Consider the following 72,089-nt stretch of genomic DNA (forward strand, 5'->3'; position numbering starts at 1 on the left):
CCTTTCCCCTTTCTTCTTCTAAATTCATATTTTTAAAACCTAGACAATTCCTTCTAGGTTTTTTTCCTTTCCCTTTTCATTTCTTATACTTCCAACAGAACACATTACTGAAATCATCTTGCTCAGCCTCATAATTTGAAGGGGAAAAATGGATGCTACTGGAACTAGACAGTCATATGAACAGTTAGTTGAAATTATAAAAATGATCAGACTTGAACACCAAACCCAAAATCAATGACAACAGAATCGATACCCAATCTACAACAAGCTGTACAAGTGGGGACCAGTTACACTAGCATCCTGGGGGAAAAGGAAGGAGAAGTGGGATGCATGTTGGGAAAAGGGATGGAGAGAGGACAGCACTGGTACAGGGAATTCCCCTTATTCATCATCACTATATACCTTAACTATTACTGTGAAATTTTGTAACTCACTATGACCACAATAAAAATTAAAAAGGGGGGATTCTAAAAAAAAAAAAGAAAACAGGAAAACTTGGGTAAAATTCACTCTAGGGAATAATATAAGACTTAAATGATAGAAACCATGTCTCAGAATATGATACCCGGTATTACAACAATTAGTTTAATGACCATTTCCCCATTCTGGGGAGATAACCCACACACACCTAATTTGGAAATATACAAGCAGACTCCATTCCACAGAAGTCCGTGATCTCTTAAAAATTTATCTAAATCTTTCTGTTGACTTCTCTCCTTATACTTTTCTCTGATAAAAGTATTTTATTTTGTATTCAGAGTATAACCCTGAATACAAAGCCAGGAGTAATTCCTGAGCATCACTAATTGTGAACACAAAGCAACATTGGGAGTTGTCCCTGAGTGTACTGTATAGGGAATGTTTTCTGAACACTACTAAGTGTAGCCCAAATCTCATGAAGTAATTTAAAATTACGTTGCTTTATGGAAGATAATAAAATCTAATGGTTAATGTGTATAAATGAGGAAAGAACAGGGAATGTATCATAGAGAAATGAAGGAAAGGAGAAAATATGAAATAGAATACCCAGAGAATTAAAGGGAATATTAATTTATCATATAAGAGGAATTAATGTTGGAGAATAGCAAATAAAAATATCCATTTTTAAGAGGACTTAAAGGAGAAAGTTGAAAGAATATAAGGGAGATTGCTAAACAAAATGCATTTTTAAATGACAGATTATACATTTATTTTGCTATTCTGTGAATTTTGGGGGATAGCACACCTGAAACTCACAAGCTACTCCTGATTCTGCAATAGCAATCACTTCAGACAGTGCTTGGTATTATATGCCACATACCAATCCTGGAACTTCTATGTGCAACCCAAACATCCTACCCACTGCACTATCTTACCCAGCTATTCAGTGAGTTTTTGTGGAGTGGGTGTTTGGCTGTATACATTTGGTAGGTTCAGGAGAAAATAAGGGGTGCCAGGAATCCAGTTGGGGTAGACTCCTTGCAAGTCAAATGTTCTACCTACTCTGTGCTTTTTTGACAAATCCATTTTATGAACTTTTAATTTCAATATATCTTTCATGAAAAGCCATGAAATTAACATGTATTTCTATGGCATACCTGATTTGTAAACATTTTGAAGAACGTTTTAAACTAATAATATTCACTGAATAATTTAATATGATAATAAAAGGTCTTTTTTATTAAACCTGAGGATTAAGTACATCATTTCAGTATCTAAATTTTGTTAGATAAATGTAATGATTCTATATATTAAAAAAAGAATTTCTATTTATTTTAAATTAATCCACTATTATAATTATCATAACTTAAAATCTTGCAGTATTCCACTGAAATATAGTTATATATGTGTAACAAAATATATATTGACATTATATATAAATTTTTATGTCAGAAAATACCAATTTTTAAATTTTACAATTACTCCTGAACCAAGTTCTCATTAACTCTACAATTGTCTATTAATGTCACACATGCATTTAAAAATGGTAGATCATGTTTTCTGTTTGTTTGTTTTGTAAGTCTTTTTGTTCTTCTTTTTTTGGCATGATTTAATGTTGGCCCTTTTTCTGCTCCCACTCTAAAAGCTTTACCTACTGTTTGAAATGTTTTTCTATCATATGCCAGATTATTATCTCTAATGCTATAATTAATAGTTAAAGTGCCATTTGCATATTTAATTCCCTAATGTGTTCTAAGAATTCTACTCAGAGTGATACTATTTTTAACTTTTACAAATATAATCCAGGTAAATTATATAATGAAGTACATTTGAATAAATATATCAGTTATCTAAAGCCTTGGAATCATAATAATAATAATGAAATATTAGACTTACAAATAATTAATAATATTTTTACTTTATGACATATATTGGATATATAAGAATTATTCCTTTGAAATTTTGTGATTTTCTTTTTACATCACACATAGAATTGGCAGCATTTCTGACCGAATTTAATCCTGGCTCAATTAGCGTTTTCCTTGAAAATCTCGGATGCTAGTTAAGATGTTACTCCAAGAAAACCAGTTTTTAGACAGAGTATATTAATTTTATTTGTACTTACTCCAACTCATTTAAATTTTCTAGCCCTACTGTTTTCCACCTCCTAGAAGTTTCTTTCACTTGCTTACTTTGAGGTTTTTCTTCCATTTTCTATGTTAATTCAAGTAAATTCTTTCTTCAGACATATCATCAAGGTTTTTATTTTTTAAATGAAAACAACAATTAAACATATTACTGTCTTATTTTAGGAAATTATTCATAAGAAGAAACAACAAAAAAGCAATGTTAGTTGAAAATATGTAGGTTCACAATTGTTTATTACAGTCACTCGTCTCCATGCTCAGGGAAGCTTTGTAGTGCTGGGGATCAAATTAGGCTTCCTGAATACTAAAAATTTACCCCAACGTGTTTTATCCATCAATACTGCATTATTTTGATTTGCATTTTAAAATCATGGTAAGTTTAAAGCAAGGTAAACAACATTCAGAAAAATGACTTTGGGGCCAGAACATTAATATAGTAGGTAGGCTTGAATCTGATTCAGGTTCTATTCTCCACATTCAGAGCCCAACATGAGTGATTTCTGAGCACAGAGCCAGGAGTAACCCCTCAGCACCAACCTTGTGAGACTGCAAAACAAACAAAAAATATAATAAGAGATAGAAAAAAGAAAAATAATTTTAATTTGGAATGCATTGCGGAAGATAGCAGAGATGATCATGCACTTTTAAAATGGCATATACCCACTGAGCTTCAGAAACCAAATTTACTGTAAACACAGCTGAGATGGAACTTGTGGGCCTTGAGCATACAAGACACATTCTTTATTCTTGAGCTATTTTCCTGGCCCTCACTATAACCTTTAAAAAATAATAACAAATAAATACATACATAAATCCAAATGATTATTTTATTTATTCATTTATTTATTTTGGTTTTGGGGGTCAAACCCATCAGAGCTCAGGGATTACTCCTGGCTCTATGCTCAAAAATCGCCCCTGGCAGGCACAGGAGACCATATGGGCTGCTAGGATTCGAACCACCATCCTTCTGCGTGATAGGCAAATGCCTTACCTCCATGCCATCTCTCCAGCCCCAATCCAAATGATTATTATGTAGAAAAATATCAGGCTTGCCTGATAGCTCTGCAGCTGACTAGTTAGTAAGCTAATTAGCTACTCAGATTAACATATTTATTAAATAAAAACCATTTTCAGATTTGGCTTTTCAAAGTAAAGGTATAAACATTATTGAAGGAAAGAAAAACAAAAAAAATGATACATTTTTACTTCCTTCTGAAATTAAGTGATCTACTATATTTTAACTAAATCTGGAATTGTAAATTTTAGATTTTGCAATGAGGTAAATTATCTGCTAGAACATTAGAAAATAAACATGAAGGCCAAGACTACAACATTATTTAAAACTAATTTTATAATTATTCATTTTAGTACTCAAATAGCAATATTAATAAAAATTGTATATATTAAAATTATTTCAAAAATAGACTGTACCAAAGACATTATAAATATATCATCATTGATAATTATTGTTGGAGTATTAATTAATGGAACTTGTGTATTTATAATAATTATGATAGAAAGTATCTTATTAAATACAAACCATACTAAGAAAATGAGAATTGGTTGAAACATATAATCTCCAAATGCAGTAATAATTTTTAATTTGCATTGCACTATTTTTAGTCTTATATTTACTATAAGCAAGTAAATATTATTTTTAAATATAAGCATTAAAACCTTTAACAACAAAAATAGAATAACATTATTCAAAAACATTACATTAGGCATTAAAAAAATTTCTCCTTTGCATTTTAAATATTGGTTGACACTATTAATAAATATATATTAAATAAATATTAGTGTACAGTGTATAAGAAGAGTAGAGATCTCTAAATAGAAGCCAACAAATCTTTTAACTAAAAAAAAAAAAACTCCTCAGCCTAAGAGGGTATCAAGTAGATTTTATTATTTTCAAGCAATAAAAATACAGTCATTAAAAATTTAAAATACAATGAGTTTAACCCATTGGACCTTGTAGTTCTCTAATCAGCATGCTATGCATCTGATCTCTTAAAAATGTTGAAGAATTTGTTCAAATATGGAATTAATGAGCACCGCCTAGAAGTTTTATTTGTGATTTCTCACTGGGAAATTTCAGAAATAATTAGTGGCAATGAAACACTGTATTATAGAATGGGAACTGTAGTTGCCTAATGAATAAGAAATGAGAGCTATTAAGATATTCAAAAAGAGAATAAAACATTAATAAATCCCTAGGACTTTTTTTTTTACTTATTTTTCCATTTAGAAATGTACTTCAGTGCATAGTGTTCTTTTACCTACTTCTCATACAATCTCACATTCCTTTAATTATAGTGCATCTGATGTTTTTCTGCTTTTAAGTTTTTTTATTCCTTGACTATTTTCTCCACAGTTTTAAAACAAAGGATTTTTTTCTCCCTGAAACTATTTGCACCATTTAAGGCAACTGGTTGTTTTTTTTCCTCTGAGAAAACCTTTAACATATAGGGACCTTGTCCTAAAAAACTATAATGTGTGTGGATATATACATAGAACATTTTATATTTCCTGATTTTTCTGTTTTGAATACAACAGCTTATAGAAAATAACTGACTATAATTCAATCAAAATGGTTTCCTAGTTTTTACAAAGTTATCATAAAGTTTTATAAGTTATGAAATTATGCATTAAAACAATGATGCCAGTATAAGTGTCTCAAAATATGAAAACTTGGGGAAGACAGCAAAATGATTTTATTAATATGAAACTATAACTATTCCTAATACAAGTTATCATTAAATCTCAGCAGATAAAAAAACAATCTCAAGTTTAGCAACAATTCCATATAACACAACTAAAAATGAAATCAAATCCCAAAGCCAAAATCTTTCCGCTAAGAATAAGAAATTTAAAATTAAAACAAGGTTTAAATGAACATGAGACAGAACGCGGTATCAATCATTGTTACTCGATTAAGAGATCCAAAGACAAAACTTTGTTTCAGGTATCGGTGAGATAATTCAGTATCAGAAAATTTGCTTCCACAGGCAAAATTACGGCTTAAATTCAGGTAACATGTGTTTCCATTCTCTCATGATATACCTTGGTGAGTGACCTCTGCTCCTGACTACTGCCTTATCATCAGGTTCAATCCAATTGGCTAAATATTATTGCAGTGATCTCCTGGGTCTTTGAGCATTATTTGATAGGGCCCAAATCAATAGATCTCTATCAATTTTATAACCTACAATATATTCAAAGAGAATTCATCTTATTCTGATGGTCAATTCTTTGTATCAATGTTTTGAGTGCTTAGTCAAATATTCATACATCTACAGACCATTAATGTGCATATGAATGAGATTAATATTTTTATTAGTAAGCTAAATAAAATAGGTCTCTATAATATAAGTAGGCCCCATCTTGTCCATTGAAGGCATGAAGAAGAGTCTTTCTCTTCTAGAAATAAGAACTTCCTCTGCCCAAATGCTTCTCATCTAGGATACTGTCATTTTTTTTTCTGCTTCAAACTGAAGTTACATTATTGGCTCTTCTTGGATCAAGAATGTAATTACCTCCCACTTAGAAACACATCATTTTCACCTTTTGTAAGTTTGCTTTCAGATTCAAACTTTTGTAAGACCATCAATATTTATTGGTCTCTTGTTTGAAGACAGCAAATATTGGGCTTCCAAGCTTCCATTAAATGAATAAACCTCTTCCTTATGATAAAACACTTTCTACATTGATTACTTTTTTTCAGATAACTCTGACTAATATAACTATAGAACTGTAGCTATAGAAAGTGGTTGGGTAATTTCTATCATCCTTCCAAACTCTCTAAGTCCATTTTCTTTAATGAAGCAATTTTTTAAGATGAAAACAGTGACTTTTTAAAATCCGATAAAAGTGAGGTTTCTCTATTGCTAGTTTTTCATGCTTAGTCATTGTTTTGCAATTCTAACAATACTGCATTGCATTATAAACATCATTATTTTACTTTATATGTGTCTAAGATGAAGTACTGATATCTGAACAAGCACTTATTAAACTTTTGACAAATCAGCTTTTAGTTTTTTTAGCTCTTATTGAAATAAATAATCCTGCTATTGAAAAATCCTCTGCTGCAGATTAGATATCATAAGTATTTTGTGTTTGTTACTTTCCTTATTTTTATTATGATCATTGTGATTTTATTTCTATTCAAAGAAAGAAAAACATGGTAAATTGCTAAAAACATAGGAAATCAATATCTAATAGCACAATCAGGAACTGTAGAAAGAAAAATATTTTATTACATATATACACAACATACTTCATTTTGATGTTTTTTTTGATGAAAGGAATCTTAGAAATTTTAATCTAATCTAAGTATCATTTTCATTTATTAGTATTTTATACTGATACTCTTTACTATTTATCTAAGTGTGCAAAAAACAGTTGCAAATAGTATTACCAATAAATTACAATTTTAACATGTCAATTAACTGGTTAAGTTTAATTTAGTATGCTTTAAATTTCATTACTCAAAATAAATTATATGTTCACCAAATGCAAGCTAATTTATGAGATAAAACACACTTAAGGAGAAATAAAATTACTCTCAATATTTTATATTTTAATCAGTCAAGCGATTTTTATTCAAGTTATGTATTTATTTGAACTCGGTGCTAACTTAAAAAATACATGATTACCTTTTCCAGTTGTAATAAAACAGAATAGATACACATAAAAATGTGTAATATATGCAAGAGTTTGGAGAAATATACATAAGGATTTGTTTTGTACAAGAAAAGACTTGTTTAGTACATGGTTGACCTGTGTTCAATGCCCAGTAACCCATATGATTTATTTGACCCCTCAAATGAACCTTGAACACAAAGATTACAGATGTAAGCCCAGAGCTCTGTCGGATGTGACCCCAAAATCAAAAATAAAAAATGTGTGACATATAAATAAAATGATATCAGGGATAAAGTCTAAGCACAGTAGGTAGTTTACCTTGCACACAGCAAATCTGGATTTGATCCCTGGCATTTGATATGGGGCCAAGTCTTCCAGGAATGATGCCAGGAGTAACCACAACCCCTGGGCGACATTGGATGTTACCCCCAAACCAAAAGAGTAGTCACATTTAGCTATCTGAGATCTTATATGTGTGAACAGCATGTTTATAAATAAGCATGCAAAATAGTAACATGTATTTGAATCTTATTGTTTCACTATTACAATAGTATTTTTATCATAACTTGAAAATCTTTTGTTTTTGGAATATGTCTTAAAAACCTTAGCATTTAAACTTTATTTTCTAATCTATGGAATTGAATCTAATTAGGCCAAATGATTATTTTTGAATATAAATCAAGTTTTAGCCATAAGTATACTTTAATCAACATTTTTGACATTTTACTTTCAATTGTTTCCCAACTTCAACAAAAACAGTAGAATTCCATGTAGATCTCATAGATCAATATTATTTGACCACATAATATACAGTGTAATTTTATTTATTCACATAATTATTAGACATTACAGTACATATTGCATATAGAATATCAGATAATAATTAAATATAATTGAGAAATTATATAATATACATATAACTACTGACCAAAATAAAATGTAACACACCAAAATATATTATTCTATATTTTATTTTATAATATTCTCCTTTTTACACTTTATTTTATTTTTACTATTTTATTGATTTTATTTCTACTGATCAGTAATGTAACTTTTGTTAAAAAAACATCTTAGGGCCAGAGCATTGGTGCAAGTGGTAAGGTGTCTGCCTTGACCTGCTAGCCTAGGACAGACCACAGTTTGTTCCCCCAGAGTCTCATATGGTTCCCCAATCCAGGAGTGATTTCTTAGTGCATAGCCAGAAGTAACCCCTGTACGTCACCTGGTATACTCTCCCCCCAAAAAAAACAAAATAAAAAAAATCAGTTTTTTTTTATTATACTATCTCCTGAGTCATTTTTAGTTATAAAGAGTTAACTTCATTCACTTATAAAATAAGAATCTGACAGAAAAAAAAAGAACTCTACTATAACTCTTCACTTGAACATCAACTAAAAGAAAGAATTAAAAGAAAAAAATGTCAAAGATCTTGTGTAAAATTTACAATGTAAATGCTTTAGAATATATTTGGGTGTCAATACACTGGCACCCTTCTTTGAAATTTTATCTTATATTAGACTATTGTTAAATGTGAAACATTATAAAACTTACTGTATTGCTAGCTAATTCCTTAAGAATTTTCTCCTATGTATGGCAATTCCCCAAAGAATAATCACATATATAGCATATGTAATTACAGAGCTATTTTGATTCTACAACACAATTTCTGACATACTCCATACTGTAATTAACTAGACAAAACAAAATACATATTCTCATTTAAAAAATGAAATGCCTGTTCCAGAGAGATAGAAATGCAGGCAAAGATATTGCTTTGTAAGTAGACAATTCAGGTCCTATCAGCAGAACCACATATAGTTGCCCAGGACAGCCAGGAGAGATTTCTTGAGCTCAAAGTCAGGATTCTATCCTCAGTGCTACTTCAAATAGCTTATATGAAAAGATATTTTATTTGTTTAGTTTTGCGCCTACACTCAGTCAAATCTTACTTCTGGCTCTGTGATAATATAGGGTTTTTTTTTTAACTTGAATTTTTTCTTTTTTCTTTTAATATCTTTATTTAAACACCTTGAATACAAATATGATTGTAGTTGGGATTCAGTCATGTAAAGAACAGCCCCCCTTTCACCAGTGCAACATACCCATAACCAATGTCCCAAATCTCCCTGCAGCCCACCCCATCCCTGCCTGTACTCTAGACAGGCTTTGTAAACGAATTCATTAAACAAAATACAAGGACAATGTATTTAATATATTTTTAAGAAATAAGTGTAGTTTTTCAAAACTGAAATTCATTTTTGGGTGGTGTTGGATCACACCTGGAGGCACTTAGGGGTTACTCCTGGCTCTGCACTCAGAAATCACTTGTGGCTTGGGACCATATGGGATGCTGAGGATAAAACTCACATTTGTCCTGGGTCAGCTGAGTGCAAGGCAAATGCCCTATCTCTGTGCTACCACTCTGGCCCAAAAATTCATTTATTTTTTAATATTGTTCATTTATTTAAAAAACTATGATTTACAAAGTTATTGACAGTTGCTACATGAACATAAAAATTTTCAATTCCTATCCCACCACCAGTGTCATTTCATATCCCCAGTGTAGCCATACTGTATTATCCCTAACCCAAACAGCCGCTTCGATAAGCACATCACAAACTTTAGTGGTCACAGCTTAGATCTCACGTTTTCAGCGATGGTGAGCCTGTGCTTTGGGATTTATAGCTCTACCACTCTTCCACATCACTAATATAATGGAAGCTCTGACCCCTGTTCCTTCATAACTTCCTTTCTCATATTTCTTCTTGCCTTTATTACTTTCCTTCTCCATCCTGCTCCTCCTTAAGCTATGGGATCAAGGATGATTGAGAAATGCCCCCTTTTCTACATTAGATTTTCTCATCCAGTTATTCTGTATACCACAGGTAAGCAAAATTAACTTATGTTTGTCATTTATCTTCTGCAGAATAACTTCAAGTTGTCTTCTTTTTTCTTTTTATTAATAATTTTTATTTTGACCAAAGTGGATTACAAATCTCTAACTGTAGTATTTTAGGAACATAATGACATTTAATCAGGTGCATTCTAGTTTTAACTAGGTTTCAGAAAATTGTGCGGTTTTATGTCTTACATAGTATACATAGTGCATATATACCACATCTTCATAGTCTATAGTGGAACACCTCAATTGATTTCATATCATATCATTCATATCATAGGTACTATGCTAAATACACCAAAGAAAAAATGCTGTGCATATATGCTTTTGAATGAATGTTTTTAAGTCTTAAGAGGAAATATCCAAAAGTAAAATTGCTCTGGCATATGGCAACTAAATGATAAGTTTAATGAGGATTCTCCATACCTTTTTCAGAGGGTTTGAACCATCAGAAATGGATAGAAGAGTTTCTTCTTCACCATATCCCCTCCATATCCAATCTCCACTAGAGATTGTTTCTTCTTCTAATTTTATGTGTGTCATTCTCACTAGTATGAGATAATATCACATTATTGTTTTGATTTGGAATTTCCTAATGGTAAGTGATGGTTAGCACTTTTCCTTGTCTTCCTCTAAGAAGGGTCTTTTGTTCCCATTCCCCGTTTCTTGATAGTATTTGATGTATCTATCATCTATCTATCTATCTATCATCTATCTATCTATCTATCTATCTATCTATCTATCTATCTATCTATCATCTATTTCTTGCTGACCTTTGAGTACTTTTTTTGGTTTTTGAACCATGCTGGTGATGCTCAAGGTTTACTCCTGTCTATGCTCACAGAAATCGCTCCTGGCTTGGGAGGCTATATGGGATGCCAAGGATTCACTGGCAAGAAAGATACCTTATTGCTCTCCTTCACCACTTCGGCCCCCTTTGAATACTTTTTAACTTATTTGTTTAATGCAGCAAAAATCTCCTCCACCCAGTCTGTTAGCTACCATTTATTTTTAGCCTGTATTTCTTATGCCATGCAGAAAATTCTCAGCTTTATGCAGTCTCATGATTTATTTTTTGATTTTTTTCTTTGTCATTGATAGTTATTAGATCATTGAATATTCCTTTGAGATCATAATTTTGTATGTATTTTCTTCAGTGAACTTTGTAGTTTCCTGGTCTGATATCAAAGTCCTGGATCCACTTTGATTAACTTTTATGTAAGATTTTAGATATGGATTGAGCTCTAGATTTTTTACAAGTAGCTATCCAGTTTTCCAAGCACAATTTGTGGAAGAGGCTATGTCTGCTCTATTTCATGTTTTCAGTCACTTTATCAAAAAAAAAAAAAAACTCCACATATATATTACTTTGTCCTTGGGTATTTAATTTTGAACCATTGATCAGAAAGTCTGTCATTATTCCCATATCATGCAAAAACAAAAATTTACGCACCCAATTTTACTAAGTCACATTTGGGGGGATCACACCTGGCATCGCTCAGAAGTTACTCCTGGCTCCAAGCTCAGAAGTCGCCCCTGGCAGGCTCAGGGAACCATATGGAATTCCAGATTCAAAACGTTGTTGGTCCTGGGTTGGCCGCATGCAAGGCAAACGCCCTACAGCTCTGCTACCTCTCCAGCTCCTATGTCACAAATTGTATACTTATTACAAAAACATAAAGCTTTGTAAATTATTTTTCTTTTTTAAAAAAGAAAAATTATTTGCTAAATTAAACATATAAACTTTTAAAAGAAGTTGATGATTTTAATTAAATTAAAACTGAAAGGCTTTGAACAAAGTATTAAGTAGTTGCTAGTAAGACTATCAAAAATTTTATATATTTATATTCTACTAGGAAAAGTTTAATATAACAATATTTTAATTAAAATAATGTCTTCTCATAATTGCAAGACACATTTCATCATTTTTCAGGCAGTCAAAAATGTATTGGTTTAATTATATATTGTTATCTTATTAGAGGTAAGTACATCATCCATTTATTGTCGAAGAAGATAAAAATGTCATGAATGGATCCATAACAAAATCCAAAATAATCATAACATTTAAATTTATGTATTATATATAATAATTTCAATCTCTTTCAAAACTAATTTAAAGGTAAGGTTGTTAATTACAACACTATTGGTAATCAAACTATTGTTATAATGGTAATGGGTACACAACTAACATAATTACAAATTAATTATTGTTTAAATAATCTAGAATAAAAAATAAATGATAAAGAATAATCACACGAGAAGCCAAAGTGGTGGTGGCACAAGCAGTAGGGCATCTGCCTTGCCCTTGCTAGCTTAGGACTGACCAGAGTTTGATCCTCCGGTATCCTATATAGTCTCCCAAGCCAGGAGTGATTTCTAATCACATAGCCAGGAGTAACCCTTGAGTGTCACCGGGTGAGGCCAACACCCCAATAAATAAATAAATAAATAAATAAATAAGGATACTGACATTAAAAAATAAAAATGGCTGTGCCAGACTATCTTTCCTGAATACCCGAAGCTCTCCTCAGAGGCCTAGGGAGCGCACCCCCCAAAAATTTCAGTCTGAAGCTGTCCAGTGAGTGAGTGAGTATGTCTGTCTGTGGGGGTCACCAGGCAGAAAAAAATACTAGCCCTGAAAAGAGTAATGGAAGAAAGAATACTAGTAGATATATATAGGACACTCCATGCCAAAAACCCTGAATACATATTCTTCTCCAATGTACATGGGCCATTCTCCAGGATAGACTACATGCTGACACATAAAACATACCTTCATAAAATCAAGAGGTTAGAAATTTTGCAGGCTACCTTTGCTGACCAAAACGCTCTAAAATTAGATGTGAACTACAAAGGCACACAGAACAAAAACTTTAACAATTAGAAATTAAACAGCATACTACTGAACAAACAGTTGGTCTGAGACAAAATCAAAGAGAAAATCAAATCTTTCCTGGAAACAAATGGTAATGAAGACAGAAACTGCCAGAATCTATGGGACACAGCAAAAGCGGTCTTGAGAAAAAAATTTATAGCTTTGCAAGCGCATATCAGGAAGAGGGGCATACCTGAATAACTGAATGACACAGCTCAAAAAATTAGAAAATGACCAACAAAAGGAAACAAAATAGGAAGACAGAAGGAAATAACAAAGCTGAAAGCAGATATCAATGAAGGGAAAAACCAAAAACAATCAGAAAGATCAACGAAAGCAGAAGTTGGTTCTTTGAAAAAATAAACAAGATTGATAGACAATTGGCAAAACTCACAAAGAAAGAGAGAGACAGAAACCTGATAACCCGTATTAGAAATGAAAAGGGGGAGATCACGAAAGATTTTGCAGAGATCCAAAGGGTAATCATAGACTACTTTGAGAAACTTTATGCTACTAAACATGAGAACCTAGAAGAAATGAATAAATTCTTGGACACTTATAACCTTCCACAGGTAAGTAAGGAGAATGTAGCATATCTAAACACCCCCATCACTGTTGAGGAAATTGAAACTATAATCAAACATTTGCCCCAAAAAAAAAGCCCAGGCCCAGATGAATTTACTAATGAATTTTTTCAAACCTTTCAAGAGGAGATACTACCAATTCTAGCCAGGCTCTTCTATGACATTGAAAAAATGGGAACACTCCCAAACAGCTTTTATGAAGCCAACATCACCTTGTTACCAAAACCAGACAGAGATGCTACCAAAAAAGAAAATTACAAACCAATATCCCTTCATAATGCACATGCAAAGATCTTCAAAAAATTCTGGCAAAAAGGATCCAATGCATCATCAAGAAGATCATACACTACGACCAAGTAGGTTTCATCCCAGGAATATAAGGATGGTTAAACATCCATAAATCTATCAACATTGTACACAACATCAACAAGAAGAAAAATAAAAATCTCATGATCATATGATTAGATGCAGAGAAAGCATTTGATAAGGTTCAACACCCATTCTTGATCAAAACTCTCAGCAAGATCGAAATGGAAGGAACTTTACTCAGTTTAGTTAAAGCCATCTACCACAAGTCAATGGCAAATATTATCCTCAAAGGAGAAAAACTAAAGCCTTTCCTCTAAATTCTGGTACAAGACAAGGCTGTCGCTCTCACCAATCCTCTTCAGCATAGTACTGGAAGTGCTTGCTGTAACAATCAGGCAAGAAAAAGATATCAAGGTAATCCAGATCAGAAAGGAAGAAGTCAAGTTCTCACTATTTGCAAGTGATATAATATTCTACTTAGAAAACCCTAAAGACTCTACCAAAAGATTCTAGAAAAATAAACTCATATAGCAAGGTGGCAGACTACAAAATTAACACAATGGCCTTTTTATACAACAATAATGATAGGGAAGAGAAGGACGTCAAGAAGGTAATTCCATTCACATTAGTGTCACACAAACTCAAATATCTTGGAGTCAACTTGAACAAAGATGTGAAGACCCTATACAAAGAAAAATATAAAGCCCTGCTGCAAAAAATAAGAGAGGACACATAAAAATGGAAAGACATATCCTGCTCATGTGTTGGCAGGATTAACATCATTAAAATGGCAATACTCCCCAAAACATTATACAGATTTAATGCGATCCCTCTAAAAATACCCATGACATTCTTCAAAGAAGTGGATCAAACACTTATGAAGTTAATCTGGAACAATAAACACCCTCGAATAGCTAAAGCACTCCTAGGGAAAAAGAAAATGGGAGGCATTACTTTCCCCGACTTTAAGCTGTACTACAAAGCAATAGTTATCAAAACAGCACGGTATTGGCATAAAGACAGGCCCTCAGATCAGTGGAATAGGCTTGAGTTCTCAGACAATGTTCCCCAGACATACAATCACCTAATGTTTGACAAAGGAGCAAGAAATTCTAAGTGGAGCAGAGAAAATCTCTTCAACAAGTGGTGCTGGCAGAACAGGTTAGCCAGCAGCAAAAAAGTGAACATAGACGCCCAGTTAACATCATGTACGAAGGTAAAATCCAAATGGATTAAAGACCTTGACATCAGACCTGATGCAATAAGGTATATAGAATAACATGTAGGTAAAACACTTTATGACATTGAGGCTAAAGGCATTTTTAAGGAGGAAATTGCACTTTCCAAACAAGTGGAAGAAAAGATAAACAGATGGGAATATATTATGCTGAGAAGCTTCTGCACCTGAAAAGCAATAGTGCCCAGGATACAAGAGCCACCCACTGAGTGAGAGAAACTATTCACCCAATACCTATCAGATAACAGGCGAATATCCAAAATATAAGGGCTTTGACAGAACTTTAAAAGAAAGAATTATCTAATCTCATCAAAAATGGGAAGAAGAAATGAACAGACACTTTGATAAAAAAAGAAATACAAATGGCCAAAAGGCACATGAAAAAAATGCTCTTCATCACTAATCATCAGGGAGATGGAAATCAAAACGATGAAGACATACCATCTCACACCACAGAGATTGGCACACATCACAAAAAATGAGAACAATCAGTGCTGGCGGGGATATGGAGAGAAAGGAACTCTTATCCACCGCTGGTGGGAATACCGTCTAGTTCAACCTTTACGGAAAGTGATATGGAGATTCCTCCAAAATCTGAAAATTGAGCTCCTATTCGACCCAGGTATTCCATTCCTAGGAATATACTGTAAGAACAAAGGAAAACAATACAAAAACCCCTTCATCACATCTATATTTATTGCAGCACTATTCAGAATATCCAGGCTCTGGAAACAACCAAGATGCCCTTCAACAGATGAATGGCTAAAGAAACTGTGGTACATATACCCAATGGAATATTATGCAGCCATCAGGAGAGATGAAGTCATGAAATTTTCCTATCCATGGATGTACATGTTATTATGCTGAGTGCAGTAAGTCAAAGGCAGAGAGAGAGAGATGCAGAAGGATCTCACTCATCTATGGGTTTTAAGAAAAATAAAAGTAATTTTTGCAACAATCCTCAGAGACAATGAGAGGAGGGCTGGAACTTCCAGCTCACTTCATGAAGCTCATCACAAAGAGTGGTGAGTGCAGTTAGAGAAATAACTACATTGAAAACTGTTATAACAATGTGAATGAATGAGAGAACTGGAAAGTCTGTCTAGAGTACAGATGGGGGTGGGGTGTATGGAGGGAGATTTGGGACATTGGTGGTGGGAATGTAGCACTGGTGAAGGGGGTGTTCTTTACATGACTGAAACTTAATCACAATCTTATTTGTAATCAAGATATTTAAATAAAGAAAAATATTTAAAAAAATGAAAAATACAAATATTTAAAAAGAAAAGAAAAATATGCTACGAACATGTAATTGATAGGAAATATCATTGGCTTTAAGTAAACTGAATTGCATCACCTATTATGCAAACATGTATGTATTTATGGATATGTTTGTTGGCTTATTGCTTTTTTATTTGTACAGATAGAATTTAAAATCTTACCTAAATAAACACACACATTTTTATATATGTTGTATTGAAAATTATGCATTTTATAATATTCAAAAGCCAAAGTAAGTCTAGAGGCACCTAGAAGATAAAGCAATTAATGAGTAAATTTAAATATGTATTCCTCCTAAGTTCCTTTAACCAGAGTAATTTAACTCTACTGTTCTAATAAAAAATATTAATTAGACAAAGTAGTAGTGACAACTATATTCATATATGTATGAGAATGGCTAATTAATCATATTGTAAATGCGGTTGTTGAGTATTAATAAAATTTTTATTGTTCATTTCAACTGAGTGAATTGTGAAGAATAAACACAATGACAATGCTTTGATTAATCATTTTGGTTAACATCAAATGCAAATATTTTTTACTATGTTTGCTTATCTATTGTATAAATGACAAAACAAGATTAAATAGCAATTAATACTTCACTTCCAAAAAACATGTTTAAATACTGCCAAGAACTGTATATAGTATGTTTTAATTTTATATCTTTTTTTTTTTTTTAAATATGGAACGCTTCACGAATTTGCGTGTCATCCTTGCGCAGGGGCCATGCTAATCTTCTCTGTATCGTTCCAATTTTAGTATATGTGCTGCCGAAGCGAGCACTTAATTTTATATCTTTTACAATTTTTAGCCTGTTAAAGTGAAAGATTAAATAATTTGCGGGAGACATGCTTTTAAAAGGTCAAATAAGAGAAGAGATATTTTTAACTACTCTAACAGTATCTATACTTCGAAATATTACTTCTTTTGCTCTGGTACTTTAAGTCCAGTTTCAATAATAAATAAATAATGAATGAATTGAATATATAAACTGATAATTATGTTATTTACCTCTTCACATAGTTACAAAATATCTTAGAAGGAAGCTCATAAATTATAAAAATATAATGTATAATTTATACTTATAATTATTACATTATATTAAAATATAAAAGTCATTTCAATCATTATTGAATTATTTTTTAAAATTTTTATTGTGACCAAAGTGCATTACAAATCTTTCACTGCATCATTTATGGTACATAGTTACAATGAATGAGGGACATTCCCACCACCAGTGCTGTCCTCCTTCCGCCTTTGTTCCCAGTATGCATCCCATATCTCCCTCCTCTACTCCCCAGAATGCTAGTGCAACTGGTCTCCACTTTACAGCTTGTTGTAGAGTGAGCATCTATTCCACCGTCATTGGAGATAAAAAGAATAAGAAACAGGGGAGAAAAAAATTGGTGATAACTACCAAAAAAAAAAAAAAGAAGAAGAAGAGAGAGGAAAAAAAGAAAAGAAAAATGGAAGAAAAAAGAAAATAAATGGACCTGGCAAATAAAAATAAAAATAAATCTCTAAATAACAACCACAAGAGTGAAAAAAAAAGAGAAAAGTGGAAGAAAAAAGAGAAGGAAAATAAAATAAAAAACTAACAAATCAAAACAAAACAAGAAAAAGTATGGGTGCTGCTAGGGTTTAGCGTTACCCCCACTTTTTTTTCTTTTTTCTTTTCTTTTCTTTTTTGCATAGGCACAGTAAGCATTGGGGAAGAAAGGGAATTCCCGTGACCTAAGAGATTCAAGGTTTTTCCATCCTTGAAGCATACCATCATGGGATCAACTCCTGCTTCCATGTATACTCATTACCCATCCCAAAGGCTTTTTTGTGATGCCAGGAAAGTTTCCTCTCAGTTGTATGTGAGAAAATCAAATACTTGGTATTTGCGCAGGTTATAGGTCAGGGTCTAGGATAGAGTCTCTAGGTTCTAGAGGTTCCTATCCATTGTTGTTGTTGTGTTCAGTCTTCTGTAACACTTGCTCCCTGTTTTCCTTCAGTCCCTAAACCGAAGCCTAGGATAATATGGATCCAAAGGTTCTGCTCAGTCTCTGTTGTCCAAGTTGGACCTCTGCAATAAGACATCTTGTTCTTGTTGTTTTTTATGTGCCCTGGGCTACAGCCTAGGGTAGGGTTTTTCTTATTAGTCCCAAGGTAGGTTCTGTTCAGTCACGGTTGTCAAAGTCAGATTTCTGTTGTTGGTGCTCTTATTTTTCATAGTTCAAAGGACGATATCTCTTCTGATTTCCATTTAGTGTTAGGTGATGTGAGAGGACAGCCTGGTCTTAGGTCAAGTTTTCCTTTCCTTGTTGTCATATCAAAACTGGCACAAGTTGGTGCCAGAGTAGTGTCCTAAATCTCCCAATGGAGTTTAGTTCCTGGTGATATTGCCGGAGCTGTATCATTTCTACATCGGGGATCTGGGGTTTCGGATTGGACTAACACTGTCCAGTCTCCTGGGGACTGGTTGTATCCACATGGCACATGTTCAGGAATGGGAGGCATCGTTTGCTATAAAAAGTGAATTCTTATCCCTAGAAGATAAAAATCTTGTTTTTGTGTCTATCTACGGTTTTCCCTTTTTATACTGTGCCCATACAAAACGTATGGTGTAATACTGTGTTGCTGATGCTATTCTGGATAAGGATGACAGGCTGCACACACAGTCTCTGTCGTCTGGTTTTGTTCTGAGCTTTTATTCTAGTTAAGGCTTTTTATACCAAGCAGCACCAAAAATGGTAGGGATAGAGAAAAAATGTATATATTAAAATAGAACAAATAAATAAAACTGAGTTAAAAAGAAAAGGTATTCGAATAAAACAAGTGGTGGAGGAGGCTACTTGTATATTTAGAAATACACATCTTAAGATGTATTGTTATACAGGTATTAAGCTTCCATAAGCAATATAAGACTCCCAATTAAGTCTTTTGAAATATTCTTTTTGGGAGTAAAAGCCAAGGTACTTTTCGATTCACGTGCCTTGGGATTGAGTTTGAGAGATGCTTTGCTGCATTACGAGACCGTATAGTGTCTTTGAGCTGGGAATTTTGCTGAGGATGATTCCTGTATCATGCAACAATCCACGATTTGGTGGGGGTGAGAGGGGCCATCAAGCATGAGTCAGCAGGCGTGCTGATTGTAGTTCTTTGCCGAGGCATAAAAACGGGGACCCAGAGGATGTCTTTCACTGAGGAGCTGGAAGGTGGTTTGTTGGGGCAGGAGGTCAATCTTGGTGCCTACCGAGTTAGGAACTGAGGGTAAAGAGGATTAAATTAGGGGAAGATAACAGATCAGGATTGGGAGATGAGGGGATAGAAGAGACACATGGGTAGGGGAGAGGCAATACATGACAGAGGCTATATACTATATCTATCTATCTATCTATCTATCTATCTATCTATCTTGTTTGCGATTTCAGCTTGGAGTCAGTACTGAAAGTCATATCCATAAAAAGATCTCTTTGAGTGTTATTATCCAAATCTTTGGTATTCCGTTTCCTTTCCTAGGAATCGTCTAGAACGAAGAACCTTTTTAGATAATGCTTAAAAAGTATATTTTTTGTGCGGGTTATGAAAATGAGTATTAGTAAGAAAAGACACCACTGCAGGGGGTCCAGTATGAATACGGGAGGAGTTTTTCTCCTCCCCCCTCCCCCCAGAGCCCAGTTGCCAGACCTGGCCCTGAGGACCAGTTTGGCATGGGGGGGTGTCTCGGTCTCCTGGTCTAAGTGGTCAGCCCAGGAGGCCATTGGCCAGCTGTCTGCCCAGATTCCCACCATACCCATAGGAGAGGAGCAGGAATCCTGGCATGTGGGATCGTCTGGGTCCAGCTGCAGCCTCCCTCTCATTATTGAATTATTGATTATTAGGCATCACTTCATACCCTTTTTTCTTTCATTTCATGTGTTCAATATTTATTTGGTCATCCAAATATATCAACAAATTTGTCATCCAAATTTGACAAACTATTGTGGAGTAATTCTAAGGCCAAGGCATTCATTGGGAGTCTATATTTTATGCAATTTCAAAGAAATTGGTTGGTGAAGAGATTGGCTCAAGTACCCTGTTTTCAATGTGTGTCCTAGCATATATCTTTTAAAGTCTTTTAAATTTAAGCAGTAACATCTGATGTAAAACACCAATTACAGTAATAGAACATTACAGGAATAAAAATCAGATTCTGCTTTTATTGTTTTATCTTTAAGTTTTCAATCTTCTGCTTTCTTCTATGGAGCTTTCCTGCAGTGTTTTCTTATTCCTATATGATTTGATACTAGATAGTGAATTTTATTTACTCTTTTCTGCTGTTGGTGAAAAATGATTTTTGTTAGAAAAAACATGAATAAGTTTGAACTTTGTGACATCCATCTTAACATAAAAGAAAATGATCATTTTCTTCTCTCAAGCAGAGGAAAAATGGCTATCCCTGAATTAGGAGTTTACAAATTCAATGCTATATGCATCGTTCAAATTTTACCTAAAGGGCTGGAGCAATAGCAGAGCTGGTAGGGCATTTGTCCTTAATGCCTGACCCAAGTTTGATCCCTGATATCTCTTCTGGTCTTCAGAGCCTGCTAGGAGAGATAATTTCTATGCACAGAGCCCAGGAGTAAGAATTGAGCAGCTTCAGGTGTGGCATCAAAACAAACAAACAAAAAGCAACCTTCCAAAAATAAACAATCCAGCAAAAAATTCTACATAAGCTTGAAAATCATTAGTGTTAGCTGAAGTTATTATTTCAATCTATCATTTACATTGTATTTTACATTTAAAAACTCATTACAATTCTTTTTTTTTTTGGTTTTTGGGCCACACCTGGCGGTGCTCAGGGGTTACTCCTGGTGGTCTGCTCAGAAATAGCTTCTGGCAGGCACGGGGGACCATATGGGACCCCAGGATTCAAACCAATCACCTTGGGTCCTGGATTGGCTGCTTGCAAGGCAAACACCGCTGTGCTATCTCTCCGGGCCCTCATTAAAATTCTTAACAATGGTTTGAGGAATTTTCATATTCATTAGATTATTGTCTCTAATATATATGTTATATAATATATAAATTGAATATAAAACGTATATAAAAACTTACATATAAGACTCGTAAAAAGGAAGGTAAGAAAAATCAATAACCTAATGTAAATAGCCCACTCTGTTGAAAGAGAAATATCTCTCTTCAAATCTTGATCATTTATCATCCGATAATATTAAGATCCTAATGCATAATAAATTTACACTTTGTTTTGGTTTTATTTTGTTTGATAATTTAATGGCCACACAAGTCAATGTTCAGGGTTTTCACCTGACCCTGGATTCAGGCTGTATTCCTTTCAGTGCTCCTGGAACAAATAGGATGCAGGAGATCAACTCTGGTCAGCTGTGTGCAAAGTAAAAGCCATATTTTTTGGTTCTGAATTTGTTATTGGTAAAGCATCCTATTTTAAAGAAATTTTAATAGCATAGCTACATATAATTTTAACTTCCAGATAATTATTTTATAGGAAAGTACTAGAACTAACTTTTATACCTACAAGTAGTCCTAATTGAAAAAAAAAAAACTTGTTCAGGACCCTCTTCTTTTGTTGCAATGCCCTATGCTAGCAAATAAAATTGGAGTAATAACCAAAATTAATTATTAAATTTAAAATTTAAAATGATTAACCCTATTGAACAAATTACATATATTGCAATAAAATTACATGCATACCGTAAATTTTATTCAATAGTACACTGAGCAAATATTTTTGTTTAGATTGTTTTCTCCCTTGTCATTGCATTACCAGAAAGGAAAGAGCAAGATATTCTAGGAAAACAAGAAAGCTTTCCAGTATCAGATAATTTTTCATAACTTCAGATCCAATTTTAAGATTTCTCTGGTAAGTTATTTAGTGTTTCATAAAAATGACTTTAGAAATGCAGTGTTAATCATTTTTGTACATTTCTCATTACTAATCTTTCTAGTTTCCTTTCTACTTCCTTCCTTTCCTACCCCACTGCCTGCTTCTATGGCAGACATTTTAAGAAGATATTTTTAAATATTGATAACAAATGTGCTTAGATAAAAAAGTTTTTTGAGATAAAAAAAGAGATTTGTTCATTTCAGATTCAGGACCAAAAAAAGTACCATTACTTTTGTTTTTTCTACATGGGTAATTAACACCTGGTTAAGTAATCTTTACTAATAAATATCAGACTTTAAAAAAAAAGATAATTGGGCTTATAAGATACCCCCTATTTTTCATATTAAAATATAGGGTTTGGGCTATATTCGCTGTCTAAGACTACCTTTCTTTTAAAGCACACCAAATGGAAATTAAAAAAAATGTAATAGAAAAAGAGTAGAACCCTCAAAGGTTAACCGTAAATGTTTAATAAAGCTAGACTTTGGAGTGCCAACAATCATTTTGTCATTTGTCATTTGTACTGAGTGACTGTGATTTTTTAAAATGTGATCTACATTGAGAGCAGGCAGAGGAGGATCCTCCAAAAGTCTCTGGCAGGGGGGCAGTAATTAATAGGACAGCTTGAGGGATACAGAGCGCCTCTTCTGTGTCCCATAAAAGCTGAACAGAGTAGGGGCCAGAGAGATAGCATGGAGGTAGAGAGTTTGCCTTGTATGCAGGACGGTGGTTTGAATCCCGGCAGCCCATATGGTCCCCCAAGCTACCAAGAGCCATTTCTGATCATAGAGCCAGGGAGTAAACCCTGAGCACTGCCACGTGTGACCCCCCAAAAACAAAACAAACAAACAAAAAAGGCTGAACAGAGGACTGAGCACTGGAAGGATAGATACGAACAATGAAACCCAGCAGCTGAATGGGATGCTGTGCTCTCTAACTGAGCTCCTTTGTGTGCACTGAAAAGTTAATCAGGACAAGCAGAGGATTGAGTGATGACACCTGGCAGCTGGATGAGATGCAGTGGTAAAAGAGGGGTAAAAGAGTATAAGATGACTCACGACTTTTAAAAAGTTTTTCGTGGGTTAAAAAGTTGTGTTATGGGGCCCGGAGAGATAGCACAGCGGCATTTACCTTGCAAGCAGCCGATCCAGGACCAAAGATGGTTTGAATCCCGATGTCCCATATGGTCCCCCGTGCCTGGCAGGAGCTATTTCTGAGCAGACAGCCAGGAGTAAACCCTGAGCATCGCCGGGTGTGGCCCAAAAACCAAAAAAAAAAAAAAATGTCGTCTTATATTCCAGAAAATACAGTAAATGGTGTTCATATTTAAATAAAACAAATTTATTTTAAAATATAAGAAAATGCTTAATTTTCATATGCAATTTATTTATAAACATATTGATAAATATTTATTTAAATATTTTATATCACAAAGGTTGTATTTTTAATATATTTTATTTAAACACCTTGATTACATACATGATTGTTTTGTTTGGGTTTCAATCATGTAAAGAACACCACCCATCACCAGTGCAACATTCCCATCACCAATGTCCCAAAGGTTGTATTTTAACCAAAATAAAAATATACCTTAAGTCCCCTTTTTTAAAAAATAGACTAAGACCTAATAATTAAAGTTAAAAAGACTTGAGGATACAAACTGACAACTGTTCCATAAATAGAAGATACATTTTAATTTCAGTTTTAACAGTATTTGTTTCTTCATACTCAGGTGATAGATCACACAGAATAAGTTTTAGAAATATCGGATCACATTTGTCTATATAAAATTTCATTTTTGGCAATACATTTAATTTTATTTTACATAAGTATGGCAATACATATTTTAGAGGACACCTGTATCCCTGGAATGCTAAAAGTAACACACATTAGATAAAATAAGTTAATATTATAAAATAGGTTGCAGTATTATCCTTAGTGATGAGCATATTATCTGGTAAAATCTTAAACATGATTTTGAAAATCATTGCATTATTTTAAATAACTTCTTCAAATTTGCAAGTCAAATGTGTGTTTAAATAGTTGAAATAAATGTGCCTATGTCTTGAGGATAATATAAATATTTAACATTTAAAATATGGTTTTCTGCATTATGAGAGCTGAGAGTCCTACAGGGAATAAGTTCCACTACCTCATTACCCACTGAGGATAATCCACTGGTCTGATTGGAAAGGAATTGCTGGAAGGCCCAGAAAGCTTTCTGAGCACTGTAAGGGAGACCTTCCTTTCTCCCCAAATGAAATAACATTTTATTAAGTAAATGTTTAGCATGTTGATAAAACAGATATTTTTCTGGACATCTGGCATTTGTTTTGTCCAATTTCTACATCGTATTTCTTTTCTCCTGTGAGTAAACGTGAATTTATAATCCATGCACTATAATTTAGCTTCTTTAATTTTGTGAATTATTAAAGAGATAATATTGAAACCTGTTTCAACTGATAGCTACAGATTAATCAAGAAAAATAAGTTAAAAATTTATCATACTGAGTAAAACTTAGTAAAGTCAATACATTTTAGCAATCCTTAAACCAAAACATTGTTGAATTTCATCAATGTATGTATACTGCTTCCAAAAGTTTTTAAGAATTTATGTATTCATAAAAAGCCATTAATAATGCTTTTATGTATGATGATTCCTTAAACCTGAATTTTACTTCTATTTAGCTTTATGTACTCCACTAAAAAATTCTTACTTTTTTATTTTAAAGCTCTGCCTACACCTTGGCATGTAAATAATTTACATAGATTTTATCTTCATTTTTTATATTAAACATTATTTTATTTTTCACCATTGGTCCACAATAGTATAAAATTTCAGTAATAAAATTTTAAAATTTTAATGAGTGAATTATTTATTGTAACCTGTTGGGGACTGTGACTTGTTTGAGGCCATTTTTGCTGTTCTTTCTGCCATATTCCAGCTTTTCACCTAAAAGCTATTTTGCAGTCTTGCTGTAAGTTTTTGAGCTAAAGAGAAAGGAATGTGCAGCTGTAGGTTATAATTAGCTCTAGCCCGGAGGAGAGCAAAAGCTGCCTGGTACCGTTATCAGAAACTAGGCCTCACTCCTTAAGACCACATTCCGGAGTGAACTAGGCTGTTATCAATAAGTGTATGCTACATTGTCTGTTCAAGATCACTGAGGCAAGCACATCTTGCACCACCTCCTGATAGTCAAGCAATTAGGAATGCAGCTAGAAGGACACTAGAAATTTCCATGGAAACAGCACGTTCATCATAGCTTGAAGGTCATCCAGCCCCCCTAGCCCACTGCCCACTTCCTTATTTAGAGAATGCTTCACTTTCTTTGTTCCTTAAAGCCTGAAATATATCCTTGCCTTGTATGGGCCTTCGCGCCAAAAGTATGACTGACATCACCTTTGTACTGCCCCCTTCTCCTTCACTATATAAGAAGGAGCTGTAGCCCAATAAAGTTGCCTTTGAGCAGTGAGACGCTGCCTTGGGTCTTTATTATTAACCTCTCTCAGATTTTTTACAGGTGTGGTTGTTCTTCTACCCAGCAAAATAGGAGTGCGGTTGTCTGAGAAGTCCTCCCAGCTAATTCCTGCTGGCCGGGCCCCCCTGGGGGGCTTCAGGACCCCGCATTTTGGCGCCCAACGTGGGGCTCGAAGACCACCGCCACACCCCGAACAACTACGGGTCGGCGAGTCCGGAGCTGTTTCATAAATCGCAGGAATACCCCATCCGGGTAAGCGTTGAAACGAGTTAGCCTTGATCAAAAATTTAAACTGCAGTTTTTTCAGTCGTTCTGATCACCGCCCCTGATTGGCTCTTGGGGCTTCGCGCGTTGGCTTCACTACCATGGGTGCTTCTTTGAGTACTGAGCTTAAATTCATTATTGATATTCAGTCTGAGTTGAAAGCCAGACATGTAGAGGTTACCAAAAAAGATATTTGTAATTTTCTTATGTTCATTCATAATGTATGTCCTTGGTTTATTATTACCTGTCCAGAAATTGTTGCGTCCACTTGGGACAAAGTAGGACAAGAAATGAGTGATTACTTTGTAAATCATGCTGAGCCACAGAAGGAAAAAATTATGTTCCAATATTGGAGCCTGTTAAGAGATATCATTGTAACTAAAAATGCCAAAGCCGCCAAAGACATCATCCATGCCGTTGAATCTCATGTACAACAAGTCTCCCGTGAGTGTTCCAGAACTCCTTCTCGTTCTAATTCTGTCTCTCATCTCCCTTCTCCCTCTGAGAATCCTTCCCCTTGTCCTCCCTCCACCACTGATTCTTCTACCTTTGTCTCCAAAGTAACTAATGCTCTTAAAGATCTCTCTAATGCTTCTCATTTATATCCCTCCCTTACTTCTGTCCATGCTTCTGCTCCACCTCAAGAACTTGATTCTCTATGCACCCAGACCCCTGCAGAGGAAGCCGCTGCCTGTCACGGCTCAGCAGTCACACAAACCACACAAACTCTTCCTCCTCCTTATGACTGTCCTGCTCCTCCAAAATGTGCCTTTCCTGATCCCCTTAAGCCTACTGCTTTAGAATCTCACCTTATTACTATTACTTCCATGATCTCCCAACTTACTAATGAATTTCATCAATCTCGTGAACAAAAACCTGCTAGCGCTGCTATTTTTCCTGCTCTCCTTCCTAATGGCGAGGACCTTCCCCCGCCTCCACCTCAGCAGCCTTTACCTCCTCATTCTAACCTACCCCTCCCTCCGCCCGCTGATCCCCGCCCCCATGAGAGGGCGCAGCGTGATTGCGAGGCAACAGCCGCTATGAGCACGGCTTCCATGCCGGCCACTTCACATCAGCATGATTCATTTATGGAAGAAGAAGACGCCCAGCCTTGCGATACCAAACCTCCGGAGGGTGAGACCCCTTTACGTTATGTTACTATTAATGAAAGAGATCTTGCTGAGCTGCTTCAAGCAGCAAAACCTTATGGGACCCTAGCATACCCCGCAATCTTGCATCCTTCCTCGGACGTCCCTGCCCTGTCGGTTGCTCCACAACCTCCTCAGGCCTCCCCTGCTTCCTCTTCTGCCTCCTCTCACCCTATGGTCACCCGCTCGCAGACTGCAGGGGGCACTCAATCCCTCAGACAACGTTCCTCGCGTACCACGGGTGCTGTTCAAAGCACTCCCTCCCGTCGTTTAGCTCCGGCTTTCTCTGCGAGAGAAGCTGAGGCCACAGATAACGAAAACATCCCTGCCCTTGAGGCAGCAGATGATGCACCTTTAGCGCCCCCTGCCTCACCTGCACCCTCTCACCACCGTGGTCCTGGTTCAGTTTTTCGTGAGAATATTGAAATTCGAGATCTCGATCAAGCCTCCCTTAAGGAGCTTCGCAAAGCTGTTTTGGACTATGGCGTCCAAGCCCCCTATACCCTCTCCTGTTTGGATAGTCTCTCCTATGGTGGTAATCTTTTTCCCATTGAATGGCGCATCACTGTTCGCCGTTGCCTTAAGCCTGAACATATTGTTCTTTGGGAAGCTGAATTTATAAACAACTGCAGAGAGCTCACCCATGATAACGAGCTTGAGTTCCTTCAAGTTTCTGGCTCTAAGCCTTATGACACCATTCAACAACAGCGCCCCCTCCCGTATCAATTGCTTAATCTCACCTCCCAGGCAGGTCTCAAAGCTTGGAAAGCTATTCCCTCCTCCTCTGCCCCTACTCTTCCTCTTGCTAAAATTCAACAAGCTGACAATGAACCCTATCATGCCTTTATTTTTCGCCTTCTTGAAGCTATTGACAGAACCACTGGCATTACAGACACCTCCAATCCTTTTGTTAAACAACTTGCTTTTGAAAATGCCAATCCCGCCTGCCGTCAAATTTTAAAATCCCCTAAGCCATCACGATCTCTTGAGGAAATGATCTCTCTTTGCAAAAATGCCCATTCTTTTGCCACCCAAGTAGCTGGTGCCATAGTCGCTTTTCAGGGGCAAAATAAAGGCCGTGTTTGCTTCTCTTGCGGCCAGCCTGGCCATTTTGCCAACAACTGCCCTCAACGCCAAGCCCCTACTATGCAAACAGGCACAACCTCTCCCCGTCCTCCACTTTGCCCGCGCTGTCGTCGTGGCCGCCATTGGATCTCAGAATGCCATGCCACAAAAAACATACATGGCAATACCCTGCCGCCTAACCACCGTTATTCGGCTCAGGGAAACTCCAAACGGGGCCAGCTCCGGGCCCCGAGCCGTCAGTTCCAACGTTTTGTCCCGCCCTCGGAGCCCAGTCAGCCGGCACAGCCCGCTCCAGTCCCCCAGGCTTATTACCAGCAGCAACAGCCGCCTTCTCAGCACCAGGCACATTGCCAACAGCAACCTCTGGTGCCCCCCAATATGCTCCCACCCCAGCAACCTCCCTTGTCAGGGCAACCCCCGGAAGCGTCGGATTGGACTTGTGTGCCTCCACCCCCCACTTATTAACTCCTGAGCATGGCGTTTATCAAATCCCCACAGGCGTTTTTGGCCCTCTTCCACCCGGTTATTTCTTTATGATCATTGGGCGTGCTTCAACTATTATTAAAGGCCTCATTATTCAGCCCTCCATTGTGGATAATGACTATACTGGGGAAATTATACTTCTAGCAGTCGCCCCCTATTATCCAGTACAGGTACTACCTGGGCAGCATATTGCGCAAGCTCTTCCGCTTCCCCTTAATGTTACATTGCCTTCTCTTCCAGAAGCCCGTGGCAATTCAGACCCTGGCTCATCAGACATTTTCTGGGTGCGAGCCATGTGTAAAATTAGACCCCCTCTTGTCATCACCATTGAAGGCAAGCCCTTCACGGGTCTTCTTGATTCTGGTGCAGACACTACCTGCTTTTCTCCCGCCGACTGGCCCCCAGACTGGCCCACTACAGCCTCTTTTGATTCTGTCTCTGGAATCGCGGGCACAGTCAAGCAAGTCCTCATTAGTGCCAATAAGCTGGTCTGGCAGGACGAGGACGGAGACACCGGGCTTGTCCGTCCGTACATAGTTCCCGACTTGCCCATTAATTTGTGGGGCCGAGATATTATGGAACAAATGGGTGTTTATATTATAAAATGCAAAAACCCTGCTGCTCTCGCTCAAATGATGAAGCAGGGGTATACACCCTCTAAAGGCCTCGGGAAAAACTTGCAAGGCATTTCCAAGCCCATTCAACCCTCCCCTAATCCTGGCCGTCAGGGTCTTGGTTTCAGTTCTGTTTATACTGTATCAGTCCAAAACGCCCCTATGCCTCCTATAGAAAAAATTACCTGGCGTTCTGATGCTCCTGTTTGGATAAACCAATGGCCCCTATCCGGTGAAAAACTCCAGGCCGCCTCAGCTCTTGTAAAGGAACAGCTTGAGGCTGGACATATAGAACCTTCCACCTCTCCCTGGAATACACCCATCTTTGTTATTCGCAAAAAATCCGGCAGATGGCGCCTCCTTCATGATCTTAGAGCCATTAATAAAACTATGGTTCCCATGGGAGCAGCCCAGGCCGGCCTGCCCGTGCCGTCTGCCATCCCTTCTAATACTTTCAAGATAATTATTGATCTTAAAGATTGTTTCTTTTCCATTCCCCTTCACCCAGAGGATTGTAAACGTTTTGCCTTCTCTCTTCCAGTTCCCAATTGTGCTGGTCCCTGCCCACGCTATCACTGGAAAAGTTTACCTCAAGGAATGACTAATAGCCCTACTCTATGCCAAAAATTTGTTGCTTCATTTATTGATCCCTTCCGTGACTCTTATCCTTCAGTTTATATTCTTCACTACATGGATGACATTCTTCTTGCCTGTCCTGATGAGTCTCTCCTGCACTCAGTCTCTACTAAATTAATTTCTCTCTTATCCTCAAAAGGTTTTAAAATTTCGCCAGACAAAATACAAACCTCTCCACCTCACTTATTTCTTGGATTTGAATTATTGCCAGCTCAGGTAAAAACTCAAAAGGTGCAAATTCGCACTCAACACCTTAAAACACTTAATGATTTCCAACGCCTTCTTGGTGACATTAATTGGCTCCGCCCTTACCTTAAACTCACCACAGGCGATCTAAAACCCCTTTTTGATATCCTCCAAGGAGATTCCAACCCCTCCAGCCCACGATCTCTTACCCCAGAAGCTCGTGCCGCACTTGATTCTGTCAATCACGCCATCCAAAACCAATTCATTACCTACTATAACCCTTCTGCTGATCTCCAGCTCATTGTTTGCTCCACAGCTTTCACACCCACCGCCGTTCTCTGGCAATCCGCCCCCCTTTATTGGATTCACCTTCCCTCCTCACCTTCCAAAGTTCTTTCAACATACACTTCCTCTGTCCTCCAGCTCTTACATCTAGGCTGTGAGACATCTCTCAAACTCTTCACTAAACACCCTGACACCATCATTCTTCCATACACACACAATCAATTGGCTTGGCTAGCGAATATGGATCAAGCATGGCTCCTCTTTCTCACCCATTTTCAGGGAACTCTATCTACACACATGCCAGCTGATAAACTCTTGCACTTCCTAAACAAACATCCAGTTGTCTTCCCAAAGCTCACCAAACTTCAACCCATTCCCTCTGCCTCTCTTGTTTTCACAGACGGCAGCTCTAATGGCACTGCCTCATTTTCAGTTGATGGTACCACCAATACACTCACTACCACACACACTTCTGCTCAGCTTGTGGAATTGGAAGCCGTTCATCAGGTCTTTCTCTCTGTTCCTCAAGCCTTTAATTTATACACTGATAGTCATTACATTGCTTCCTCTTTACCACTTTTAGAAACAGTACCTTTTATTAAACCCTCTACTCCTGCCTTCACACTCTTCTCCCACATTCAACAACTCATTTTACAACGAACCAATTCCTTTTACGTGTCACATATCCGTGCACACTCAGGTCTGCCTGGCCCCCTTACGCTTGGCAACACCCTCGCAGACAAAGCCACCCGTGCCTCCTCTTCAGATCTTTGTTTTCTCTCTACCACCCCTCCATCCCCTACTCATGACACTCTACAGCAAGCCACTCTTGCTCATAAACTTCATCATCTCAATGCTCAAACCTTACGTCTTAAATACGCTATCACTCGTGAACAAGCTCGTGACATTGTTCGCTCTTGTAAATCCTGTCTTTCTCTTCTTCCTGAACCTCACGTTGGAGTCAATCCTCCCGGCCTTGTGCCCGGCGAACTTTGGCAAATGGATGTCACACACTATCCAGCATTTGGCAAACTTAAATACATTCATGTCACTGTTGACACCTTCAGTGGTTTTATTTGTGCCTCCTTACATACTGGAGAGTCTTCTACTGATGTTATTGCCCACATGCTGCACTGCTTCTCCACACTCGCAGTGCCTAAAGCTCTTAAAACTGACAATGGCCCTGGATATACTGGCCACAAATTTCGAGACTTTTGTGCTAAATTTGGCATCCAGCACAAAACAGGAATTGCCTTTAACCCCCAGGGTCAAGGCATTGTGGAAAGAGCTAATCAAACCTTAAAAAACATGCTCATAAAGCTCTCTGGCGAAAGTGAAACCTTGTATGCTCGCCACGGCAGGCACCGTCTCCTGCTTGCCCATGCACTCTTTGTGCTTAACTTTTTGTCACTCGATCTTCAAAACCGCTCTGCGGCTGATCGCTATTGGCATCCCAACACTGCCTCTGATTTCCAGTCAGTCCTCTGGAAGGATGTTCACACTGGACTCTGGAAAGGGCCACACCCCGTCCTCATTTGGGGCAAAGGCCATGCTTGTGTCCATGACATAGACACAGGCAATACCCGCTGGCTTCCAGACCGGCTGGTCAAACATTATAATGCGCCCAGGGCTCCCAGCCCTGAGAATCCCCTTCCTCCTTCTCTTCCAGAACCTATCGCCGCTAACATCGTTGTTTCATCCACCACCGTCCGAAATGCGTGCCCTCCTGTTGCTGTTGCTGTTCCAGCTCCCGTCTGTCTGCCACTCCCAGAATAACAAACGCTACCAAGTCTTCAACTACACTTGGCAAATCATCAATGAGGCTGGCGACGTCGCTAACCAAACGTCCATCCTCTCCACTTCCATTCCTTGGCCTGTCCTACAAGTCGACCTTTGTGCCCTAGCCATGGGTGCCAGCTCTTACTGGGGCACCCCTAATTTTCGCCTGCCTCAACCCCGTGCTATTGACCACCATGACTACTACGCCCCCCCTACCGCTGGTTGCAATTCTATGGTTCGCCGTAACTTCTTAAGATATCACTTCTCCACCTTTTACGTTTGCCCAGGACATCATCGCCCCCGTTCCATCGACAGTAAATGTGGCGATCATAACCAGTACTTCTGCGCTTCATGGGGTTGTGAGACCTCTGGAACTACCTATTGAAAACCTTCATCTTCTTGGGACTTCATCACCGTCTCTCGCCCCCCACTTACTCATCCTCTTCCCAGTTGCGATGCATCCTCCTCTACCCGTGGTTGGTGTAACCCCATCATCATCGAATTTACTGCTGCTGGACGTCGGCATCACTGGACTCAATCCGTACAATGGGGACTCAGATTTTACGTTAGGCGTACCGACCCTGGACTTCTTTTTTCCCTCCGTTTACTTAAACAATTGCCAAATTCTCACCCCCTCGCCATTGGTCCCAATACCTTTCTTCATCCTCATTCAGGTCCATTACACATGCCTTCTCCCCCTCCTCCTCTTCCATCTGCATCTTCTTCTCTCAGACAGCTCACTATGCCTTCAGGTCCTTCTCCGTCCTCTCAGGTTATTCTCAATCTCATGAATGCTTCTGCTCTTGCACTAACAGATCCTGCCTACGAACGCTGTTGGCTTTGTTTTTCTCCTCGACCTCCCTTCTATGAAGGTGTTGCAGTGTTTGGCAACCTTTCCGCTACCTCCAACCCCTCCGACCTCCGTTGGAACACACAACCTCAACATGGCATTACAGTCGGTCAAGTCGTAGGCTCTGGCCTCTGCATTAAGCCTAACGACTCCCTGCTTCCTAGCCAATTACTTGACGTGTGCAACGAAACTATTGACATCTACAACTCTTCCTCTTCAAAACCCTATCTGTTAGCTCCCAATGGTACTTATTTTGCCTGTGCTTCTGGTCTTACTCCTTTTATCATTCGTTCTTCTTTTCTTCTTTCACACGACTACTGTATTCTCGTTATTCTCATTCCAAAAATCACTATTCACTCAGAACATATCTTTCCCTCTCCTGCCACCTCACCCTATTCCTATTCTTTTCAATCCTTTTCTCGACAACGCCGTGAGCCCTTCACCTCCGTTACACTTGCAGTACTCCTTGCTGTTGGCGCTACAGGCGCTGGAACTGGTATCTACTCTCTTGTATCCTCTCAATCCAATTTCCGTACTCTTACTCAAGCAGTAGAACAAGACATTAATGAAATCAAAACTAGTCTGCAATTTCTCACAGATACTATTAGTTCCCTTGCTGATGTTGTTCTCCAAAATCGTCGTGCTTTAGATTTTGCCCTTATGAAAGAGGGGGGAGTCTGTGTAGCCCTTAAGGAACAATGTTGTATTTTTAAAGACAAAACTGGATTAGTTAGAGACAGCGTTCAACATATTGGTGACGGTATAAAAGATTTTCAAAAACATTTCGATGAAGAACAAGGTTGGTACCAGGATTTGTTTTTCTCTTCCCCTTGGCTCCACACAATCTTGTCCACTATTTTGGGCCCCCTTATTAGCCTCATGCTGCTCTTTTCTCTTGGCCCATGGATTTTCCGCAAAATCACTGCCTTTATTAAGAACCAGGTAGATGAAAAGGCAAAAACCTCTATTCAAGTCAACTACCAGCATCTAACCCCGCGTGACTCCTGTGAAAACTTGGCTTTAGTCACCAAGCCGCCTTTCCAGCCACTAAGTTTCCAGGAGATAGAGCGCATAGCTAACAGACGGAATTCACTCCGTCACTTATGCTCTCAGGCTGTGGAGACACCTACGACGGGATTAGCAAGGTCCCAGTTAGGGCACGGCCCTAAAAGGCTACAGCGCATAATTCGGATCTCTGCGTGCACCCACGGCGTCTGTGGCCACCTTTTAAATGCGGCTTTGGCCGTGTCCGACCTGGTCAAACCTTGTAGCCTAAGACACGGTTCTTCCACCCATTCACGACTTTCCTTCTTTTATTAGAAGAGAAAGGGGGAGATGTTGGGGACTGTGACTTGTTTGAGGCCATTTTTGCTGTTCTTTCTGCCATATTCCAGCTTTTCACCTAAAAGCTATTTTGCAGTCTTGCTGTAAGTTTTTGAGCTAAAGAGAAAGGAATGTGCAGCTGTAGGTTATAATTAGCTCTAGCCCGGAGGAGAGCAAAAGCTGCCTGGTACCGTTATCAGAAACTAGGCCTCACTCCTTAAGACCACATTCCGGAGTGAACTAGGCTGTTATCAATAAGTGTATGCTACATTGTCTGTTCAAGATCACTGAGGCAAGCACATCTTGCACCACCTCCTGATAGTCAAGCAATTAGGAATGCAGCTAGAAGGACACTAGAAATTTCCATGGAAACAGCACGTTCATCATAGCTTGAAGGTCATCCAGCCCCCCTAGCCCACTGCCCACTTCCTTATTTAGAGAATGCTTCACTTTCTTTGTTCCTTAAAGCCTGAAATATATCCTTGCCTTGTATGGGTCTTCGCGCCAAAAGTATGACTGACATCACCTTTGTACTGCCCCCTTCTCCTTCACTATATAAGAAGGAGCTGTAGCCCAATAAAGTTGCCTTTGAGCAGTGAGACGCTGCCTTGGGTCTTTATTATTAACCTCTCTCAGATTTTTTACAGGTGTGGTTGTTCTTCTACCCAGCAAAATAGGAGTGCGGTTGTCTGAGAAGTCCTCCCAGCTAATTCCTGCTGGCCGGGCCCCCCTGGGGGGCTTCAGGACCCCGCAGTAACCACTACCAAGTTCCTAGTTCAATTACTCAATACAAATGACCACACTGCTTGTTTTATTCCCAGCTAACTGCGATTATTCACCATAAAGGGCTATTGAATAATTTAAAAAGCTTTTTCAGTTTATTGTATGTTAATTTGTTTTCAATATTTCTTTTCCTACTGCAATGCATTATATTTATTTGTCTGCTGTGAATTTTGTCATAACATCTATGTTTTGAAATTAACAGAACTTATACCTATTAAAATGTGTTTCCTTTTCAAAAAAATGTGTTTCCTTTTCACAAAGAAATCATAAAAATATCTTTGTGATTAATTTGATGAAGTCATAACCACTCAAAAAATGCCATAATTTTTCAAATAAATCTCAGAATAAAAATGTTTCTATGTACCTCCTAAAATACTGAATTATCTTCTTATAACACACCATGCTGTAATGATTACAAACATCTTAAATAACTTAGTGAACTGAGGAAAATTACATTTTACATGATAGTGATTACATAAATGACAGACAATACTCTCATTCATTATAATATTTATGTTAACTTCATGATCTGAGTATAATCCTGTAACTTCCCTAACCAGTAAAGCATAAATATGCATCTTTTCTAAAGCTAACAAAAATCCTACAAAAAATACAGTTTCTGCCTGCTCTTCTCTGTTTGACTCTCTTCTCTATATTATATTTTTATTTTTCTATTTTCTCAGGATAATAATTTAGCCTCTAAGTACAATCAAATAGAGTCCACTTAAAGAGACCATAGGTTATTATAGTATATTTCACATAGAGATTAAATAAAGTCAAGTATTTAGATCTAAAAAAGCCTGTCTTAGCTGTAATAAAATCTAGTAGATTTGCTGAAATTTGTGATGCAACCATAGTAACAACAATATGTCATTTGCTCTACATTTCCCAAGGTCTGACTTCTTTTCCCTGGAACACTTTCTAATTATCCATGACTTATTAAAATTTGTCTTCATAAGGCTTTATAATATATAACTATCTCTAATTTACTTTCAATATAAGTATTACCTGCTCTAAGTTCAAGCAATAGTGGCTAGGTCACTTTCCTTGTATGTACCCAATCTGGGTTTGATACCTGGCATCTTATATAGTCCCATAAGTGAGCACAGAGTAAGTAGTAATTTTGGAGCACTGCTGGGTCTGACCCAAAATCCAAAAATATATATCACCTACTCATGTGTTTTTTCATCTTTTTGATGATATTGCTCACTCTTGCTTATTCTGATAAATATATATTATTTTCCTCCGTTAAAATCCTCTTCAACTTTCGAGTATATCATCTACCTTCATAGGAATTTTAGTTCAGTAAGAGTGACATGTCTATCTTTTAATCATCATGTAGAGTAAAAAATTTGTAGTAGATGCTGAATTAGGATTTCTTCTATAAGCAAATGGCTAGCAATATAAATATATAGATAACTTAATAATTTAATGAGTTCCACGAATTCAATGTATTTGTAAATCTGACATATGAAAATCCTTGAATTTTTTAAGGAGTCATTACAATGTTTAAGGTGTGATATTAGATCTATCTCCTTGTAGTTCTGAGAGCACTACCAGAAATGAATAAATTTGAAGCACAACCAAACATGAATATGCCCAACAGAACCACCGACAATTGTGTTCTATAAATTTTATAACATTCTTTATTTTATTTTGCCAAATTATGATAATAGATATGGTTGAAAATATAGAAATAGAAAAAAGATTTAGCCTGTTATTATTAAAAAGTGGATGCAAACTTGTCAGATTAGTAGTTTGGGTGAAATAAAATATATATAGAATCATGAGCATCACTTTGAGATGGTTTTAGCAGGTGTTCAGTATCATCTGTAACAATAAAACATACAAGTGGTTCTGTATCATCTTATTACTTCTGTTTTTCTGAGGACTAGTGTTATAGTCAAGAGTGTGGAATTTCTGTTTACATTATGTTTGTTTTGTTTGTAAGAAGAGATGATATATATACATACACACACACACACACACACACACACACACACACACACATATATATATATATATATATATATATATATATATATATATATCACTTTTCAGTGTTTTGGCTAACATCAAGTATAGTATCTGTTCTTACCAGAAGAGTTGATATATAGCAAGAAACTCTTTATTTACAGGAGATCCAAAGAAGATTCAATTCACTCACAGATAACATTGATTTAACCTCTTTAAAATACTTTTGATGTTTTCTCTGTTGTTAGCTCGTTAGGTTTACAAAATTTGTACTAAGTTAAACAAATTCCAGCAATCAAAGTGATAGCATAGCATTGCTTTGAGCTCAATTCATCAAAAATTGATCTCAGGCTCCACATATGGTCTTCAGAACTTCACCAAGAGTGTTTATAGAGCATCACTAGGTGTTGCCAAATCCCTAACTCATGCAAAAAAATGAGTTTAAGCATCATAGAAAATAAAAGTCGACTTATTACCACTTATTCTGCCTAGTAGGTAATAGGACAAATGTTTTGTTTTGTTGCCAATAAATCTATAAGATTAAACTACTAATGTCAGAGTCGAAGAACAAGAAATCATTTTATTAAATGTATGTAGCTTCTTTTAATAGAAAATAATAATTTCATAAATATTCATGAAGAAATTTTCTTATATTTGGATTTTACTAGAGTTTATATATGCCTATCAAAATACATATCTACCCATCTACATATATTTAAATTTCTCTTAAATTTATATTGAGATATTTTCTCTTTATTTTGAGGTTTTAATTTTGGCCAAATCTCTGAATTTTATTTTTGGTGGCTCTCTTTTCTTGTCACATTGTTTAATGAATTTGTCTTTATTTAATCAGAATACATTAATTTGAATCTCTTATAATGGTTGGATTCAATGCATCAGAAAAATATCAGGAGCGTGCACTTGTTTGGGCTGTTGGTCATGAGATGGTGACCAACGAGATGGTGAAAGTTTGAGGGTGAGTGGGAGGTTATGTGGGTGAGTTAGGTTGTTTTTAGGGGACTAGATTTTGGAGATGGAACTCACAGGTTTTGTTTTTTTGTGTTTTTTTTTAATTTATTTTTTAATTTATTTAAACACCTTAATTACATACATGATTGTGTTTGGGTTTCAGTCATGTAAAGAACACCACCCATCACCAGTGCAACATTCCCATCACCAATGTCCCGAGTCTCCCTTCTCCCCACCCGACCCCCGCCTGTACTCTAGACAGGCTCTCCATTTTCCTCATACATTCTCGTTATTAGGACAGTTCAAAATGTAGTTATTTCCCTAACTAAACTCATCACTCTTTGTGGTGAGCTTCCTGAGGTGAGCTGGAACTTCCAGCTCTTTTCTCTTTTGTGTCTGAAAATTATTATTACACGGGTGTCTTTCATTTTTCTTAAAACCCATAGATGAGTGAGACCATTCTGCGTTTTTCTCTCTCTCTGACTTATTTCACTCAGCATAATAGATTCCGTGTACATCCATGTATAGGAAAATTTCATGACTTCATCTCTCCTGACAGCTGCATAATATTCCATTGTGTATATGTACCACAGTTTCTTTAGCCATTTGTCTGTTGAAGGGCATCTTGGTTGTTTCCAGAGTCTTGCTATGGTAAATAGTGCTGCAATGAATATAGGTGTAAGGAAGGGGTTTTTGTATTGTATTTTTGTGGAACTCACAGGTTTTGGAGTGTGGATTGGATGGTCTTCCCCAGTCTGTTGGAAGCCTTTGAAGAGGGGTTGAAGAATTGAGTGCCCGATTGATTGTTTATGGTTCAAGTGGACCCAAGTTGTTGGCTTTGATCTTGTTGAATAGAGCATGGAGAACAAGTCAGTGGAGAGAATAAGGACTGTATTTGTATATGGTACAAGAAAGACTTTCAGGTCTGTTAACAGAGACACAGAAAATATTCAACGAACTATTAAAATTATAGCCAACTATGTCTTCTCAAAAATATCTGAAGAGACTGTTCCTGCAAAAGTCTCTGTTCCTGTCTATGATGATAATTATCCAGAAATAGTTGATGATGATGAGAGTTTAGTTCTCCCTAAAGAGCACCAGATTGCACACTTGCCCTTGAGTGGGATACCTCTCATGTTCTAGGAGGAGGAGGATGGAGGAGGAGAAGGGATAAGGATGAGGGGGAAGGAGGAGGAGGGGGGAGGGGGAAGAGGAGGATTATTTTGAAAAGCTATTCATGCCTTCCTTTTTGTTCAGAAACAGAGGGATTTTCGAAAACTTTCTGTATGAAGATTCACCTACTCCTCCAAAGATGTTTCTTCTTCTGTGGGCATCCAATGTGTAGGGATCTCCAAGCCTGTTGTTGGACTTGGTTGTCGAATTACCCTCATCTGTTTGCTATGATTCATATATTTCAGTTTCTTAGTGCTACATGAGTAGTTGTGTTTTGTGTTAATAAAACTATTCATTTAAAAAAATATACCAGGGAATTATTTGACATGGGATGAAAACTAATTATCTTCCTTGTTTCTTTGAAACATCCAGCAAAGCTCAGGTACTACTACTATTTTGCATTCACAAATTTTTCCTGTATGTGTTCAAGAACCATAGAAGATGCCAGGGTTCCAACCCTGATTGGCTGTGTACAAGGTAAATACCATATCTGCTGTATTATCAGTCCAGTGTCATATAGGTAATTAACTTTCATACCACTGGAATTTCAAATGTTGTATATATATTTAATGCTTGGGTATCTATCCCTAAAATAAAAACTACAGTTCAAACAAGTGAACGTGAACATTTAAATTCAAATTAGAAATTTGAATAATGTTGACAAAGAAAGATATCAACTAGAACAAATGCACATATGTATTTTTCCATATAATCTACCAAAAAATCTCTATGAAAATATCATATTTAATATTTTATAAGATTTTTCTTCACTATAAACTTGTTTTAAATATATTTTTTGATTAGAGGCATCATAGTGCCATGAATTCAAGGTTAAGCCTGTAAAAATATTAAAATTGAGCACGATTGTACTCCTTCCCTCTTTTTAAAGTACAGATTTCATAAGGACTGATGGTTATATATTCTAATATCAATGCAGTTCTGGAATTTCAATGCTACTCACAGAGATCACGCTCAATCTGCTTACCCACATTATTTTTTATTTATACATTGATAAAACAATTTGTATTTATTTATTTTTGCTTTGTTTTGTTCTGAGGCCACACTAGTGGTATTCAGGAATACTCCTGACTTTATTCCCAATGTTGATTCCTTGTACTCCTCAGAGGACAATATCCATGTTGGGGATTTCATTTTGGTCAGCATCATGTCAGGCAAGTTCTTAGTCTTTATTATCTCTCTATTCCCCTAAAATATTCATGTTAGAATTCTTGTAAAAAATAACCTACTGCAAACTACAAGGAATTTTTTGTGCAATTTCAGAGTATTTGAGATAGAAAGCTGATTGTTAGATTCCAGAATAACAAAGACTAAAATTTACAGGAAAGCTGCAGTTAATTCGAAGATCAGTCTGATAAGAATGCCTTTGATAAATTATCTGAAGTAAGATTAATTTTTCTCTCAGATTCAATTAACCTTTTAAAAATATGGTTGATTTATATATTTAGATTATAATTAAATATTAATTAAATTCATAAACCAGATAGTGTTTTTGAACAAAACTAAAAATATGTGAGGGAATAGGAAGAGAAGAAATCTATGCTCAAGTTAGAGCATAGGTTTGAAGAGAAAACACACATGGATAAGAGACAGGCAGACAGTTATATGAGATATGTAAGTGTTCAAGGGAAAACAAAATCCTGAGATAACATGCCTAGTTAAATTTATGAGACAGATGCATTAATACCTCAATATTTATTGTATCAAAAATCTGAGTGCCTTTGCTATAATAATCTGCATAGTTTTTTTGGCATGTCTTACTTGAAAAAGTGAAAATTTTCTCTTCCTTCAAAATTAGAAGTAGATAACAGATTTTATCATAGTATCCTAGACTGTGAAAACTTCACATAAATGAGCTAAGATAAATATCTAAATTTCACTTAAAATCAATGGATTCTATTAAAGTTTATTAATAATTCAAGGTTGACAAATGGATTGATAATAAAAGAATTTCATCAACATTTTTTGGGCCATCCCTACTAACCTTCAGGGATTCTCCTAACTCTGCATTTAGAAATTGCTCCTGGCATGCTTGAGGGACCACATGGAATGTTGGGGATCAAACACAGGTCGTATCATGTCAGCCATGTGCAAGAAAATGCCCTATCTTCTGTATTATTTCTCCGGCCTTTCAACTTTTATTTTATACCCCCATTATATTCTATAAAAAAAGTATGAAGAATATATATATTTCATGCTGGTTTATTAGTACACATTATAGATAAATAATTAGAACTAATTTCAATGCAAATGTTTGATTTATTTTCTCTTTTATTTTTCTATAAAATCATGTAGTTATTTTCCTATTGTTAAAAATGCAAAAATACTGGGGGCGGAGAGGTGGCGCTAGAGGTATGGTGTCTGCCTTGCAAGCGCTACCCAAGGAAGGACCTCAGTTTGATCCCCTGGCATCCCATATGGTCCCCCCAAGCCAGGGGCAATTTCTGAGCGCTTAGCCAGGAGTAACATCTGAGCAACAAACGGGCGTGGCCCAAAAGAACCAAAAAAAGTGTAAAAATGCATTCTAAACTCATAGTATATATAAATATGCATATATATACTTACATACACCATAGGTATCTTTACATATATGTGTTTGGTGGGATGTGAAGTTGGTCCACACTCAACAGTGCTCAAGCCTTCTGACTTACTCAGTTTTTACTCTCGTGGCCCTCAGCAACTATATGGGGTGCCATAATTGAATTAGATTCAATCACCTACAGAAAAACACCTTAACCCCCATAATATCTTTCTGGTCCTATCTGTACATACAGTTGTAGTAGAGACTAACTTCTTAGTAAGGTCTGACCTCTCCAGAGCTCAGGGGAACCAAGACAATTAAATACAAGGCTTAGCCTCAACCTGAGTAGTATTGCATTGCCAGACTGAGCATTGAAACATTTGGCCTGCAAACCTAGGACAATGTTATTGGGGATGAGATCCTTAAATCCTTAAATCATCCTTAAACCTTTCCCTGACACAAACATAATGAATAATTCTAAAACTATTGAAGTGTGATAGTTCCATAATTATAGTGAGCAATTTTAAAGTACTTGTTTAGAAGTGAAATAATAGTGAGTCAAAGCTAAAAATATATTGATATTTTGTATAAAAGTATTACTGAGTATGAGCTAATAGACATATGTAAAATATTTCTCTTAATAACTGAATCATATTACTTATTTTAAAGCATATAACAAGTATTATGTCAGCATAATAATTAGCAGATATCAGCAAATAGTAGCAGTAAAGATTTGAAACTGTGACAAGAATGTTCTTTGAACTTAAAGTAATTAAACTAAGCTTAGAAAATAAATAGATATGACTATTTTATTTGGATGTATAAGAAAATTACTATTAATCAAATTCCATTAAAATTAAATAATATTTATATAGATTAAAACTAAAGCATGTAATCTTTATATTTAAAATAGATAATAAAATTATTAAAAATAGTCTATTATCTTTTGTAAAACAATGAAGATGTAAGTCAATGTATGACATTAAAAATTAATATCAGCCTATTTTCAAGAATTTTTGTTAAAAATCGACCTTGACAACATGATCTGTGAATAAAAACTATCCACAATAAACAAATTATTTTTGTATTATGAAATTGTTATTGCCAAAAATTAGTATAAGAAAAATAATGTTTTTATTATACTTCATACAATATTGGGTCACTAATTATAGAAAACAAAGTGTGTTTTAAGGCAGTGAAGGTCAATATGAAGAATGAGGTAATTGAAATTGTCATTAGCAAGTAGCAAAGGATGAATTAGTTAAGAGTTTTACAAAGATAAACCAGATGATTAGAGCAGAACCTACTGTGATTTCAGATTGCAAAGAGAAAATAAAAATAGTTTTGAACTAGATAACTATTAAATATAATAAATGTTAACTTTAATCTAAATATATAGAGTAAACTACCTATCATGACATATTTTTAGAATATTAATTTTTGATTGGTCAGCTACTTGCAATAGCAAGTAATTTCTCAATAGTTCTCCACTGATAACTTTTCATGCCACAACCTTCTTTGTCAAATTACCAATTTATTTCTAGAGAGATGTTGACAGAAACTCCATTAGTTTCTATTTTCAGAGACTACAATTTCTAGGGTAAATTAATGTAGCAAGCTTAAATATTGATCCAAACACATAAGAAACTAAATTAAGAATTGAAATTTTCTACCGGACAACCTCTAGAAAAGTAATATATAATAAGTAAATATATCTTTAAACATCAAAGTGCTAAGCATACATGAGATTATTTAGATATCAAGAAAGTAGAAAGTAGAAAAATAAATAAGGGCCCGGAGATATAGCACAGCGATGTTTGCCTTGCAAGCAGCCAATCCAGGACCAAAGGTGGTTAGTTCAAATCCCGGTGTCCCATATGGTCCCCCGTGCCTGCCAGGAGCTATTTCTGAGCAGACAGCCAGGAGTATACCCTGAGCATCGTCCAGTGTGGCACAAAAACTAAACAAACAAACAAACAAATAAATAAAACACCATTAAGTGTTGTACTGCAACTGATTCTTTTTTTGGGGGGGCACACCCATTTGACAGGGGTTATTGCTGGTTAAGTGCTCAGAAATTGCCCCTGGCTTGGGGGGACCATATGGGACGCCAAGGGATAGAACCGTGGTCCCTCCTTGGCTAGCGCTTGCAAGGCAGACACCTTACCTCTAGCACCACCTCAACAGCCCCAGCAACTGATTCTTAAGAAGAATCTCAAGGAAAGAATCTGAAAAATAAAAATATATGAAATGTCCCTAGAAGACATTTGGAGATGTCTCAGAAATAGAGAAATAGTTTATCAATTTCTTGTTGCAAATTCAGTGAGACAGTCTGTTAATTGTATTTCCTTAAGTCAGGCTCGAGTTACATACGAAACTGTAGATTTCTCCTTAAACTTATGTTGTACAAAGTACAAAGAATGTTATGGATATAAAGTCAATGTGGGATGATGGGAATATAAATAAATTGAATATTACTCATGCCAGAAAGAGAGACTTTATATTAAGAAAATATACATAAAGGGAAATAAACCATATCACTACAGATATATCTGTAAAATAAAATTACTAAAATTATATCATAGTATAATTATCACCACCTTCATTTTTTCTCAAAAGAATATATCTATAAAAAAGAAAAAGCACTATCACAGTCATAGGTAGTACTCATTATCAAACTTTACTGCTATAGCTAGACGTATCAAAATTAACAATATTGATCCATAGAGGAAAAATAGTTAAAATATTGTTAAGGCTTACTGCAACTCTTTTAATAAATCCAAGTCTTAGGAAGCATTATTAACATTAAGAGAAAAATAAAGACTAAATTAGAATCAGTGAGGGACTCATAGAAGTTAAATTCATTTGCTGATGTGACATGGTTTTTAACTGACAATAAAGACTTATCTGGCTTCTCTTTATAAATAGAGGAAACATTTTAAATATATTTTATAATCTCTGCTTAAGTAAACTACCTTGTGTGAGAAGTTATAATTACAATGTACATAAATGATATTTAATATATGCAAAGTGAAGCCCTTAAATATCACCTAGTTTAAGGCATAATCATACAAACCAATAAAGAAGATAGACTACAATAGTAAATACTTTTCTTTAACTTTTGTATAAAGTCTTGTCAGAATATATTGGAATGTACAAGAAGAATTCGGGACATGTAACTATGGAATGTAATCCAAAATATGGTGAAAAACACCTGCATGTCATCAGTATTTGAAAATAGGCCCATGGACTCAGATGGCTGATCCTTGAAGGAAATGCTGGTTTGCATCTGTTCTTGAAATCAGAAACTGGAAAAACTGGCAATTACTTGTGTTTCATAAAAATTTTGCATAGTTTTTTGCATAGGAATGGTTTAAAAGTTGTAGGAAAGTACCTTGGTATGTAACATATCAGGACTGCTACCCTTAAACAGCTTTTTAACTTTAAAATACTAAAGTTTTATGATATGTTATCTTTGAGTATTTTTTGTATTTTGACATTTATTAAAAATTGTTGATATATTTTATAGATTCAGATATTAACTGAGAATAGTGGAAATTTGTTTTATTCTGTTTTGAGACATTAAATGTATCTTTTTCTCTAGACAGTGTTATTGTTGCTAAATAAATGTTTAGTTCTTAAAAAAAACTAACTAACTTTACAATATGTCATAATAGGGATAATTAATTTATAGCATATATTAATTATATTAAAGATTAATAATATTGGGGCTGGCTAGGTGGCGCTACAGGTAAGGTGTCTGCTTTGCAAGCGCTAGCCAAGAAGGACCGAGGTTCGATCCCCCGGCGTCACATATGGTCCCCCCAAGCCAGGGGCGATTTCTGAGAGCTTAGCCAGGAGTAACCCCTGAGCATCAAATGGGTGTGGCCCCCCAAAAAACAAACAAAAAGTTAATAATATAGCCTTGATATATAATCCTCAATGAGATGAAATACAAAACATTTGCTAGGACTAAAGGAATCTCATCACAGTGTTATTAGAACTGTTTCCAAGTATGATATTAAATGTTTGTATTATTTTTATGTATTTCATTTAAACACTTTGATTACATACATGATTGTATTTGGGTTTCAGTCATGTAAAGAACACCACACATCACTAGTGCAACAATCCCAATACCAATGTCCCAAATCTCCCTCCTCCGCACCCAACCCCGGCCTGTACTCTACACAAGCTTTCTATTTTCCTCATACATTCTCATTATTAGGATAGTTCAAAATGTAGTTATTTCTCTAACTAAACTCATCCCTGTTTGTGGTGAGCTTCATGAGGTGAGGTGTAACTTCCAGCTCTTTTTTGTGTCTGAAAATTATTATTGCAAGAATGTCTTTCATTTTTCTTAAAACCCATAGATGAGTGAGACCATTCTGCGTTTTTCTTTCTCTCTCTCTTTGACTTATTTCACTCAGTATAATAGATTAAATGTACGTCCATGTATAGGAAAATTTCATGATTTCTTCTCTCCTGACAGCTGCATAATATTCCATTCTGTACATGTACCACAGTTTTTTTAGCCATTCATCTGTTAAGGGTATCTTGGTTGTTTCCAAAGACACATGAAAAAATGCTCCAAATCACAAATCATCAGGGAGATGCAAATCAAAACAACTATGAGGTACCACCTCACACCACAGAGATTAGCACACATCACAAAGAATGAGAACAAGCAGTGTTGGCAGGGATGTGGAGAGAAAGGAACTCTTATCCACTGCTGGTTGGAATGCCGCCTAGTTCAACCTTTATGGAAAGTGATATGGAGATTCCTTCAAAAACTGGAAATCGAGCTCCCATACGATCCAGCTATACCACTCCTAGGAATCTACTCTAGGGACACAAAAATACAATACAAAAATCCCTTTCTTACACCTATATTCATTGCAGCACTATTTACCATAGCAAGACTCTGGAAACAACCAAGATACCCTTCAACAAATATTATAAATAGAAAGATCAATATAAATACATTTCAAATGTAATAAATTATGTTTCATTAGATCCCAGCAATTACATAGTAAAAATAATTGAGTTAAATGTATGTAATTTTCATTCTTTCTATGTTACTGAAGTGCTATTCTAATTTTGGAAGTAAATTAAATTTATATAAATTTCATTTATGAAATTTTATTTTTCTAGTAATAAAAGTAGATGAACAATATGTGGTTTATTTATTTATTTATTTATTTATTATTTATTTATTTATATTTGGGTCATACCCGGCAGTCCTCAGGGGTTACTCCTGGCTCTGTGCTCAGAAATCGTCCCTGGCAGGCTCGGGGGATCATATAGGATACTGGGATTTGAACCACTGTCAATCTGCATGTAAGGCAAATGCCTTATCTCCATGATACTCTCTAGCCTCAATATGTTGTTTTTCTTGAGAAGGAAACAACTTAAGATAATGTAACTGCGTGTAAAGTACATTTAAGAATTATATAAATTATTTATTATCTTAACACTGATTTCTAGGAAATTGTAAAATTTATGACAATTAATAGACTTTTTAAAATAAATCTAATAGTAATCTTAATGAATTTTCAGAAATTTTAATTTGCTGTCATATGTTTTACCCAATTTATTAATAGAAGGGTATCTCAAGAATTATTTTATATGAAAAGTAAAGAAGAAATATGAAAATTATATATATAACATGTATCACATGTTTGTATTAGAATTTTCAATAAAAAAAGATGAAAACAGGGTCGGAGCCGTGTTGTAAGAGATAAGGCATCTGCCTTGCCTGCACTAGCTTAGGATGGATAATATAGCCTGGCATCCCCCAAGTCAGGTTCTGAGAGCAAAACCAGGATAACCCCTGAGCGTCACCAGATGTGGCCCCCCAAAAACGAACAAACTAAAAAGATAAAAACAACAGTAATTTTTTTCCCAATTTCAAATTTTTTTACTTAGACACCATTATTTACAATATTGTAAATAATATGGTTTTCTTCATACAATATTCAAATACCTTTGTTGTTTATTTCCAAATGTTGACACAGATGTTCAATGTTAAGGTTTGGGTATGTAGTGCAGTAAAAGAAATTAATTTCCCTTCACTTTTGAGGCCTTTAATTTGATACTAACATTAAAAACAAACACAGTGTTGGGGCTGGCAAGGTGGCGCTAGAGGTAAGGTGTCTGCCTTGCAAGTGCTAGCCAAGGAAGGAACATAGTTTGATCCCCCTGCGTCACATATGGACCCCTCAAGCCAGGGGCAATTTCTGAGCGCTTAGCCAGGAGTAACCCCTGAGCATCAAACGGGTGTGGCCTGAAAAACCAAAAAAACAAACAAACAAACAAACACAGTGGATACTAGGGTGTTCAAAATACAGATGTTTTTATTTTCCCACAGATACAAAGTGATTCATGTTTGAGTTTCAGTCATGCAATGTACAACACCCAATCACCAGTGAACATTTTCCACCAACAATGTCCCCAAATTCCTTAAGTTCCCCCCTCTCTTTCTCTCTCTTATATTCTCTCTCTCTTTGTCTCTCTCATTATCACTCCCTTCCTTCTCCTGTACTTTGCAATTGTTATTGAGGGATATCATGCCTATTCACTATGCCTACTTTCAACACCCAATCCTTGTCCAGGATAACTATTTCCAATATCATTTTCATTGAGGCCCCATCTCTGCCCTAACTGAAATCTCTTACTATTTATGGCAAGCTTTGTACTGTACCATGGACTGGTCTTCATGTCCCTTACCCCTACTGTCTTTGATACTATTACCGTATTATCTTTTCTTACATTCCAAAATTAGTTGAGTGGTAATACCTAAAACATTAGAGGATGAAGCTATTTTGAAATTCTACAGAACTATTATATTTTAATATATGTACTTATCAAAAAAAGAAATACATAATATGAGCTCATAAAATTTAATTTTTCTGTGAAGTAATAAGTATGTTTGTTAATTCTTATTAAATTGCAGAAAAAATATCTACCAAATAATAAAATTTCAATAATTTAATATACTACTAAAATAGTTATTATAACTGCCAATATATTCTCTCATTAAAAATTATCTATAAACTTGGTATTTGTAATAGATTTTTAAAGATTCTATAGAAACATCATTTTGCCTTTTGTGAAAAAGCACTTTTTATGCTATGTGCTTCTTCTGAGTTGTCATTTTGTTTGTTCTTAAACTGTTTTCAAAAAATATTTTTCACTTTTACTGTTTTTTAAAACATTATAAAATGTTATATTCAATTCCTCTCAAAGATGACTGAAATCATTATGATTTATAATTTGTAACTTTCTATTTAACTTTTTTTTTTTTTTGCACCAGACCCGGTGATGATCAGGGGTTACTCTTGGCTCTGCACTCAGAAATTGCTCCTGGCTTGGGGGAACATATGGGACACTGAGGGATTGAACCACAGCCTGTCTTAGGCTAGCGCAGGCAAGGCAGATATCTTACCTCTTGCACCACCTTTCCAGCCCCCTATTTGACTTTTTTAATATGGGTTAATAAAAACAAATGAAGGTATATTATTTTATTTAGGCTATCATTTTCTCAGGTATGCTGTATCATTTTTGTATTTTTTCCTGATTTATTGGATACTTGCATGTTTTATAAAAAAACTCCATTGCTCCTTGGTGTACTAAAGTTCTTCAACTTCCTAGGCATCTGTATGATCCTGGACAAAATCATAATATAAAAATGTATATACACAATTCCTTTTTATATAAATTATTTCTAAAGTTAACATTTTCCACAGGCATAACATAGTACAAGAAATGATTCTATGACTCTTATTCTAAGCAAGGTAGAAGTAAAATAAAAATTAGAAAAAGAGAATGTCAACCATATAGAGCATCCTCTTTGAAATGAAATATTTTACATACTGTAAATGATTCTTGAATAACAGAAATGTCTGTTGCAGAGAAGTGATAAACAAGACACAAGTTATTTTTTTTATTTATTAACTTATTTATTAGATTATTCTGACAGTCAAGGACTATCTTTGTATTTGTTTTTTTTTTCAGTTAAATATTCTCAGACTGTAATTCAAAAGCATAGTGCTAGGTTTTAACTATAACTTTAATTCTTTTATATTTCATTTCCAGTTTTCATTTCAATTTCTTTTGTAAATTTTGGTGCAAAGCAAAAGGAAAATATTAAAAAAAAAGTAATTGCCTTTGTCTACACCTTTAACCTAAATGATAATAGCATTTCTCAAGGAAACTTGAATTCTCCTCCTGAAGGTATAACCATTTTTTGCTGCATATATATTTCCTCATAAAAAATGCTATTTTGTTTCTTCCTTGCTCTTTCTTTCTTTTTATATATGCATATATTTTCATTTATTTTTGTGTATTTAAACAATAAATATATATTTAAAAAGAAAAAAAAACTACTTTTAGGAGTAAATAATTTTGTCATATATCATTCAAAAATTTCTACAATTTTTCTTTTTTTGCTGATTGTTTAACTCTTATACTGTTTTTCATTTTTAATATGTCAACACTTGATAGGTCAACCAGACTGAAACCCAACAAAAACATACTAGCCCCCTGAAAAGAGTAATGGAAGAAAGAGCACTAGTAGATATATATAGGACACTCCATCCCAAAAAACCTGGATACACATTCTTTTCCAATGTACATGGGTCATTCTCCAAGATAGACTACATGCTGACACATAAAACATACCTTCATAAAATCAAGAGGATAGAAATCTTGCAGGCTAACTTTGCTGACCACAAGGCTCTGAAATTAGAAGTCAACTACAAAGGCACACAGAAGAAAAACTTTAACAATTGAAAATTAAACACCCTGCTACTGAACAACTAGTGGGTCCGAGATAAAGTCAAAAAGGAGGGCTCAGAGAGATAGGACAGAGGTGTTTGCCTTGCAAGCAGCCAATCCAGGACCAAAGGTGGTTGGTTCGAATCCCAGTGTCCCATATGGTCCCCATGCCTGCCAGGAGCTATTTCTTAGCAGACAGCCAGGAGTAACCCCTGAGCAACTCCAGGTGTGGCCCAAAAGTTAAAAAAATAATCAAAAAAAAATCAAAACTTTCCTGGAAACAAATGATAATGAAGACACAAACTGCCAGAATCTAAGGGACACAGCAAAAGCAGTCCTGAGAGGAAAATTTATAGCTTTGCAAGCACACATCAGGAAGGAAGGAAGAAGGAGCATATATGAATAACTTAATGACACAGCTGAAAAAATTAGAAAACGACCAACAAAAGGAACCAAAAATAGGGAGACAGAGAGAAATAACAAAGCTAAAAGCAGAACTCAATGAAGTGAAAAACCAAAAAACAATCCGAAAGATTAATAAAAGCAGAAGTTGGTTCTTTGAAAAAATAAACAAGATTGATAGACCATTGGCAAAACTCACAAAGAAAGAGAGAGAGAAATCTGATAACCCATATAAGAAATGAAAAGGGGGAGATCACAACAGATATTGCAGAGATCCAAAGGGTAATCAGAGACTACTTTGAGAAACATTATGCTACTAAACATGAGAACCTAGAAGAAATGGAAAAATTCTTGGACACTTATAACCTTCCACATTTAAGTAAGGAGGATGTAGCATATCTAAACACCCCAATCACTACTGAGTAAATTGCAACTGTAATCAAACATCTGCCCAAAAATAAAAGCCCAGGCCCAGATGGATTTCCTCATAATTTTTTTCAAATCTTTCAAGATTTGAAAAGCCAGGCTCTTCCATAAAATTGAAAAAATTGCAACACTCCCAAACAACATTTATGAAGTCACATCACCTTGATACCAAAACCAGACAGAGATGCTGCCAAAAAATAAAATTACAGTCTAATATCCCTGATGAATGCTGATGCAAAGATCTTCAACAAAATCCTAGCAAATAGGATCCAATGTATCATCAAGAAGATCATACACTACGACTAAGTAGGTTTCATCCCAGCAATGCAAGGATGGTTTAGCATCCATAAAACTATCAACATCATACACAACATCAACAAAAAGAAAAAGAAAAATTACAGGATCTTATCAATAAATGCAGAGAAAGCATATGATAAGGTCCAACACCCATTCTTGATCAAAACTTTCAGCAAGATGGGAATGGAAGGAACCTTTCTCAATCTAGTTGAAGTCATCTACCACAAGCCAATGGCAAATATTATCTTCAATAGAAAAAAACTAAAAGCCTTTCCTCTAAATTCTGGTACAATACAAGGCTGTCCGCTCTCACCACTCCTCTTAAACATAGTACTGGAAGTGCTTGCTATAGCGATCAGGCAAGAAAAATATATCAAGGAAATCCAGATAGAAAAGGAAGAAGTCAAGCTCTCATTGTTTGCAGATGACATGATACTCTACTTATAAAACCCTAAAGACTCTATCAAAAAGCTTCTAGAAACAATAGATTCATATAGCAAGGTGTCAGGCTATAAAATTAACACACAAAAATAAATGGCCTTTTTATATACCAATAATGGTTGGGAAGAGAAGAAAGTCAAGAAGGAAATCCCATTCACATTAGTGCCACACAAACTCAAATATCTTGGAGTTAACTTGACCAAAGACGTGAAGGACCTATACAAAGAAAACTATAAAGCCCTGCTCCAAGAAATAAGAGAGGACACACAGAAATAGAAACACATTCCCTGCTCATGGATTGGCAATTTTAAAATCATTAAAATGGCAATACCCCCCAAAGCATTATACAGATTTAATGTGATCCTCTTAAGAATACCCATGACATTATTCAAAGAAGTGGATCAAACACGCATAATGTTCATCTAGAATAATAAACACCCTCCAATAGCTAAATCACTCCTAGGGAAAAGGAAAATGGGAGGCATTATTTCCCCAACTTTAAACTGTACTACAAAGCAATACTTATCAAAACAGCATAGTATAGGAATAAAGACAGACCCTCAGATCAGTGGAATAGGCTTGAGTTCTTAAACAATGTTCCCCAGACATACAATCACCTAATTTTTGACAAAGGAGCAAGAAGTCCTAAGTGGAGCAGGGAAAACCTCTTCAACAAGTGGTGCTGGGAGAACTGGTTAGCCACCTGACAAAAAAGCAAACATAGACCCCCAGTTAACATCATGTATGAAGGTAAAATCCAAATGGATTAAAGACCTTGACATCAGACCTGATACCATAAGGTATGTAGAACAACAAGTAGGTAAAACACTCCATGACATTGAGACTAAAGGCATCTTCAAGGAGGAAACTGCACTTTCCAAACAAATGGAGGCAGATGGGAATACATTAAGCTGAGAAACTTCTGCACCTCAATAGAAATAGTGCCCAGGATACAAGAGCCACCCACTGAGTGGGAGAAACTATTCACCCAATACCAATCAGATAAGGGGCTAATATCCAAAATATCAGGGCACTGACAGAACTTTACAAGGAAAACAATCTAATCCCATCAAAAAATGGGGAGAAGAAATAAACAGGCACTTTGACAAAGAAGAAATACAAATGGCCAAAAGGCACATGAAAAAATGCTCCCCATCACTAATCATCAGGGAGATGCAAAACAAAACAACGATGAGATACCATCTCACACCACAGAGCTTGGCATACATCACAAAGAATGAGAACAATCAGTGCTGGCAGGGATGTGGAGAGAAAGGAACTCTTATCCACTGCTGGTGGGAATGCCATCTAGTCCAACCTCTATGGAAAGCGGTATGGAGATTCCTTCAAAATCTGGAAATTGAGCTCCCATTTGACCCAGCTATTCCATTCCTAGGGATATACCCAAAAAACACAAGTATACAATACAAAAACCCTTCCTGACACCTATATTTATTGCAGCACTATTCACAATAGCCAGGCTTTGAAAACAACCAAGATGCCCTTCAACAGATGAATGGCTAAAGAGACTGTGGTACATATACACAATGGAATATTATGCAGCCGTCAGGAAAGATGAAGTCATGAAATTTTCCCATACATGGATGTACATGGAATCTATCATGCTGAGTGAAATAAGTCAGAGGGTGAGAGATAGATGCAGAATTGTTTCATTCATCTATGGGTTTTAAGAAAAATAAAAGTCATTTTTGCAACAATCTTCAGAGACAATGAGAGGAGGGCTGTAACCTCCAGCTCACTTCATGAAGATCACCACATAAAGTGGTGAGTGCAGTTATAAAAATAACTACACAGAGAACTACCATAATCATACAAATAAATGAGGGAACTGGAAAGCCTGTCTGGAGTACAGGTGGGGGTTGGGTGGGATGGAGGGAGATTTGGGACATTAGTGGTGGGAATTTTGCATTGATGAAGGGGGGGTGTTCTTTACATGACTAAAACCTAATCACAATCATATATGTAATTAAGATTTTTAAATAAAGGAAAAAATGGAAAAAATATAACACAACTCAAATTGTCATAATTATTTTCTATAAGCCTAAACTATATAATATGTCCATTAAATGGTATTTAAAGTACATATTTCCCCAGATCATATATATGTAGTCAATAATATTAGACTTACTACCAGAGGAGTGCAAAAAAGAGAATAAAATATATATTTTTATGCATTTCATGATTATTATAAGAGAGACAGATGACAAATATGTGGAAGAAATAAACATTTATGTCTCAGTAAGTATATATAAAATGATAGTCACTAGGAAAATTTGTGGAGATTGCCAATAAAATTTTATTTATTTTTATGAATTTATTTTCTTGTCATTGTTTGTTTTTATTTATTTTGCATTTGGGCAACACCCTGCAGCAGTCAGTGGTTACTCCTGGCTCTGCACTCAAAAATTGTCTCTGGTAGGCTAGGTGGACCATATGGGATGCCAGGAATTGTACCCAGGTCTGCTGTGTGCAAGGCAAAAAGCCTGACTGCTGTTCAATAGCTCAGGCCCTCCAAGAAAACTTTAGAGAGAATAATACCTCTTGATACAGCAATTCTACATAAAATTATACATTAAAGTGAACTGAAATCAGGTTATTGGAAGTAATATTTGCACTCTCATATTCAATATACCATGTAATAATTAATTGTGTGTCTGCAGTACATGAACTAAAACCTTCACATTCACACATACATGTCCATTTGATTGGATAATAATCATACAATACTTGAGTTTAGGGATCCTGCAAGATATTCAAGCAAATAAAACACCTTGTACATGATGCACCAGTTTCAATCACGAGTTTCAATCTCCCATACTTAGTATGTCTCCTTACCCATCCAAGAGTGAAATACAGAAAAAGCCAAGTAAAATACAGTGAATCACTTTTCCCTACCAAACAAGAGTTCTACAGATTTGATATATTGCATTGCTATATGGAGTTAATGCTGAGATTTGAACCAAAATTGTTAGAACACAACTCTCAGTTTTTTTCTAAACATTATGATAAAAAAGATAGATACCATGTAAGGTGTCTTTTTGAAGCATATCACTAAAAATTAAATTTAATACTTACATTTATCATTTTTTAATTTGCATGTCAGTGCCTATAATTTTATTGGGAAGATAGAATCAAGTTATTCATAGCAATGCATCTCTCATAATAATGAAGAAGCAAAACCATGCAACATCAAAATGAAGGTGAGAGAAAAGTTGATAGGATTATCTGATTCTACCAATTAGACAATGAAAAATAAGTCTGTTGTCTTGAAAAAACTGTTTCTAAAATAAGTTATTTAAAGGATTGAAATAAGTAATACTATGACAATCTAAAATAAAGTTTTGTCTTTCATGTTAAGTGTTGTTTTTAAAACTATATTGTTATTTTTACCAATTTAGCTTAATGTGAAATGTAAATAATTTAAAATTATTTAATTTAAACTAAAATAGTCCATTGTGCATTCTACACATGCCCTTCAGCATTTAACATTCCACTAAACTATTTCTCTAATTTTTATGGGGATTATTCTCTTCCTTAAAAACTAAAAGAACTGGATCCATAGCGCAATGGTAGGGCCTTGCATGCAGCTAACCCAGGACTCACCTGGGTTCAGTCCCAATGTCCCATAAGGTCCCTTAAAACCAGGAGCATTTACTGAACGCATAGCTAAGATAAAATCCTATGAGGCCCAAACCACGCCCAAATAAAATAATAAAATTTAGATTAATGAACATAGTGAGCTGAAAGACTTTGACACTTAACAGATTGATTCAGAAATATAAATTGCAATGGCTGATAGAGTCACAAAGATGAAAAACTTTATACTCCTTATAGTAGTTAAATACTACATATTTTACACTAATTAATATTAACAAAATTTTAGCTTAGTATAGTTATTTGATTACACTTTTAATCTATATATGTAAGCTTTATTTATAATTTGAAAATAATGAAAACTTATACATTATCTTAGCATATTTTCATGTCAGTCATTATTTCAATAAATTAAATTTCAATTCTTCAATATAATTCACAAATGCATTTTACCAAATTTTGTTAAAAAAAGAATCAGTTCTGCTTTTGACTAATGAAAATTGTAATAACACATGTTAGTAATTGCAAATTACTAAATTAAGAATATTTTGTTTGGCAGCAATAAATAATTAGTATACTGATATATTTTTATGAACCATAATATATTTTTGACATTTTATGTTATTTTCCTTTTCCTTTTTTCAGTTTTGGTGTTTGGGTCACACCCGGTGATGCTCAAGGGTTACTCCTGGCTATGCACTCAGAAATCACTCCTAGCATGGGGCCCATATGGGACCTGGGGGGGTGGGGATCGAACCTTAATCCTCAGGCAATGCTGTACCGCTTGCATCACTAGTCCAGCCCCCTATTTGACTTTTTTAATGTGGGTTAATAAATATTGGTTCAATAAAATTAGAATTTCTCTGTCTTTAAACTCTGGAACTTAGTTTCTTTGAATACACTTTTCCAAATCTAAGTACTTTGAATATGCAATTTCTTCAGAATTAGTAGTTACTGCGTATTTGTATAATAGTGACTTGTTTAATTTTCTGAGATACATCCTCAAAGATAAGCACTACTATTCTATTATTTATGTGGGGGGTGGTTTTGGAGTTACACATGACAGTGTTCAGTACTTGCTCCTACATTGTGTTCAGGGATCACTCCTGGTGATATGGTTAACATTGGCAGTGACAGGAACTTAAGCAGGGTCAGTTATATATTATTCATGTCCCTTTACTTCTGTGTTCTCTGCTGGATGCTCTCAACACTTGAGAAAGCCCTTTGTTCTTCCTTACACTATAATGTACTGCAGATACACTCTAAATGGTCTTTAGCAAGTCTGGCAAAGTGCATTTTCTCTTTGAATCCTGTATGGTAAGAGTGGTAGATAAAGTGCATTCTATTCTTTTTCCTAATCTCTCATCCTTGTGATTTTATTTTCCCTGTACTGTGTTTAAAAGCAAATTTGAAAATGTTATACTCATATGTTTTAGCATACACAAGTTATGGTTCCTAAAAGGAAAATAACTTTCTCTAAGATCTATATTTACAAAAAAACATTAAAATATTTTTTTTACTTTATAAAAAAGATAGCTTTGTAGACATAGCAATGCTAATGTGGATGGCAATATTTCCTCTTACATACATATTTTTAAATTAGATGTGTTTTTTATAAATAATAATGATTACTAAAGCTCTTTTTTCAAAGGTCCAATTAAAGAAGATATTTTCATAAAAAGCTTTTTCTAAGATTCAAAACATGGAGAGTCCTTTTAACCTTTTTATTTTAGTATTGAACCTTGACTGCCATTAACTTGCTATATATTTAGCAACAAAAGATAAGCTAAATTTGAATGTTATTTTCTATACTTTTATTCTCACTAATTATGATTGTTTGGCCAATTTTCTTTATGTCTCTGAAGCAGAATTTCCTCAAATGCAGATAATTATGTGTTGAATGATGAAAAGAAAATAGTTCCCTTTTTCATTTTTGTCAGTTTATAAGAAAGTAACTATGATAAAACTCCTTTGCAAATAACCATTCATTTTCTAAACATTGCAATATACTTATCTAAGAAGAGAATATAATTATAATTCTCATTCTAGGTCTAATAAAGATATAGAAAACGGGACAATATATACAATATATTTTAATGTAGAAAACTCAAAAGGCAAAGTTTCTGAAACAATTAGACAACAATTCGACAAGAAATGTTACCCTAAACTTTCTTGCAATTTGATTGGGCAATTACTTGATATATAGGACATGCTAAGTAAGATCATAAAAAGTCAATCAAGGTACATTAGAATACTGTTCAGATTATAAGTCACATAATTTACTTTTAATCACCTACCGCTAATTGCTTTGTTTAGTCATGTCTCCTATTATAGTCTTCCTAACAAAAAAGTTACAATTTTGCTTAAAATTCTTTGGTTTATGGTCATTGCTTAGAGCATGAAGACATCTGATGTTTGAACATGTAAAAAAAATTTCCTGAAACAGTTACTACCTTATTCCCTAAATATTACATGTTGTTCCAGTAGATATTTATAAGAAATCATTATCTTACTAATCAGTTGTGTTTCTCACTAGGAATATCCCTATTTTATTTTTGGATAATTTCATATTTCTGCAAGTAGGCCCTGAATAGATATGAAACACTACTACAAAATAATCTATTATTATGCAAAGTACTACACAGAAAAAATGATGAATTAGTTTCAGTTATATTTTTGTGGCTATAAAGACCCACCTTGAATTGATTCTATTTCCATATAACTTATTTGAATTAATGAGCGTTTTATGGGATAAGCCACTTTTTAGTTGGTCTTAAGTAATTTTTAATCTTTACCGTTTTAGTTGATATAAATGTGTGTGCTGATGAGTCTACTGATGTGATTTTGTTTAAGTATCTGCAGCTGAACAATTGACATAATCATTATCTGAAAAGCATTTGATCCGTATCCAGACATTCATGGATAATGCTGAGAAATAAAGAAGGGAAATAACTACAAATGAGCAAAGCATAACTGAATTGGCATTCGAAGCATACAAGTCTGCAAAACCTACATGAAGAGAAAATTTAAATAAATTCACATGAAACTTCTTCAGTTATACATTGTTCATAAAATGTTAGGGACTACTGGATAACAGTTCATATGTTATTATTTAAGAATGATCCACACTTATGAAGCAGAATTTTATAAAACAGTAACTTGAAACCAATTATTTGGACTATACCTTAAAGGAATTATCTGAATTATTGAAAGAATAAGGTAGTGTTAACTAATATCCATAGATATGAAGCAATAATTTTCTAAATAAAATTCATTAGATACTCACTTTAAAAAAAAAGGATCAGACTTAAGCAACCAAACTCAAAGTCAATGACACCAGAATTGAAATCCAATCTTTAACAAGATATACACAGAGGGGACCAGTAATACTAGCAGTCCGGAGGGTAAAGGAGAGGGATGCTGGGAACTGGGGTGGAGAGAGGACAACCTAGTGGTGGGAATACCCCTGAATCAATTCCACTATATACCGCAAATATTACTGTGAAATATTTGTAATTCACATTGGTCACAATAAAAATCATTTAAAAAGAAAATTTTAAATATATGTGGTTAGGTCTGGAGAGAAAATACAATGTGTAAGGAGGTAACATTTTGCACACACAGCAGACCTTAATTCAATCCTCTGTACTCCACATGGTTTTCTTAGACCTCTTCTTCCAGAACTGAGCCCTGAGTACAGAGTCAGAAGTAATACTTCCACTATCATGAAAAATAAGAAGAGGTTAAAATAAATCTGAGTGCTATTAAGGTAGAGAAGGGTCCACTTATGAAAATGATTGTTGGAACTGATTACTCTGCACAAGAGCTGGTGTTGAACGAGGATAAATGTTTATGTATAGTACCCCTTCATTAAAAATACTGCTAACACAGTGTCAAAATGTGAGAGAAAGGAAGGAAGGAAGGAAGGAAGGAAGGAAGGAAGGAAGGAAGGAAGGAAGGAAGGAAGGAAGGAAGGAAGGAAGGAAGGAAGGAAGGAAGGAAGGAAGGAAGAGAAAGAAAGAAAGAAAGAAAGAAAGAAAGAAAGAAAGAAAGAGAGATGAAAGAAAGAAAGAAAGAAAGAAAGAAAGAAAGAAAGAAAGAAGAAAGAGAGAGAAAGAAGAGAGAGAAAGAAGAGAGAGAAAGAAAGAGAGATAGAAAGAAAGAAAGAAAGAAAGAAAGAAAGAAAGAGAGATGAAAGAAAGAAAGAAAGAGAGAGAAAGAAAGAAAGAAAGAAAGAAAGAAAGAAAGAAAGAAAGAAAGAAAGAAAGAAAGGAAGGAAGGAAGGAAGGAAGGAAGGAAGGAAGGAAGGAAGGAAGGAAGGAAGGAAGGAAGGAAGGAAGGAAGGAAGGGAGGAAGAAAGAAAAAGAAAGAGAGAAAGAAGAAAGAAAGAAGAAAGAAAGAAAGAAAGAAAGAAAGAAAGAAAGAAAGAAAGAAAGAAAGAAAGAAAGAAAGAAAGAAAGAAAGAAAGAAAGAAAGAAAGAAAGAAAGAAAGAAAGAAAGAAAGAAAGAAAGAAAGAAAAAGGAAAATATACATGAGTGAGGGGGAATTTGGAAGAAAATTGAGGATATTTGTTGCAGTGCACTCATGAAGGGAGGTGTATATACTAAGACAGAGTGTGAATAATAACCAATTTTGTAACCACAGTGCTTTAATGAATTAATTAAATGTTTTATTTACACAATTTTTAAATTTAAAATGGAATAAATTGGCAATTCTTGAATGTACTGTCAAAATAGGGTGCCATTTCAAAATACAGACTGATTTTACAAGTTAAAACCTAACTTTCTGAAAAGGGAATAAGTCAAAAAAGAGAAAAAATACACATTTTTGCCAATGGAAATTTTTTCATTGTTAATTTTTTTAATCATTATATTTTGATTGCTGACGGAAGCTACACTCATGTGTGCCCAGGTGACATTTCTGGCTCAGTAATCACTCTGGGAAGTATGATGAACTCCATATATTGTGCCAAAGATTAAACCTTAATAGAGTACAGGCAGGGTGGTGTGGGGAGGAGGGAGATTTGGGACATTGGTGATGGGAATGTTGCACTGGTGAAGGGGGGTGTTCTTTACATCACTGAAACCCAACTACAATATTGTAGTTGTACATATTGTAGTCAATTGTAGTCAAGGTGTTTAAATAAAAATATTAATAAAAAAACAAATGTAAGAGAAAAAGAGTAGAATCCTCAAAGTTTACAGTAAAAATAAAACCTTAATACAAGGCAAATGCTTACCTGTTGTACTATTTTTCTGGTTCTTTCAATAGTTTCTCTGTAGTTATTTGATTTTGAAAATAAATCTATCTTCAGTATGTTACAAATGTTGCTTTTTTCTGTAAAGTTTCTATGTTTATTTCAAATGAAACATTTGTTTCTTTGAAAAACGTAAGCCAGCTTTTCTGATTTTTTAATTTTCAAAGTATAATATATATGAAGAAAATTATATACATAATAATATATAAGTTCAATTATATTGATAATAAATTACCTGGATACTTTTGTTATTAAAATAAAATTCAATTTTGGAGGTATTTCATTATTGGTAATTAATTTGTGTTATTTCTATTCTTAACAGATATCTTTTGAATGTGATGAATAAATGTCATATTAAATTAATAACATTTAAGCTTTTTGTCAATTATCAAATTTAATTACTATATTCATTCTTTTCTGATAGAAATTTCTGTATTTACTTTCTTGCTAAGCTCATCTGATAAAATAAAATTATTGCTATTTTACAATTATTTTCTAATTAAATTAGGAAATTACATTTATGTATATTTGATTTTCATAATATACTAAAGATTTTTACTTTATGAAATTGAGTCAAAGTTAGGTTTTTGGAAGCCAGACCATTATAGTACAGTGAATAAAACATTTTTCTTCCTCTTGGCGAGCAAGATCTTGAGCCAGAAGTCTTCCCTGAGCAAAGTGAGGTCCCCAAAACAAACACACCAACAAAAATGTAGTACTTTGTTCAAAGATGCAGACAATTGCAGAAATTTCCACTATGGAAACACACAGAGCTTACATTTGAATTCATTTTCATGAATTCCCAAATTATTCTTAGGTGATACTTAGAAAACCATAATTCAAGTTAGGTATAGTGTTATTTAGAGGGTCACTATATGTAAAACATGTTTTATCAATTTAAAAAAAAAACAAATTCTGACAAATACAACATAGAAATAGGCATAAAAGGAAAAGTAAATATGGTGGGCTATATCAAACTAAAAAACTTCTTCAAAGAAAAGTAAAATTATAATACAGTAAAAAGGTAACCTATGATTAAAATAAAATAGTTTCAAATTATGTCTGACAAAGGCTGAAGATCATAAACACACATGCAACTACAACTCAGTAGATAAATTTGGCATCTATAAAATAAACAAAGAATGAGTGCTTATTTTCCAAAATAAAACATACAGAAACTAGACCTGAGAGATATCACTGCAGTAGGGCTTTAGCTTGGCACGCAGCTGATCCAGGATAGACAGTAATTCAAATCCCAGCACCCCATATGGTTCCTCCAGCCTGCCAGGAGCAATTTATGAGACCAGATCCAGGATTAATCCATGAGTTTCGCCAGGTGTGACCCCCAAAACGAACAAACAAAAATACAGAAGCTAGACATTAGAAAATATAATTAAATAGATTTTAATATACTTAAGAAAATATATTTAAATAATTTATTATATACTTAAAATACAAGGAAAATGAAAACCAATAGCAAATGAATACCAGCTTCCATAGGTAAAATGGCTAAAAACAAAAGGCAAAGTTTAAGTTATTTGCAAAGATGTTGAGAAATGAGACTCTATTATTTGAACTGTAAAATAACACAGCTTCTTTAAAATAATTCTTTATCTCTTAAAGTTATATTATCCTGATAAAATAAATTTTTAAAAATTGGCTATACAATATGTAAAAGATATTTGCAAATTTTTGGTTTATGAACATTTTCAAAATATAATAACTGTAGAAGCAATACAGGTATGGTGGATAATCAAAAAAGTAACATCTATGTACATTAGAAAATTAACCATCTAAATACAGAAAAACTATCCAGCTATGCATAATTATATGAATAAACATTATATGACATTTACTTAAGGATATTAGGCTGTTACAGAGTAGTAAGGATATGACTGTAGTTTCTAAAAGCAGAACAGTATAAAAATACAATATAAAGCTGCTGGGTGTCAAATGGGGAACATACCAAAGTTCCTCATATTTTGTTTTTAGGAAGTGAGTAATGAAGGGATGATTACGACTGATTGCATTGCCACACGTTTCCTATATATTCACTTTCTAAACTCTCATCTCAGAAAGTGTTATTCTGTAAACCAGGTATCAGTCAAGAGAATAGAATAATACACATCTAGTATTCATTCCAGGAGTACACCAAACATTTGAGGTCACTGTATCTTAATATTGAGATCACCCCCTTCAAGAAAAAGGCCATCTTTCTTCAAGCAATGCTTGGAGGTATACTTCAATTATATAGAAAGGAGAATAAAAAAAATTATTTTAGTTATTTGTATCAGTCACCTATGGTCAGTAGCATCCTCTAGGTACTGCAGGGTCATTGCTAAGTTGCTCCTCTTCTGCTTAGCCAAAGGAATGGGCAGTGTTGCAGAACCTAATAGGTGCACACTTTAAGCCAAGACACAGGAATCCTTATTGTTTTTGCAATGCAAAGATGATTCCACATAAGGGAGATCCCAGACAATATAGTTCCAGATTTTTAGCTTTTGATACAGATGTGTTCAAGGCTCAAAGCCCATTCTTTTGTGGCTGAATGAAGATTGACTCACTTCCTACGTTGTTACTCAGAGACCGTTTTTCACAGTAGAATAAAATTAAGTTATCTAGGAATCCTAATTTAACACAATATATTCCCCCAAAATAAATTTGCATCAAACGTTTATACTTTAAGTTTAAAGTCATTACCATTTACTTATTTAAGTTGTAATATCAAAAACTCAGTATATTTTAAAAAATCAAGTTTTCACCATTGTTTAAGTATTAATTATAAACGCTTTTCAATTGGTAAACTATTTCATACACTTCATAACCAGTTTGACCACATTTATATCTATTCAATAAGACATTGATATTGCGATTTTTCTACACCAAAACTTTTTAGTTTATAAAATTAAATATATATACATGTGTATATATATTACTAGTCTTTAGTCTCTAGTATTATTATTTAGTATAACTTGTTACTGTCAGGAAATATGTATTTATAATATTATCACAAGTAATTTGATTATCTTCCAGATTAGGAATGGCTGGTAACAATATAAAATTTTCTTAATATTTTGCTCATGCACATTAGAATTATTAACATAAGTACTTATAACTTTCAAAAAGCTGATTTTTTTAATTCAAGATGCTTATAAAATTTAAGCTTCACTTAAAACCAGTCTGTTTTTCATTTTTTCATTCAGTATTATTTACAATTTTAGCTTTAGATTAAAGTTGGGTCTAAAAGATCATTATTTATATATATTTAATGAAAAATATTTTGCAAGGTTAGGGTCTCATTTGCTTATTGTCATTTATGCATTTCTGTTAATTATGAAAATTGTATTGATAAATTTTATTTTATCCTTATTTTAGTTCAATTTACAGTAACTGACAAGACATGTTAATTTTTTTTTGCTTTTTTGACATGACTTTTTACTTTGTATCAATATATGATACATATGAAAGTTAAGAAATTTACTATTGGTCAGAGAGATACAATCATTGATATGGAGCTAGCTTGACCAGGGTTTGATCTTTAATACTCCATCTTGTTGCCAAACACAGGGATTATCCCTGAGCCCCAAACCAGAAGTAAGCACTGAGCACCACTGGTTGTACACCCCCTAATTGACTAAGAGTTTACGTTCTACTATCATTTGAATATTTTATGTGGATTAATAAAATTATTTTTCTATAAGTCTTAATGATTTTATTGTTTCAATTTATGCACAAAATATTGGGTACCATCATAAAACAAGGTCTCTTTACTATTAGATTTATGTAATTATAGGATTATTCAATAGCATTTATATAATTTAGAATATCAAGACATATAATTCAAAAATATCTTTGATGTGATATAGCAATTCATATTTTTCTTTGTATTTGGATAACACCCAGACATCATTAGGGGTTATTCTTTGAAATTGACTTTGCTAAACATACTTAATTTTTGAAATTGTAATTTATTTTTGCAATTGTAACCTGGTTTTTGGAATTTTGAAATTAGATTGAAATAATTAGATGGTAATTAATTTATGGTTAAAGTGAGCATGTTTGATGCAGAACTGTTTCAGGAGGAAAGATCATTTTACAGTCTAATTTATAGATAATTTTTCATTTCATTTTGTGGGGAAAAATACTCTTGAGGTCACATAAATAGTTTATCAGCCATCATTTGGCCACAAAAGAATCTTGAATCTCAACACCACCTTATCAAAAGTTAAACAAAAACAGCTAAATGAAAAGTAGCTAATTTTTGCAATGTTAACCATTCTAAATTTGAACACTAAATAAAATTAGTAAATATATTGGTTGACGTAAAAATAAACTTCACAGGTGAAAATTATTGAATTAAACAGTTACCATAAACTAGATTAACTAAATTAGAATGTGTGCCTTTGTGATGGTGGTCAGAATCATTGTTTTAGATTAAAAATAAAGAATTGATGTTGAATCCTTTTAATTTTCACTATCTTATGGGATTTGAAAATACAATAAAGGTATATTTCTCAGATACTTATAATATGAATTAAATGGTTCTTAAGTAACACAAGTATTTCAGAGAAGTCACAGCACACTTGAATAGTTTATGTTTATTTTTTATCCCCAACTCTACCAGACATATGAAGGTTAGATAAAGAAATAAAGAAAGCAGCTTTGCAAAATACTGCTTTTGGAAATAATCAGATTTTCTTCAAGCAACATTGACTAAAAAACATTATATGGACCACTTAAACCACAAAGACCTCTAAAGCACCATAATCCACAGCTACAAAATATCATATATATATATATATATATATATATATATATATTAATCAACTTTTAAGAAACTCAATAAAGTTTGGAAACTAAGGGTTACACTTTGCATAAAATGAATGTGTTCTGTATTTCTTAAAAATCACATTTTAATAGTTTTCATAGCTGAAGGTGACAAATTACTTTAATTATTACAAACTGTATTTCAAGGAAGTACCAAGCCAGATGGATATAAATGAGCCTTAAGGTCAGTTAAAAAAAATAAAAAGCAAATTAAAAAGATAAGAAATGTTATCCAAGGTAAGTAAAAAAAATCTGGTATTTTGTCTACACAACTGACTTTGGCCATTGTGTTATCTCCTATATACTTTGTAAAGCAGGATTTTAAGTATCCTTTATGGACTGACTTGGTTTACAACACAAATTAGTGTGCATCTACTAATCCTCCATAGAATCTTCTAAGGTGCTCAATTCTTAGAAGTTGATGTTCCATAGGGGTTTTATAACCTGTCTACTGGGAAGTTAAACATTCAAGAAGAGACTATTTTAAAAATCAAAGCACTGCCTTTGGCTATTCTGTGTTCACTTTTTTTGACTTTGATCCAGCAGTCATCCCTTGTGGTCTATTTCTTTTCCCTCAAGCTAATCTTGAACTATATTTCTTTCTTTCCTTTTTACATCCACTACTGGTTTCAGCATTTACTGCTGATAACATCATTTGTCACAATAGGTAGGTATATCTTCGTAGGAGCCATTCAGCCATCAAATTCAACTATTTATTCACAGATTTGTGTCATATGGTCTCCAGAATAAACCATCAGCAGAGTTGTTGGAGTCCCCCAAACAACTGAAAACAAAAATCAAGCAAAAAATACCCCCAATGATTAAAAATATAGATACACAATTATTATGAAACTATCATTTTTTCCCTAGAAAATTATAATACAAAGCTGGTAGAGTGTCAAATAATCAAAAGACCCTGAAAGTTGAATTGTGTATGCACAGTTCTTGCATTGGACTAGCAGAACTGAATTCTGAGTTAATTACATAGAAAAAGTAAATGATCATGAATATGAATATCTAAATAAAGTGTGAAGCAATTCAAATCTTACGTTTTTGTTTCAGTCTAGAGAGATGCCACACTGGAATTTGCATTACTTACTTACTTACTTACTTACTTACTTACTTACTTACTTACTTACTTACTTACTTATTTATTTATTTATTTATTTATTTATTTATTTATTTTCAGCCACAGCTGGTGACGCTCAGGGTTTATTCTTGTCTATGCACTCAGAAATTGTTCTTGGCTTGCGGGATCATACAGGACACCAGGGGAAAGAATTGCAGTTTGTCCTTAGGCTAGTGCGTGCAAGGCAGACACCTCACGGCTTGCACCACCATTCCGGCCCCTGGAATTTGCATTCTTTATACTCATTTAAACTCTCTGATTCAAATACATTTTGAAGTTGTTTAGTTCTACATTTCTTCCTCTGTGTTCCAGGCATGTCAGTGTACTTAATAAGGCATGAAGGGTATAGTCATGTTACCTTCTTAACTCACTTCATCTCTCTGAGTTGATTTTGTAAGTTGGCTTTGGTTCAGAACAATTAATGCAGCCAATTATTTTTTTAAAAAAAAAAGGGATAGTAAAAGGTGGTTATGAATGCCATTTGATAACTGTACTATTAATTTAAAGCTTCAACATGTCCTTTTCATTTCAGTGCCCACATATACCTGTCCAAGTTTCTCAAAGGTATCTTATACCTTATTTATATCTCTTGTGCTTTTACTGGTAGTAGAGTTCTCATATTTATCCCAACAATTTTTCTACTGCTTCATAGAAATGATTAAATCAAAATAACTAAAGAAATATGAGTTTTGCCTTATATTTAAAAGATCAATGCAATATATTTTTCTAAACTTAACAACATGCATTAGATATGAAAATTTTAAGACAACAGTAATCTATTTTACTCTTAAGGAGAATACTAAAGATAACATATTTTCATTTATTCCTTGCTTTCAATGTAAAGATGAGGTGATGATTTTCACATGTGGTTTGGTTAGCTAGCATTAACAAGAACAGTGAAATTAATTGTTCTAGTTTTCAATTGAATTAATTGTTCTTTTGGAGTCTAACCTTTTTTGTTGTTGTTGTTGCTGTTGTTTTGTTTTGGAGCCTCAACCGGTGATGCTTAGGTGATGCTTCCTGGCTATGAACTCAGAACTTTCTCCTGACTTGGGGGATCATATGAGACGCGGGGGATCAAAACGTGGTCTGTTCTAGGTTAGCACATGTAGGCAGACACCCTACTGCTGCACCACCGTTCTGGCCAGAGTCTAATCTTTTATATAAAAAATATAGTCAAGATTATGCTTCCAATGGAGTAAATTAATAATATATATTTATCGTTCTTGCTATAAATTATGTTTTTCTTATGATTATTAATAATTGAGTTTATTAAGATGACCATGGAGAAGCTAATGGCTGAAAAAAAATTTCCTGGGGAAACTAAACAATGGTAATCTAAATTGCACTCTGATAAAGAATATGGTATTAAAATGTATTTATATGAAGCCATATCATTTAAAATACATTTAAAGCTACATTATGTAATTTAAAAATTGAATATTGGAGCAAAATATGTGCTTAATTTTATATATCTCAATCAAACAATACAGTATTTTTCTGAGAAATTCAGTGCATTCATTTGATTTTTGTTTAGTTGTGTTTATTCTATTTATTTATGCTTGTCTTTATTTATTTATTTTGCTTTTGGGCTACACCCAGAACTCCTCAATGTATTTTCTGACTTTGTGTTCAGAAATCACTCCTGGAAAGTTTAGGGGATCAAACCTGGTCATCTATTTTCAAGACAACTTCCCTACCTACTATATTCTCTCTCTAATTCTTAAGTGACCCATTTGGACATGAAGATAATATTTTATTTTCTGATTAAAAAGTTCTATTGAACAGATTTTAGTATTTATAATAAAATACATATATTATATACTGTGATTTTTATAATCTTTTTTATTTAAACACCTTGGTTGCAAACATGATTGTGGTTGGGTTTCTGTCGTTTAAGATGACACCTCCATCACCAGTGTAACATTCCCATCACCAGTGACCCAAATATCCCTCCTTCTCTCCCCACCCCCTCTGTACTCTAGACAGGCTTTCTATTTCCCTCATATAGTCTCATAGTTAGGATAGTTTGCAATGTAGTTATTTCCCTAACTAAACTCATCACTCTTTATGGTGAGGTTCATGAGGTGAGCTGTAACATCCAGCCCTCTCCTCTTTTCTCTCTGAAAATTATTGTGACATGTCTTTTACTTTTCTTAAAACCCACAGATGAGTGAGACCATTCTCCATCTTTGTCTTTCTCTCTGACTTATTTCACTCAGCATAATAGATTCCATGTACATCCATATATAGGAAAATTTTATAACTTCATCTATCCTGACGGCTGCATAATATTCCATTGTGTATATGTACCACAGTTTCTTTAGCCATTCATCTGTTGAAGGCATCTTGGTTGTTTCCAGAGTCTTGCTATGGTAAATACTGCTGCAATAAATATAGGTGTAAGGAAGGGGATTTTATATTGTACTTTTGTGTTCCTAGGGTATATTACTAGGAATGGTATAGCTGGATCATATGGGAGCTCAATTTCCAGTTTTTGGAGGAATATTTTTTCAGTTGAATATCTTATAGAATTCACTGGATCTTCTAATTTGGTTCTTTATAAATACTATCCACTTAAACTTAATTGCAATAAAGCACATATAACAATAATTCTAAATATTATTCATCAAAAGTTTTCTTACCTTTTTAATACTTAGAAATAACAGTATAAACTTTGAAATATGTAATATTAAATAGCAATAATTAGTTTTGTATTCAAAGCAGAATTTAAAGGTGAGGTATTAGCAATTAGGATTAACTAAGCATATTTAAAAATAGATAATTTTATTTTAGTTTCCATTTTCCCAAGTGATACCCTAAGATAGCAGAATGGAGAGAAGAGGAGAATATTTTGGCAGGACATGCATATATTGTAAGACTTGTGACACCACATTGTTGGAGGAATTAAACATATCATGTAAGTCACATGAAAGGCAAATGCCTTACCACTATGATCCATAGATCACAATTATTAAAAATATTAATTTAACTTTTACCTATAGAAATGTATTTTGAACACTAGATATTTTTTTCTTACTCAAGTGCACAATTAGTAAGTATATATTAGTCCTGGAAGGGAAGATATAAAGAATAAATTCCATGTACAATTGCCTGAGTTTGTTCTTTTATTTACTTACTGGTTCTGTGTTTATAATATGCCAAGATTTAAAAGCTGAAAGATAACCTTCATTATCCTGGAAATGCATCTGTGATTATGTTTTCTATAGTATTTAGCTTCAGGCACCCTTTAACTCATATTGACATTTCAATGATTCTCTTCCCTTTACCAGTTAATTATTATTGTCATAATTTTAGGGGGAGTTTTAGAAGCACTCTCTTACCTATGATGGTAAAATATAAAATTTTATGTATTTATATTTATATATATAGTTTCTAATGTCTTGCTTTTCATAATTTTATAACTATTTTGGAATTTTCTCTTGTTGATTTATTTTTACTTTGTATAAATAGTTGCTTGGCAACTTTGTTATTATTTTGTAAAAATAATTTTTTCTACGTTGTTTTTCTTTCCAATGTATTATTTATCTTATATGATTTAAATTTTAGAATATTTTGAGATATATTATTTAAATTTTTTAAATTAAAAAATGGAAACCAAAATATTTGGCTTTAAATTTTTAGTCATAATAAAGTATAAATAGAAACACAACTTACTCTCTGATAATTTTTTAGTGACTCTTTTATTTTATTTGTGATTATTCTCTTATATCTTCTTACTTGTAATTTTGGTAAAAAGCTTTACTTCAAAATATTTTGCATAATTTTTTACTTAAAATTATCTAGGTATACTGATTACTATTTTAATAAACTAGCTTTGCACGCAAGTTATATCCTGAATGATTCCAGTAATTTTAAGTTCTGATAAGTGTATAAAACTGGTTATTAATTAGTTTTTAATCAATATTCTATGTGAATTTTCAAGTAAGTTTACAGAAGTGTTTTAGAAGTTTAGAGAAAAGTTTTAAGTTTACAAATGTGTTTTGGAATATCAATGAGATTGTTAGAGTTAGAATTTTACAGCAATATATATACTTTGGAATTAGTGTGTGTTTATATCACTCAGCATTTAATTAAAAGGGAAATTATTTTTTACCTATGACTGTGCACTTTTAAATCACCCTAATACAGCTAGTATTTTTTCAATTAATGGTATGTTATGTATAAAGGTTTATTTTAATTATAATTTCTTTATTATATTAGAATTTTATTTTATTTAAATACACTATTAAGTACTGTGTTTTGCCTGCTTTTGATATTATCTAATTAAATTATCTTTTTGTATTGATTTATCATCTTATGTGATTTTTAAGTGTTTAGCATTCAATTTGCTTATGTTGAGGTATATCTATTATTAAAATAACCTTCCACTATTGTCAATGATGAAGTTTCTACTATTGCTATTGAAGTGCATATCATTTCTCTACCCTAACTGCAATGCTATTAAAGTATTTAAATAAAAGAAAATAATTAAAAAATACTGCTAGATTTAAAAAATAATATATAACATCTATTGGAGGCTTCTTTAAATGGACACATAGGGTTTAATTGGAGAAATAAGTTTGTCTTGAAATAAATTTGTTGTTAGCTGTTCATCTTAGTCCAGTCACTAAAAATCATTTAACATGAGACAAAAGTGAATGAATTTTGTCCATGACATTGTTCTCAATGAAACATTTAATAAAAACTAAAACAAAATAAAATTCATAACTTATTAATGTCTAATCAGTGTAACTATTATTCTATAGAAACTTGCAAACATTTAAAACTGCAAATGTTATACTGGTAAATAACCCATCTAAGTCAATGTATGCTTATTTTCTGATCAACAAAAAGAATAATACTAAAAATAGCATATAACCTTGCGGATGGATAGGTGAGATAAACCAACTGCATCTTAATCCCTTCAAGGAGTATTTAAATATTGCTAAGTCTATTGGGAAATTAAATAGCCTCGTTTAGTTTTCATCATTTTTCTCCGTCCATGCCAAATCTCTAATGAAAGTGCTAAAGAGCAATGAAATGGCCAAAGGCA

General features: G+C 34.4%; 1 non-coding gene across 1 annotated transcript; it reads right to left on the reverse strand.

Moving 5' to 3' along the window:
* Positions 1-17,072: 17,072 nt before the first annotated feature.
* On the reverse strand, positions 17,073-17,179 carry LOC126016893 (U6 spliceosomal RNA). Its single transcript, XR_007498578.1, has one exon. It is a non-coding gene; the product is annotated as a U6 spliceosomal RNA (small nuclear RNA).
* Positions 17,180-72,089: the final 54,910 nt, after the last annotated feature.

Source organism: Suncus etruscus, chromosome 8 (genome assembly GCF_024139225.1).
Source record: "Suncus etruscus isolate mSunEtr1 chromosome 8, mSunEtr1.pri.cur, whole genome shotgun sequence".
In the NCBI taxonomy this organism is placed as follows: Eukaryota; Metazoa; Chordata; class Mammalia; order Eulipotyphla; family Soricidae; genus Suncus; species Suncus etruscus.